The 72,089-nt window shown below is 42.1% G+C and overlaps 1 protein-coding gene across 1 annotated transcript; it reads left to right on the forward strand.

The window, feature by feature from the left end:
- Positions 1-11,652: 11,652 nt before the first annotated feature.
- On the forward strand, positions 11,653-45,948 carry Gnl3l (G protein nucleolar 3 like). The gene is made up of 16 exons (XM_021153372.3): positions 11,653-11,761; positions 14,473-14,542; positions 25,842-25,882; positions 26,471-26,578; positions 28,024-28,140; positions 29,188-29,271; positions 29,573-29,708; positions 30,542-30,648; positions 32,872-33,016; positions 35,113-35,200; positions 35,672-35,846; positions 35,938-36,080; positions 36,305-36,441; positions 38,824-38,951; positions 41,424-41,646; positions 43,331-45,948. Exons 2-16 carry the CDS (start codon positions 14,524-14,526, stop codon positions 43,411-43,413), a joined length of 1,734 nt encoding a protein of 577 aa, XP_021009031.1. The 5' UTR covers positions 11,653-11,761; positions 14,473-14,523; the 3' UTR covers positions 43,414-45,948.
- The last annotated feature ends 26,141 nt before the right edge of the window (positions 45,949-72,089 follow it).

The raw sequence follows: 72,089 nt of genomic DNA on the forward strand, positions 1-72,089 counted from the left end.
GGGAGGCTGAGTATGGTGGACTGTGAATTTAAGGAAGGATCAAGTTATGTATTAAGGCCTTGTCTCAAAAAATTCAATAATAAATTCAACAAATGGGGCTGGAGAGATTTAAAGTGGTTAAGAGCTCTTGCTAGAAGAGGAGCTGGGTTCAGTTCTCAGCACCCTCATGGTGGCTCACAACCATCCTTGACTCCAGTTCCAAAGGATATGACGCCCTTTACTGGCCTCATATTCTTTTTCAAAACTCACATCCATTACCTTCATTCAGGCTTTCCTCATAGCCTAATATTTATTTAATATTTTGTTCTTTTTTTTTTTTTGGTTTGGTTTTTCAAGACAGGGTTTCTCTGTGTAGCACTGGCTGTCCTGGAACTCACTCTGTAGACCAGGCTGGCCTCAAACACAGAAATCTGCCTGCCTCTACCTCCCAAGTGCTGGGATTAAAGGCGTGCGCCACCACTGCCCAGCATTCACTTTCTTCTTTATGCTATACTGTACCCACATGTACATTTGTTTACACACACAGACACACACACACAGACACACACACACACTATTGGCTGAACTCCACATATGAAAGAGAACTTGTACTTTTTCTCTTTTCTTTCTAAGTCTGTATAACCTTGCTGAATATTATACATTTCAAGTCATTCAATTTTCCTGCAGTTTTTTTGTTTGTTTGTTTGTTTGAGGCAGTTTTTTTCCCATGTAGCCCAGGCTGTCCTGGAACTGAATCTGTAAACCAGGCTGGCCTCAAACTCAGAGGTTGCCTGCCTCTGTCTTGTTGGCACATGTCTTTAATCCCAGTACTAGGAAGGATCTAGGAGTTTGAGGCCAACCTGGATTACATAGAGAGTTCCAGGACAGCCAGGGCTATGCAGAAACACTGTCTCAAAAAAAAAACCAAAAAACAAACAAACAAACAAACAAACAAACAAAAAACCCTCAAAAACCCAACCAACTAACCAAACAAAAAGACGTGCGTCACCATCACATGGCTGAGAAGGCTCCATTTGTTATGGCAATAGAAACATAAAATACCTAGAAACAATTTCCAAAAGGAATGTCCAAAACCTTTCTGAGAAACATTCATAACATCCCAGAGGAAGAAACAGAAAGGTGTCTCATGTTCTTAGACAGGAAGATTCACAATTATAAAAGTTCCAATTTAACTTTTGAGTTCTTCTTTTCTTTTTGATATTATAATTACATAATTTTACCCCTTCAAACCCTCCTTTTAATTAGTTGATAGAGGAGAAAATGATCAAAATAGATTGTATGAAAAAACTTTTAATAACAAATGTAAAAACGAGCTATCTTTTCCCATGAAGTAAGTATCTTCTCTCCCCTTTTCTGTTGCCGTTGCTGGCTTTTCTTTTATTTCTAGAACCTTGTTAAATACCTAGAAAGAAAACTCTTGTCAGTGACGACTTTAGTTTTTTGAGGCAGAATTTTACGTTATCAGGCTGGCTTAGAACTGGCTATGGGGTGACCTTGAACTCCTCATCCTTCCAAGTCCACTTCACAAATGCTGTTTATTGGTGCCCTGTATTTTTATTTTTTTATTTAAAATTTTTTTTTTCTTCTTCAAGACAGGGTTTCTCTGAGTAGTCCTGGCTGTCCTGGAACTCACTCTGTAGACCAGGTTGGCCTCAAACTCAGAAATCTGCCTGCCTCTGCCTCCCGAGTGCTGGGGTTAAAGGCATGTGCCACCACGCCCGGTGCCCTGTATTTTTAAAACTTTGCTAATGGCCATTTGTAATCAATTTTCTTAAGACTTTTAAAATAAAAAAAATCAAGACAAAAAAATTTTCTGCCTGTCCTGGAATTTGCTCTGTAGACCAGACTGTCGAACTCACAGAGACCCACCTGTCTTTGCCTCCCAAGTGCTGGGAGAAAAAGTATGCATCATGATGACCCAGATTGTTTTTTAAAATTTATTTATTTTATGCATATGAATGTATTTTTTGTGTACCATGTGCATGCCTAGTGCACCTAGAGGTCAGAAGACATCGGATTCCCTCGAACTGGAGTTATGAATGGTTGTGGGTGTTGGGAATTGAACCCTGGTCCTCTGCAAGAACAACATATGCTCTAAACTACTGAGCAATCTCTCTAGCACCAGATTTATTTTATTTTAAGTTGTATGCATGTGTATGTGCACATGAGTGTAGGTATCCTATGTACATTAATTTTTAAATTAACATACAAAATAATGGATTGCATTATGTCCTTTTCTTTTTCTTTTCTAATTTGCTCTGTACACCATGCTTGCCTCAAACTCAGAGATCCATCTATCTCTGTCTCCCAAGCACTGGAATTAAAGGCCTATACCACCACTGCCAAGGAGTCTCTGTCTCTGTTTGTCTCTGTCTCTCTCTCTCTTTGTTTTTGAGATAGGGTTTCTTGATATAACAGTCCAGGATGTCTTGGAATTTCCTCTGTAGACCAGGCTGGCCTTGATCTCACAGAGATCTACTTGCCTCTGCCTCTGGAGTACTGGGATTAAAGGCATGTGCCACCATGCCTGGCACATCAAGGCATTTTCATGCATTGTTTTAAATCAATTTTAAGATTTTTCTTGCCTAGGCAGGGCAGTGGTGGTACACGCCTTTAATCCCAGCACTTGGGAGGCAGAGGCAGGCAGATTTCTGAGTTGGAGGCCAGCCTGGCCTACAGAGTGAGTTCCAGGACAGCCAGGGACACACAGAGAAACCATGTCTCGAAAAACAAAACAAAACAAACAAACAAAAAAGATGTTCCTTGCCCAATCTTCAATGCCCACTTCTTTCCAGTCTCTTCCCTTTTCCCAGTAGCCCCTTGTGGTAGTTTGAATGAACATGGCTCTCATAGGCTCATAAATGGAACACTTGGCTCTCAGTTGGTAGAACTGTTTAGGAAGGATTAAGAGGTATGACACTGTTGGAAGAGGTAAGTCATTTGGTAGGGGGCAGGGGGGGGGGTCGGCTCTGAGATTTCAAGAAGCTCGTATCATTCCCAGTTAGCTCTCTCTGCCTCATGCTTGTGGATCAGACTACTGCTCTAGCACCATGCCTGCCTGCTGCCATGCTCCCTACTGTGTTATGGACTCTCTCAAATTGGAAGCCCCTAATAAATGTTTTCTTTTATAAGTTGCCTCAGTCATGGGTTTTGTCACAGCAATTGAAAAGTAAGATTCCCTCTTTTCTGCTTTCATAAATGATTCCCATTTTTCATGTATCTGTGTATTCAAAATGGTTGGTAATACCCTCCCACACTGACTGAGTTTATAGCCACTTGATTTGCTATACCAATGACATAGTAGTAGAATATAAAGAGAAATTTCAAAAACTTTTGGACATTTTCCTTCCTATTTTGGCCATTAACCAAAGCTGTGAGAATATACCCAGACTAGCCCACCATGGGGTTATAGAAATCAGTGTAGTCATCCAGTTTATGTGTACTGCAGCACCCAACCTCCAGCAAACCCAATGGAGTGCAGGCACATGAGTTAGCCCAGTTGAGATGAACAGAGCCTGATCCAAGACTAAGTTTTGGTACACAAATATTCATTTCAATGGGGGGAGGGCTAATATTGGGATGTAAAGAAAATCAATAAATATGTTCATTTCAGCTTACTTTTACTTTTTTATTTTATTTTATTTGGTTAGGTTTGGATGTTGAGACCAGATTTCTTTGTGTATCTCTGGCTGTTCTGAAATTTTCTTCATAGACCAGGCTGGCATCAAACCCAGAGATCCGCGTGCTTTTGCCTCCTGAGTGCTCGCTGCTGGGTTCTTCCTTTTATTTTTAGTTTTTTTTTTTTTGGTTTTGTTTTGTTTTTTGTTTTTGGAGACAGGGTTTCTCTGTATAGCCCTGGCTGTCCTGGAACTCACTTTGTAGACCAGGCTGGCCTTGAACTCAGAAATCCACCTGTCTCTGCCTCCCAAGTACTGGGATTAAAGGCATGTGTGTGAGTCCATATTTGGAGGTATGTGCATATGAGTGTTGGGTACTGAAGAGGTCACAGGCATTGAGTCCCCTGGGGTTGGAGTTATAGGCACTTGTTGAGACATCTCATATGGGTACTGGGAATAGAAGTCAGCTCTTCTGCAATAAGAGTATGCCTTCTTAGCCACTGAGCCATTTCTCCTTCCCTTATTTCAGATTTTTTACAACGTACTTTTACGGAATGAATCACCTATCAGTCTTTTTGGAATTATCCTGACTATACTTTCTTGTTTTCCATATGAACTGAGGGTTAGCTGTCTAGGTTAAGAGAAAGATTGTGACGCTGGTGAGATGGCTCAGTGGTTAAGAGCACCACCAACTGCTTTTCCAAAGGTCCTGAGTTCAAATCCCAGCAACCACATGGTGGCTCACAACCATCCGTAATGAAATCCGATGCCCTCTTATGGAGTGTCTGAAGAAAGAAAGATTATTCTCTCTCTCTTTTTAAAGGTAAAGATTATTATTATTATTTGTGTGTGAAAGTTCAGGACAGTGAGGCAGATGGATGTGTGGAGTCAGATAACAATTTTGTGGAGTCATTTCCTTTCCTTCTACCTTTTTGTGGGTTCTGGGGACCCTGTTCAAGTCACTACCAGGCTTGTTTTTTTGTATTTTGTTTTTTTGAGACAGGGTTTCTCTGTGTAGCTCTGGCTGTCCTGGAACTCACTCTGTAGACCAGGCTGGCCTCGAACTCAGAAATCCACCTGCCTCTGCCTCCCAAGTGCTGGGATTAAAGGAGTGTGCCACCACCACCCGGTTTTTTTTTTGTTTTTGTTTTTGTTTTTTTTGAGACAGGGTTTCTCTGTGTAGCCCTGGCAGTCCTAGAAGTCACTTTGTAGACCATGCAGGCCTCCAACTCAGAAATCCGCCTGCCTCTGCCTCCCAAGGGCTGGGTTCAAAGGCGTGCAACACCATGTCCTACTCCACACTGATTTTCATATAAATTGGTGGCTGGACTAATTTACAAAAAGAAAAACATTAAAGTTTAATTAAGCCTGGCGGTGGTGTGTTGTGTTCGGCCAGCAGCTCACATGTCTGGGTTCTAGCCTGGAAAGGCATTTTGGAAACCTGGAAGAGAAGAGGGGCTAAGCGGGCGAGAAAAAGATGCAGCTAAGACAGTCATTCTGATCAAAGCTCCATTTTACTATTCTGCACGCAGGTATGAAGCAGGGGAAGGGGGCCCGATTCCCGCAAAATAATCTTGGAGTAAGGTTGCAGGTGAACACGTGATGGCTTCGGAACTGCAAAGCAGCAAGCTCCAGCAGTGGGTGTGGCGAAAGATTGAGCGGGAAGCTCCACCCCTGAGCAAGCAGGTTTCAGGCTGGGGGAGGGGAGACTACAGTGGTGGCGAACTCCTTTAATCCCAGCACTTGGGAGGCAGAGGCAGGCCGAATTCTGAGTTCAAGGCCAGCGCGTTTACAGAGTGAGTTCCAGGACAGCCAGGGCTACACAGAGAAACCCTGTCTCGAAAAACCAAAAAAAAAAAAAAAAAAAAAGGTTTAATTAAAGAACAGAGTTACGTAAAGGTGAATTGAACAGTTTATAGCCACTGTTGTTACAATGATACCAACTATTTTTGGCGTGTGTGTGTGTGTGTGTGTGTGTGTGTGTGCACAGCAGAGGCCAATCAGAAGATATCCTCTATTGCTCCCCACCTATTTTTTGAGGCAAGGTCTCTTACTGAATCTGGAGTTCACAGATTCAGCTAGCCTGATTGGCCAGTGAGCCCCAGAGGGTTTATAGACACACCTTACGTTCTACATGGGTACTTAAGTTCTGGATCCAGAGGCCGGGCGTGGTGGCACACGCCTTTAATCCCAGCACTTGGGAGGCAGAGGCAGGCGGATCTCTGAGTTCGAGGCCAGCCTGGTCTACAGAGTGAGTTCCAGGACAGCTGGGCTACACAGAGAAACCCTGTCTCGAAAAACCAAAAACAAACAAACAAACAAAAAAATCTGGATCCAGGTCTTTTGTTTTTTAAAGATTTATTTTATGTATATGAGTACATTGTAGCTGTCTTCAGACACACCTGAAGGTGTGTCAGGATCCCATTACAAATGGTTGTAAGTCATCATGTGATTGCTGGAAATTGAACTCAGGACCTCTGGAAGAATAGTCAGTGCTCTTAGCAGCTGAGCCATCTCTTCAGCCCTGAATCCAGGTCTTCATATTTAGACAGAAACCAACAGAGTCATTTCTTCAAACCTCAAGCCTCTAAGATAATTCATAAATTCATCAAAACTCCTCTAAAAATCCCAATTGAATTTTTGAAATTTATGTGATAATATATAAAATCACCTTAAAGAACTAAAGAGAAAAGCCGGGCGTGGTGGCGCACGCCTTTAGTCCCAGCACTCGGGAGGCAGAGGCAGGCGGATTTCTGAGTTCGAGGCCAGCCTGGTCTACAAAGTGAGTTCCAGGACAGCCAGGGCTATACAGAGAAACCCTGTCTCGAAAAACCACAAAAAAAAAAAAAAAAAAAAAGAACTAAAGAGAAGAAACTGCCTTATCAGATACTAAGTTACACTATAAAACATTATAATCAAAGTAATATTACTGCAAAAACAAAACAGACCTCTCTATATGTATATGTGTGTATGTGTGTGTGTGTATATGTGTAAAGTTTTCATAATAATTTAATGGGAAAAAGAGAAATTATTTTGTATTTGATGGCAGGAAATCTGGCTTATTGCATGAAAAGAAGGACAACTGCATTTTTTTTTTTTGGGGGGGGGTTTCGAGACAGGGTTTCTCTGTGTAGCCCTGGCTGTCCTGGCACTCACTTTGTAGACCAGGCTGATCTCGAACTCAGAAATCCGCCTGCCTCTGCCTCCCGAGTGCTGGGACTAAAGGCGTGCGCCACCACGCCCGGCTAGGACAACTGCATTTTTACCTACTGCTTAAAAGTGTGATTCTAATATATCTGGCACAGCAGCACAGGCTTTTAATCCCAGCAGAGGAGGCAGAGGCAGGCAGATCTGGTGAGTTCCAGGCCAGCCTAGTCTTGTGTCAAAACAAAAGGAAACAAAACAAAAAATGTGGATCCTACATAGACAGAGATCTAAAATTAACCATTAAAAGCATGTTGACAGAAAAACAAAAGAATCTCTTTGCAGCCTATAAGGGAACTGCTTTAAAAATAAAATTCCCAAACTAAATCTTCAAAAAAATGCAGTAAAGGCCCACTGCAGTAGGCAACGCAAGTTAGATGTGATGGAGATTCCCTACATATTCTTATGTACTATCCTGTTGAAAATACCCAATCTTAATATAATTACATAGAACAAGAATATAAATTTCAAATTTGGGACATCCTACAAGTCAAGTAGCCTAGACTCTTCAAATCTATCAATATATTCAAATAATATCTGGGCAGAGTGACACTCATCTGTAATTCTAGTAGTTAAGGAGGTAGGGGCAGAAGCATCAGAAATTCAAGGTTATCTTCTGATACCTAGCCAACTTGAGATCAGCCTGGGCTACATGAGATCTTGTCTCAAATAACAATCAATGTTATTTGAAGCTCACAAAATACAGAAAAGGTACAAAAAAATAAAAGAAAAGCATACAACTCCTGACAAAATGTAGGAGTCCATTTATACATTAAAACAGGTTGTGGGTAACGCATGCATGTTGATGAGATGCTGGGATCAAAAAATAGAATTAGCTTTTAAAACATTTTGAGGATAATTGGGTAATTTGAGAATGTGACATGCACATATTTGTATACAGAAGATCTATGCATGCACTAGATATATACATTAATTTGCATTAACTTTTTGGCAGCATTGGGGATGGAATTCAGGGCCTTGTGCAGGCTAGGAAAATATTCTGTCACTGATCTACAACCGAAACCCTAGACTATATTTAAGTTCATTATTAAATTATTGTGGTTTTTCTGTAATCTTAGGGATTGAAATCTAGGCCTAGCCCATGCTAGACAAGTGATCTCTCAGTGAGCTATATCATCAGTCTCCTTTTTGACTTTTTTTTTTTTTTGGTTTTTCGAGACAGGGTTTCTCTGTGTAGCCCTGGCTGTCCTGGAACTCACTTTGTAGACCAGGCTGGCCTCGAACTCAGAAATCCGCCTGCCTCTGCCTCCCGAGTGCTGGGATTAAAGGCGTGCGCCACCACGCCCGGCTTTGACTTTTTTTTAAAAAGATTTTCTAAAAAGACTTATTTATCTAATAAATATATATCTAAGTACACTGTAGCTGTCTTCAGACGCAACAGAAGAGAGTGTCAGATCTCATTACAGATGGTTGTGAGCCACCATGTGGTTGCTGGGATTTGAACTCAGGACCTCCAGAAGAGTAGTCAGTGCTCTTAACTGCTGAGCCATCTCTCCAGCCCCCTTTTTGACTTTGTAAAATTTTAGATAGGGTCTCATTCAGTTGCCCAGGTTGGTCTTGAACTCATTCTGTAGCTCAGATTGCAGGACTAGGGGTGAGTTTGGCTCAGTGGTAGAATGCTTGTAAATACACATTAAGTTCAAAATTCAAACTTAGTACTAAAAAGTACTACATAGGGGCTGCAAATTTAGCTCACCAGTTATGAGTACTGATAGCTTTTTAGGATTGGGGTTCAATTCCTAGCACTTGCAAGGTAGCTCACAACTGTAACTCTAGATACAGGGGATTTGACACCTTCTTCTGGCCTCCCTAGGCAGCATGCATGCACATGATACACATATACATACAAAGGCAAAACACCAATACACATAAAATAAATAAAATACTGGTAATTATAGTGGCTCATAGGTGTTGCAGCTGAACAGAACTGTTTAATTGCCTCCCTCCCTGGGTAGCTTGTATAGTATTTTTGGAAGCGTGGAAACCAGACCATAGGAAACAGGCTTTCAGGCCCTATCCAGCTCAAATCATAAGAGTTTGACTTTTTTTTTTTTTGAGACAGGGTTTCTCTGTGTAGCCCTGGCTGTCCTGGAACTCACTTTGTAGACCAGGCTGGCCTCGAACTCAGAAATCCGCCTGCCTCTGCCTCCCAAGTGCTGTCACCCAGCCAAGAGTTTGTCTTAAGTGTACAGTGTCTTCAGCATCAAGGGCTTACTCTCAAGCTCTGAGAGGCAACCAAGAGCTACATCAATAATCTATACTGTTTTCAGAGTCACTTTGACTACCCTGACCAATCATTTGAAAGGAGGTTTCTCATGCATGGTACTGGGGTTTTGTTAAGCTATGGTTTTTGTGGAAGTATTATCAGCTCAAGTGGTTTAACTTCAAGATATAATAAATATTATTATGTATTATATATTGTATAGATACACACATATATACATTGTATATAAATATATTATATATAATATACATGTATACACACACACACACACATATATATACACACACATAATTTTAGATGCGTATAAAATGATTCCTGGATGGTTTATCAAATAACCTTGGTGTTGTTCACAGCCAGAGTTTTAGTTGAAAAAATTGGGTTTGATGCATGAATTTGCATTTCTAAGATCCTCTGGCAGTCCAAGTATCACATTTTGAAAAACACTAATGGAAAAAATGGGATTATTTGCAAATGTTATCTTCATTCTGTTTCTGTGTTTTTCATGCACCCGATGAGCTTGTATTATTTTACAGGTTGTGCTGTATCATAAACTCTCATCTATACTCCGTACTTTGCTGTTCCTCCTGGAGACAATCATTTAAGATTGAACTGGGGATGTAGCTCAGATGGTACATGCAAAAGGTCTAACATGCAAAAGGTATTGTGTTGGATCCACTGCAGGGCATACATTTAAATTGGGTGTGGCGGTACATGCTTCTAATCTTATTTTTGCAGAGCTGCACAGAGAAGGATCAGGAAGTTCAAGGTCATCCTTGCTATACAGAGATTCTGAGAACATCCTGGGCTAGAAGACATTCAGTTTCAAAATCATGAATTTCCTTTTTAAATCACTTTGCCTGTGCAAACCAGGATGATCTTGAATTTCTGATCCTCCTATCTCAGACTCTGTACTCTGGGGATTTACTACCATACCTGGCTTTTTTTTTTTTTTTTTTTTTTTTGGTTTTTCGAGACAGGGTTTCTCTGTGTAGCCCTGGCTGTCCTCTGTAGACCAGGCTGGCCTCGAACTCAGAAATCCTCCTGCCTCCGCCTCCTGAGTGCTGGGATTAAAGGCGTGCGCCACCATGCCCGGCATACCTGGCATTTATTTCTCTTTATCCTGATCCAATTTTCCCAATGCTATCTATTAAACTGTTCAATCCCCATTGATTTGTGGTGCAGCTCTTAATTTCAGTTAACAAATTTGCTTCAAGCCAGTTTTGTACTGGGTTTCTATGAGAGTTCAAAGATGAACTGTCATTTCTCTGAGGAGTCCTCTCTCCTGTGGTGATGAAGTCACATTAAGAACTATAGTGTACAGGGACTGGAGAGATGGCTCAGCAGTTAGGAGTGCCTGTTGCTTTTGCCGAGGACCTGAGCTCAGCAGCAAGCTTTCACATGGTGGCTCACAACCATCGGCAACTCCAGATTCAGAGGATCCAAAGCATCCTTCTGCTCTCCACATGCATCAGGACGGTATATGGTGCACATACATACATAACACCAAACTCACAAACTAGAACAAATCTACAAAAAAAAATTAAGAAAAAAACCTACTACAGTGTAGTATTGTGATAAAGGATGCTGTGATTCTTACTCAACTGGGAGTCATAAAAACGCTGGTATTAGAAATTTCATAGAGCTACAATAGGTAAATAGAGCCTGTAAATACTATGGCTACTTTGGGGGTCCAGAAGAATATGGGGTCTAGAGAGAAAGGTAGCAGCCAATCCTGTACTATAAGGGGAGGGAGAGCAAAAGGGCTTGTTTTCAGCAGGAATGAGTTGCAGATGAAGAACATACGTTCTGGGTGGTTGCCTTACCTAGCCCAACCCCCACCCGTAAGGTTTAGACTTGAGGAGGGGGAAAGGACTGGAAGTAAATGATCAGGAAGGAATTAAATTAATAGTTACGCTTTTTGGAGGGTTATCTCACTTCCCAGTCAAGTCAGAAGTTTCCTGAAACGGTTATTAAAGACACCCTTACCTACCCTCGCTTTAGAGATAGGTTTATTTTCTGCAGACACAGGAATCACACATGAGGGAGAAGAGGGTAAACCGGTGCGTGACAATCCCAAAGAGTTTCGGTTGCTGCTCCCGGCTGAGCCTTGCTATGCTTTAGAGCCCCGTGAGACTGGAAAGCTGCTGAAAACAGCGAACTCATTTCAGGTGGGATATACGCAGCCAAACAGACACGTGATCCCGGCGGCCATTTTCTCGCACCCAGTCTGTCGCCATCTTCCAGGAGGACAAACTATTGCCCCCTACCCTAATCTAATGCTGCCAGTGATTACTTTGGTAACGGACTAGAGAAGATACATCCTTAACCCTAGCCAGGAGGCCGCACAAAAGAGTTCGTCTTACAAATAGCTTTTGTGGCCACATGAGTATACGCAAACACACACACACAAGACACACACACACAAACCCCCCCCCCCACCATCGCCAGGCTCCCGCCCCCCTCTTCGCTATTTCTTTAACCGCGGGCAGCCGGGAGGCAGGGCCAGCGTGGGAGCGGGGGCGGGACTGTGCGGCGCAGCAATTATGTCGAAACTCCGCCCTTGCGTCTTACGCAAATCAGGCGGAGCAAAGAGCTGGGCTGGGATCCGGAAGTCTGGGCGGAGCCTAGCTGCGCACTCCTGGACTGGCGACGTTGTGCTTCTAGCAGCTCTCCGAGGTCCCTGCCGGAAGTGTAGGTAAGAGACTACTCTCTTTTTTTCGTGGTGAGTGCTCACCAGGCCAGCAGTATAGTGAAGATTGTTTTTTTTAAAGGTGAAACCAGAAATGCTCGCCATCCTGGACTAGAGAGGTGAAAAGCTGGCTCTCTTGTAAGGTAGAGGGCCTGGAAGAGGGAAACGGATAGCTCCACATGTGGCGATGCGCTGAACTGCATTCTGGCGGCCTCCGAGAGAGGCTCTAAAGATGCATCCTGGCTATGTAGAGAGGCACTGACCATGCGTATGAGACAAAATGTCGGTTGCCCTCCGCCTTTCAGGATATTTGGGCGTCATTTCGCTTTACTGCCATTTCTCCCATGTAGACAGACGCCCCCATCCATGTGTGAGAAGGTCTATTACGTTTATATTTTCATTGCGTAATGGAGACAGGTGTCGACCCATCAAATGGTGGATGATATCATCCCTGCCCTATAAGAAAATAATTTCCAATACAAGGTTGAGCAGGCCGACTTCTGGCTTATTAAGGCATAGGTCTTTAACGGGGCTTCTCCATCTCCATACTGCTATAGGGGAGCTCAGAATTGTGTAATATCCAGAGGAAGAGAGCTCCTAACGTAGAGACCCACCCTTCTCATGTTTACGCTTGTAACCAGTCGACACCATCAGCCCTCAAAATCGTTGGAGATAGAGACTTATGGGCAACCACACAGATTTACCCCTCCCCCTTCATTATGGAAAATTAGACCCCCATAGCTACCCCATAAAGAATTGCTGTTTTTCTGACGTAGTAAAGGCCCACTCAAACTGGCTTACAGTACCTGGGAACAGACTTTAGCCCACTGAGATAATGTTATGCCTCTCAAGTAGACCTCAGGGTAGAGAAACTCAGGTTTATTTTCTTCCCTTTTGAGGTAGAGACAGAACCCCACCCTCCAAATGATTTATAATCACCAGATTGACCAAGAGAGGGGGCATCTGAGCAGTAGAGATGCAGACAACTTCCCCCTCCCATTTAGCCCAGAAAGCCAGTGATATCACTGATCATCCTTACAATGCAGTGCATTCGAAATCTCTCCTCATCCATAGTATAGGAGCTCAGATTTTCTCTCCTTTTAAAATTTATTTATGTATATGAATGCTCTATTTATTTACATGTGCACCTGCATGACAGAAGAGGACATCGGATTCCACGATAGATGGCTGTGAGCTACTATATAGTTGCTGGGAACTGAACTCAGGACCTCTGGAAGAACAGCCAGTGCTCTTAACTGCTCTTAACCACTGAGCCATCTCTCCAGCCCCTTAATTTTTGTTGATTTTTTTTTTGAGACAGGTTTTTTTTTTTTGTGGGGTGTGTGTGTGTGTGTGTCCTGGAACTCTCTCTGTAGACTAGGCTGGCCTTGAACTCAAGAGATCTTCCAGCCTTTGCCTCCTGAGTGCTGGGATTAAAAGTATGCATCACAACTGCCAGACGTTTCTTCTCACCTAAGGTAAAATGAGAGATGCACACTTCCCAAGGGAGGAACAAATTCACTGAGTTTATAATTGCATGGCCTTATGACTTGTTTTTTACTCCTATAGAGAACCAGAAGCCGGGCGTGGTGGCGCACGCCTTTAATCCCAGCACTTGGGAGGCAGAGGCAGGCGGATTTCTGAGTTCGAGGCCAGCCTGGTCTACAAAGTGAGTTCCAGGACAGCCAGGGCTACACAGAGAAACCCTGTCTCGAAAAAACAAAAAACCAAAAAAACAAAAAAAAAAAAGAGAGAGAGAGAGAACCAGAGGCCCTATTCCCTTCAATACTAATGTGCTGATGACTTCAACCCACATGAAATCTATACACATCATTCTAGTCAACCACCTATGGAAGGATTCAGAATAGCTTCCATCAGGCAAAAGTGTGTGGACCCTACTCATTCAAACCTGCCCACTTTCCTTCATACTACCTCATCATGGAAATAAGCATAGCAGCTTTGCCCCTCCTTGACAGATAAGTAAAGAGACCCAGGCTCCATCTTCCCCAACAATTAAAAATTGTGTGGACTAGTGTCCTCCCGTATAGCAGAGACACACATAGAGACATAACCACTGTGCTGGATTCTTTAGTCAGTGACCCAAGAACAGAGGAACAAATGACATGTCCTTCCTCCTCTTGCCAGGGTGCAGACCCTATCCACATATGCAGGTGAGATGCCCCTGTACCACCTCCTGACATTAGCATTGACTTCAATCTGTGCAGCTGTAAGTAAGGATTCTGAGGACCTATTTCTCCAGGATTGACTCCTGGGATTTGTTTCCTTCCCCCTCTTGAAGGGTAGATGACATACAGAAGCTCCCTTCAAAAAGCACACTATCACTCCTCTTCACTGATGGAACATATTATCTGCTCTTCCCAGTGTGGAGGTGTTTAGCACCAGTCTTTTACCTGGGATATGATACTACAAGTACCCACTTTTATCAATTATTGTATCAATAATTGTATTGGAGGCATGGACTCCATCCAGGAAGAAAGGTTCTGATCTATTTCTTTCTTCGAGTGATATAATACTCCTTTCCTTGTGTCTGCTAAGCCATATTAGGCCCTAGATCCAGAATAGCCCATTCTCCCAATTTCCCAATTGTTTAGAGCTTCCCGATCATGTTCTGTGACATTTTATTTTGCCTTTTCGGGGCTTAAAGGAGAATTGTGGTTCCTAGGTCTATCTTCAATTTCCCATTTCTGTTCCAACAGGAAGAAGCAGACAGATTTGAACATCTCTGTTTTCCAGCTTCTCTGATCATCATGATGAAGATTAGACACAGTGAGTTTCTTCTGCTACTCTCTTCAAATCCTATACATTTAATAGTCATAGTATTTTTCACAACAACTTTGCTGCCTTGTTTATTTATTTATGGGAGGTTGGCCTTGAACTTGCTGTGTAGCTGAGGCTGGTCTTGAACTCTTTTCTCCCCAAGACAAGAGTTTCATTGTGTGGCCCTGGCTGCCTTGGAACTTGATATGTAGGCTAGGCTGGCCTCAAACTCACAGAGATCCACCTGCCTCTGCCTCCCAAGTGCTGGTATTACAGGCGTGTTCCATCATATGTGGTTGCTTTTTTTGAGGGTAGCCTCAAGCTCTTTTAAATACTCCATTGTGGCCTCAAACTTCCTTACCATCCTGCTTCAGTCTCTCAAGTATTGGGATTGTAGGAGTGTGTTGCTGTGCTCAGCTCACAACTTCAAAACTACTCAGTATGTTCCTGTTCTCTCAGTCTGGGTCTTTTACATATGATATCTTTGATAGTCTTATGATTTCTTGTAGCTCTTTCTCCCGTTCTTGTTTTATAAATGGGAAAATGGAGACTCAGCAAGGTTAAGTGACTGAATCTGAGGTAAACAGCAGTTAATATCATGTGATGCTGCATAGTAGGCCCTAACATCTGCCTCCCTAACATCTGTCTTTAGAACTTAGACCTTTCAGTTGATCCCATAAGTTGTACCAGTTCTATGCTGGAGCCACATTGATTTCATCTCACCTCTTTTTTGTAATTAGCTGGATAGCTTTGGCCAAGTCACTTAACTCCTTAACTCCATTTTCCTTATTTACAACACAGAGGTCATTAATTATAATATCCACCCATTTGTATTTTGAGGATTTTATTGATTTTGTTCATTTTGACAAGAGTGTCTTTCCAGGTAGCTTGTGCTAGCTTTGAACTTGTCATCCTTCTGCCTGACTCCATCCCTGAATTGCTGACTTTACAGATGTCAAGAGGCACCACACCTGTCAAGAGGAATTTCTTTTTGAGTCAGTGTCTCCTGTAGTTCAAGCTGGCCTTGAAGTCACTATATAGTTGAAGATGACCTGGAACAGATGGATCTTCCTGAATCCATCTCCTTAGTCCTAGGGTTACAGGTTGATGAAACCATTCCTGGTATAGGATTAGAAACTGTTTCTTCATTTATGTATGCATGTGTATGTGTGCACTTGTGTGGTATAGCACATGCATGGAGGTCAGAGACAAGTTGTGGTAATCAGTTCACTCCCTCTACCATGTGTGAGCCAAGGGGATTGAACTCAGGTTGGCAAGCTTGATGACAGGTATCCTTTTATCCATTCAACCATCCCACTGGGGCCCAGGAGAGTTTTTTGAGATTGTGTCTCACACTATTTCTCAGTCTGGCCCTCAAATGCTGAGCACAAGCTATCCTTTCATCCCAGTCTCCTGAGTTTCTGGAATGATGAAGAATTCATGAATGTAAAGAGATGAAATGGTTAGAGCAGTGCCTAGCACTTTGTAAGCACTTTCTGTAACTACAGTGGTTTCTGCATTTCCATTGGAAACTCTTTTCAAGGTCCCTGGCAGGTATAAAATCAGTGAGCTCTCAAGTCTTTTCTGTAAAACAGCATAGTATTGTCATTATAGCCTGCACACACTTTTCCCTGTAATTCCAAACATTTCTAGGTTCCTTGTTCGAATACAATGTAAAGTACAAGTAAATGGTTCTTAGACATGTTTAGGGAATGATGACAAATAATATCTAGTACAGATAGTTTTTTAATTACATGAATTTATGTATGTCTGCTTGTATATGTTCATGCCATGGTATACATGTGAAGGTCCGAGGACAGCTTTCAGGAGTGAGTTCCTTCCACTGTGTGGACCCCAGGGATTGAACCCTCATGTCTGGTGGCAAGTTCCTTTACTCACTGAGCCATCTTGCTGGCCCATAGAAGCAGTTATTGTTTCACATTTAGTTGAGTCAATAGATGCATCACCCATAGATATGTAGAGTTAACTGTGCTATAAGTATTTGAATAAAAAATTGAGCCAGGCGTAGCAGTAGACACCTTTAATCCCAGCACTCAGGAGGTAGAGCCAGGAGAATCTCTTGAGTTCAAGGCCAGCCTGGTCTACAGAGGGAATTCCAGAACAGTTAGGACTATACAGAGAAACCTTGTCTCAAAAATACAAATATATATACAAATATACAAATATATACACAAATATATATATACAGATATACAAATATATATATATATATATTTCCCCAGTTTCACTAGGCATGATGATGCATACTTATAATCCTAGCACTCAGAAGACAGAAGTAGGAGAAATATTACAAGTTCGAGTCTTAACTACATAGGGAATTGCAGCCAGCTTAGATTATATAGCAAGAACTTGTTTCAAAACACTGCCAACATCCACACTTGTGCTCCTTGGAATTTAGCTCCCTAAAAGATACTGCCATCACATTGCCTGATTTCTGAATGTTAGACATTTTTTAACTAAATCAGGTCCAGTGGATGAATTGCTGTTCTTTCTTTCAGCCTTCAGAACTTGTCTCTTTTCTCTCTCATTTTTAAAATTGTTATGTTTTTATTGATGTAGTGTTTCACTCTGTAGCCCAGGCAGCCCCAACACACTATGTAAAGAACCTCAAGCAGCAATTTTCTTACCTCTGCCTCCCAAGGCTGAGATTACAGGCATGAGCCACCACACCCTGCCGGGGTAGATTTAAAGAGTATTTAGGTACATTTTCTGTAGTGATTGGTAGCAAAATCCAGGACCTTGTGTGAACTAGGCAAGTGATCTATAACTGAACTTTATCCCCAGATAATTTTAGTTGAACAGTCTTGAGGGGTTATTTAAAAGGCAGAGTGTTTTATAATTGAAAAAGTTTACAGTAACCAGGCATGGTGATTCACACCTCTAATCTCGGCATGCTGAAGACAGAAGTAGGATTACTGCAAGTTTTAGGCCAACCTGAGTTATATATTGAGATACTTCTCAAAAAAGAAAAAAAATCTGGATTGAGGACCCAGCTTAGTGGATAAAGTGCCTTCCATGTAAGCATGAGGACTAGAGTTCAAATCCCTAGGACCCACATAAAAGCTGGGCAGCCTCTTGTTATCTCTGTACCTCAGAGGCAGGGATAGCAGTCCGTGTGTGTGTGTGTGTGGGGGGGGTAAGCTGGCTAGGTAACGTTAGCCAAATCAGTTAGCTCTGGGTTCAGTTGAGAGGCACTGTCCCAATAAAGTGGAGAGGAACTGAAGAAGACATGTGATGTGAATGTTGGGCCTCCACATACATGCACATGTACCTCCATACCTACTCTGTGCCTCACATATGCAAGCATATATGTGCAGCACGTGCATCATATCCACATTCACATGGAAATTAAAAACCAAATTATTAGTTGGATGTAGAAGTTCATGCCTATAATTTCAGCACTTGCGATGCTGAATCAATAGAATTGCTGTGGGTTGCAGGTACACCTGGGATAAAAAGTGAGACACTGTATCAAATAAACTCAAAAATGCCCCAGACCCCAAACCTCATAATTGCAAGTATTGGTGGCAGAGTTTTTGCTGGAGGCAAATAATCTGGAGGCAGCCTGTTTGCTGGCCACTTGATTAATAAGCATTAGTAAAGATATCCTGGTGGGGCAACAGAGGGAAAGGAGGTTCCCGTATGACTAAAGAATGAATGCAAGGTTTCAGTGGCTAGGAGACTAGACACGTAAACTTGAAGATGGTAGCGAGGCATCTGAGACTACTTTCAGAAGTTCAGGAAACTGAACACAGTGCCCCCTTTAGCCTAGTCATGAATGGATGGTTGGGCGTTAGTTGCATGAGGTCAGTGTAATTGTGAAGGTAAGGATTAGAGTTAGGTAGGGTTAGCGTTAGGGTTAGGGAAAAGGGAAGGGTTAGTGTTAGCATAAATGTAAGGGAAGTGTTAGGGGATGGTTTTGTGTTTGGAATCGGTGTTATAGTAGGGAATGTGGTAGGGGTAGGGTTAAGGGTAAGCTAAGAAGTAAAGGTAAGTGTAAGGTTAGGGTTAATAGTAGAAATGGGCAAGGGGTAGGGGTCAGGTTGGGGCTAGGCATGCAGGTGTAGGGGAAGTGGTAGGTGCATGTGTTGGAGTTGGAATTAGGGTTGGGTCTGGTTTAGGGTGAGGTATGGGTAAGGTAAGAGGTAAGGATAAGTATAAAGGTAGGGGTAGGGATTGGGGTTGGTGTAGTGGAGAGCTTTAGAGGTGAGGATACCAAGGAAGTGGGAAACCCAGGTTATTGGAAGGGCCACCTGGTGACCTCCAAGTGGATGATGATTGAACTTGGTTGGAAAACAAAGCTGTAAGCCACAAACTTCAGTAAATGAGGAAAAGTGACTTTTTAATGACAGACACAGCAGAATGATAGGGACCCCAGAAAAGGAGCAGATTTTTTTGTTTGTTTGTTTGTTTGTTTTGTTTTGTTTTGTTTTTTTGGTTTTTCGAGACAGGGTTTCAGCGCTTGAGATGCTGAATCAATAGAATTGCTGTGGGTCTGTACACCTGGGATAAAAAGTGAGACACTGTATCAAAGACTCAGAAAACCCCCTGCCTCTGCCTCCCAAGTGCTGGGATTAAAGGCGTGGGCCACCAAGCCCGGCTAGGAGCAGGGTTTTTTTTTTTTTTTTTTTTTTTTTTTGGTTTTTCGAGACAGGGTTTCTCTGTGTAGTCCTGGCTGTCCTGGCACTCACTTTGTAGACCAGGCTGGCCTCGAACTCAGAAATCCGCCTGCCTCTGCCTCCCGAGTGCTGGGATTAAAGGCGTGCGCCACCACGCCCGGCAGGGGTTTTATTGTGCTTTTTTTTTTCTTTTTTAACAAGATGGGGAGATATAGTTTCAGTCTGACAATGGTGAGTCTGGAGGACACCTCCTATCCCTTTTGGGCTCAAGATTAAAGTTCCAGAAAGAACATCCATCTTTTGAAAAATCCTGAAACAAAGTAAAACTTTGTTGCTGGGAGAGCTAAGACCAAGGGTGGGAGGTTGGCCAGCCGTCCTGAGGAGAGGCTAAAGGCTTCTAAGAGTGCTGATCACCTATATATAGGAGTTCTAGAGGACATCAAGGGAAGTTAGATGCCAGGGAAGAGGACAGAAGGGACAGGGGAAGTCAGTGCATCTGTGGATATGCAGGGACATTTGGGTGGGGAGAATATGGATTATAAGAGATATATGAGGCAAATCTGTATTTGATACTGATAAAGAAAGTTGATGGTTTTAGGCCCAGATATTAGTAGATGCAGTTAATGGGTCTCAGGAATGAAAAAAAAATTCAGTTATGTATGTATGTAATGGTGTATACCTCTATCTCCAGCTACTAGGGAGATTGAGGTAGGAGGATTGCTTGAGTCATAGTTTCAGACCCATCTGGGCAACATAGTAAGACTCACCTCTCTAAAACAAAAACAGTTCTTCAGAATCATATATCTAGGTAGGTGTTGAGGCAGAGTAAGAAGCTGATCTTCCAGCTACATAGTGGTAGATGTCTCCCTAAGAAACTGTAGTAAAACCAGTGGCCAGAGGATCCTGAGTGCTGAGTAGTGACTGACTCTATCCCCTTCCCCCCTTTATCCTCTCACTCTTTCTTTTCCTCTTTGAAGTGGATGCTTTCCTTTGAGTGATGTCTCTTATCTCATTGCTTGCCTGTATCCAGTGCTAGGACTCCTTTATTGAGGAAGTCAGGGATGTGGAAATTGTTGAGTAAAAATACTGAGACCTAGTTCATTCTCGCTATCACCTTCCCTTTTGTTGCAACAAACTACTTTGGAAGTAAAGACTTGAGGTCTATTTTGTTGTTTTCAGGCAGCGACATTACTGGGTTTGCTGGCTCCCACCTGTGTTCCCAGCATTTGGGAGGCTGAGGCAGGACGATTGCAGCAAATTCAAGACCAGCCCAGCCTACATAATGAGACTGTATTGCTATGGCAACTAATATTCTGGTCAGATTTCTACCATTGCATTATATATTTATTGTTTCCTCTAACTCCCACTTTTTGCTAAACTGATTACAAACATGTTACCAGAGTTAAATAATAGCTTCTTTGTTCTTACCCATTCAGAGTGAGACTTGTAGCACATTTTGTGTGGTTGATTTTTCTGGTGCCCATCTCTTGATTCTTGGAAATTGTTGAAATTGATGTCTTTGTTCCCAGCTAGTCCCTTAGGATTTTCTTATTGGGTTTTAAGTTACAGTTCTCAGCCATATCACCAATTAATCAACTTCCTGTTTAACCCTATTTTGTTTGGTTTACTTTGCAGCCTTTATTCAGACTTAATTTTTTTTTTTATCTCCTATTCCTCCCCTTTCCTCCTCTTCCTACCCCACCCTCACTTGGACCTTGAACATATTGAATATATTTCTACAATAGTCCCTAATTTTTATTTTTTGGCAGTAGTCTTGCAAGGAAGGAAATATTTTTAACATAAAAGTGATCAGATAGAGAGGAATTTGGCTGGAACATAATTAGTCCCTTTCCTCAGGACTTACTGGACTTCCTTATTTATTTATTTATTTATTTATTTATTTATTTATTTATTTAGGTTTTACCAGACAGGGTTTCTCTGTGTAGCTCTGGCTTTCCTGGAACTCCCTCTGTAGACTAGGCTGGCCTCAGAAATCCGCCTGCCTCTGCCTCCCAAGTGCTGGAATTAAAGGCGTGCATCATTGCTGCTTGGCTGAACTTCCTAATTTAATGCTTTAACCTTGAAACGTTTCGTGTGCCCATATGATGTCACAGGTAAAAATTTCCACTGTGAAGTTTTGTCATGTACACAGAATTATTAAAAATTACCTTTAGAGTCTAGATTTAAGGGATACATGAAACAAATGAATTTCATACTTTAACTTGCCTCTCTTCTCTCAAGACATTTCTTTCTTTTTGTTTTTTGTTTTCTCGTTTTGTTTTTTTTTTTTTTTTTGAGACACTGTTTTAAGTAGCTCAAATTGGCCTTGAACTCACTATACACAGGCAAGGAGTTACTATGAGTTTCTAGTTCTCCTGCTCATACCTCCTGAGGGGCTGATATAACAGATGTGTACTACCATGCTATTTTTTTGTGGTGTTAGGTAAAGAACCCAGGTGTTACCTCTCAATTTTATTTTATTTTTGGTTTTTCGAGATAGGGTTTCTCTGTGTAGCCCTGGCTGTCCAGGAACTCAATCTGTAGACCAGGCTGTCCTCGAACTCAGAAATCTGCCTGCCTCTGTCTCCCAAGTGCTGGGATTAAAGGTGTGTGCCACCACTGCCTGGCTACCTCTTGATTTTCTTAATGTTGGTGAAAAAGGAACAACAGCAGCTGAGAGACACTGGTTTATTGGAAAAAAAAAAAAAAACAACTCCAAGGAACTGGACCAACCAATATACTATAAGGATGTGCTGACATTAGAATGGAAACTTGCAATAGTTTTAAGATGCGGATGTGGTTATGTTTATGTATCTACAGGGAATGGAAAAATATGGATACCACCAAAACTTATAAAGACTAGATGTGACTAATAAAGCACCATCTAACACAACTGACTTTCTACTTCACCCAGGGCTTTGTGCAAGTGTGCAAGTGTTGTATCGACTGGATTATATCCCCAGCTCTTGCCTTTGATATCCCATTGTTTATATGTAAACATTCTAAACGAGAAAAATCAAAATCTGATGCACTGCTGATGAAAAGTGTTTGGGATAAAAGATATCCCAGCCATAGTGCTCTTGCGACTAACTATTCAGAGTCTGCTTCTTTTTTGTTGGAAACTTTGAGTTGGACACTTGTAAACTTTTCTGTCTCTTCTCCTTCTCTCCCCACTTTGTTTTTATTTTTTCAAGATTTCAAGTTTCCTCTGTGGAGTCCTGACTACCCTAGAACTTACTCTGTAGATCAGGTTGGCCTCAGAACTTGGAGATCCACTTGCTGCTGCCTCTCGTGTGCTGGGATTAAAGGCATGTAGCACCATTGCCTGCCTTTCTTTTTTTTTTCTTTTTTTTTTTTTTTGGTTTTTCGAGACAGGGTTTCTCTGTATAGCCCTGGCTGTCCTGGAACTCACTTTGTAGACCAGGCTGGCCTCGGAACTCAGAAATCCGCCTGCCTCTGCCTCCCGAGTGCTGGGATTAAAGGCGTGCGCCACCACGCCCGGCTTTTTTTTTTTTTTTTTTTTATTTTATTTATTTATTTATTTTTTTTTGTTTTTTTTTTTTTGTTTTTGTTTTTTTTTTGCCTGCCTTTCTTTTGTTTTTTCTTGGAGCCAGGGTTTCTCTGTAGCCCTGGTTGTCCTGGAACTCACTGTGTATACTAGGTTGGCCTCGAACTCAGAGATCCATATGTAGAGTTCTGGAAGCCTCTGCTTACTGAGTGCTGGGATTAAAGGCATGTACCATTGTTCCCAGCCTAAAACTTTTCTCTTTATCCACAGGGTTCAGAAATTTTGTCAGATATGCTAGGATGGATTTTGTTGTTGGTAAACTTTTTCTTATTTTGGCACTACTGGGTCATTGTATGCTGAGCATTTAATCCATTACTGAACACATTCCCAGATCCCACTGTCTTAGGTTTTTATTGCTGTGATAAAACACCATTACCAAAAAGCAATGTTGAAAAGGAAGGGTTTATTTCAGCTTACATATTCTAATCACACAGTCCATCATTGAAGGAAGGAATTCAAAGTAGGAACCTGGAACTTAAGGAGAGGCCATGGAAGAGTGCTGTTTATTGGCTTGTTCCTCATGCCTTGCTCAGCCTCTCTTCTTTCTTTTCTATTTTCTGAAACAGTTTTTCTGTGTAACAGTTCTAGCTGTCCTGGAACTTGCTCTGTAGACAAAGCTGGCCTTGAATTTATAGAGATAGGCCTGCTTCCTTCTTAGTGCTGGGATTAAAGGCATGCACCACCACCACACAGCTTTAAAAAAACAGTTCAATGTATTTTAATAGCAAACTCACAGAAACATCACAAAAAACAGACAACATACTTGCATGTAGTACAACTCCGAAAAGTATAGTGAGTGGATGGAATCTACTGTCTGGTAAAAATGCTGCAAACACCATTTAGTTGCTGTAAGTAAGAAATTTACTTAGCTTTTTTTTTTTTTAAAATATGCTGGTATTGTCTAGAAAATTTTACCAGGTTTATTTATAATTGTTATAAAGTTGAACTGTTGAAATGTGTTCACTGAAACTTTTTTTTTTTTTTTTTTGGTTTCTCTGTGTAGCCCTGGCTGTCCTGGAACTCACTCTGTAGACCAGGCTGGCCTCGAACTCAGAAATCCACCTGCCTCTGCCTCCTGAGTGCTGGGATCAAAGGCGTGTGCCACCATGCCTGGCTTCACTGAAACATTTTGCTTACATTAATGCTTTACATCTTGTGTTTATATTAAAAAAATTCACACGCAAACAAAAACTGAGAAACTGACAATGCCTGATTCTGTCCCCTGTGTTTCCACTCACAATCATATACTTACAGACCTTTTGACCCTATGGAAAAATATCTAACATTCAGAACTACTGATAACAGGAAGAGGATTTTTTTTTCTTTTGAGAATGAAATGTTTCCCCTCATATTGAACTCTGAAGCACATACTCCGAATATGCAGCATGCTAACTGGATATCTTTTGGCATAATTGTTACATGTTTGGTATGGATAGCACATAGTTTGGGATCTTCAAAAGGCCAACTTCCTCAGACATAATGATGACAAGTTGTGGCATGGATGTAGGGAAAGGTGAGCATTTATTCACTGCTGGTAGGTGTGTAAACTGTACAGCCAATTTAGAAGTCAGTGTAAAGGTTCCTCAGAAACCTAAGAATAGATCTGCCACATTTTATGGCACACACTTTGCGTAACGTATGTTCTCATATAACTGTGTTTTTTACAGAATGTATTTTCATTCATGTTTTTAATAAAGTTTAGAAGATATTTTGAACTTACAAAAACATAAAAGAGCCAACCAGATAGGCTTCACCTGCCTCCTGCAAAACACCAATAGCTGCACTCTGGAAGCACACATCTGTTTTGAAGTCCTGAGCAGTTTTTTGCACCAGACACTGAAAACAGAAGTTCAGTGGACTTCTGTTAGTATCTGATTTCATAGAGTGCTACAGTATCAGTCCTGTAACAATGAAGTTTCTTCATCTCCCTCTTGTGAGGGGCTTGTGAGGGGCTTTTGTAGCCAGGTGTTTCCTGGGTGCTTTACCAATGGCAGATAGATGGACAGTCTTCTTTGAAGGAGCCATGATATGGACACCTCCTTACTTATCCTCCTCTTTGGCTGGAGCTCTGTGACTGAGAGGCCATGCTGGCATTACAGTGCCTGGCCTGCTTTCTTATAGAACCCTGGACCACCAGCCTAGAGATGGCACCACCTACAATAGGCTGTACCCTCTCCCATCAATCACTAAGAAAATGCCCCATGGGCCAATCTTATGGAGAGATTTTCTTAGGTGTAGTTCCCTTTTCTCCAGTTTGTCTCAGTTTGACCAGAAGATGAACAGGGCACCTATGTTTTAATCTTGATGCTCTATATACCTTTCCCATCTAAAAGCTTAAGCCTATCTTCAAGGTAAAGAATTTTCATCTGTTATTAAAAAAAATACCTGATTCTCTATTTGTACCTTTTCTTTTTCAAGAATTCTGTTTTGAAGATTAGTTTCTATATTTTTCAGTTTTGTTCTCATTTATAATTTCTTTTCTTTGGATTTTTATTCCAAATAAGCTCCCTCTGTGGTCTTCTAGCCTATCAATTCAGTTGTTGCTGCTGTCCTTAATGAAGAGCTTATTTTGACTTATGTGATGGGTTACATTCCACTGTGGCAGGGAAGTCATGGAGGGGAAAGCGTGATGCGGCTGGTCTCTGGCAACTATGGTTAGGAAGTGGAGACAGACGAATGCTGGTGCTCAGCTGCCTTCTGTCTTGTCTTCCTCTGATTCAGTCTGGGATTCTAGTCCATGGGATGATGCTTCTACCCATGTGTGTTTCAACCTCTGTGGAGACGCCCTTAGAGACACACCCAAAGGTTGTTTCATAGTCTTCCTAAGTAGTAACAAATGCACATTCAGGTCAATCAAGAGAATTTCATTAAGAATTTATGGAGTTTACACTGAGACAGTTCTCTGGGTATTATGCCCACTTACTTCCTCTTGACAGGTGATGGTCTTTGCCATGTGCAGCTCTATCTTATGCTGAATCTAGACAGACATGGCGTCTGAGACTTCTAAATTTCCTAGTTGTCCTGGCATTCTGATTAAAGCATTAATAGACATTGGGTAGGGGGGTGATAGCAACTCTCTCTCTCTCTCTCTTTTTTGTAGAAAACAAAAAACCAGGTAAAGGTTCCAAAGGCTGTAAGAAGGTAAGTGGGCCTTGCCATTAGGTGAGGTGTGTGTGTTGTTGGGAGTCAGATTAGTTATGGGTGACTCCTCAGAGGGAAGGACAGATATGGCCTTTTCCCCACTCCATATGGTTGTAGGAGAGTTACCTGAATATCTGAAGTTTTTTTTTTTTTATTTGAAAGCCATATACTGCTTTGTGCTTGGTTTACATATAAGGGATTATTGACATCCCTATGTACTTTTATAGTGGTGGGTATTGAGCCATACTGGGCCTTGAGCATATTTAGCAAGGGTTCTACCACTGAGCCACACACCCTCAACCCCCTCAACTGATCTATTTTTTGATCAGTTCTCAGGGCTTGTTGCTCTGGGTTCCAAGACCTCATTTTGGGAGCTGTATGTCAAGAAAGGTTTCTCTTTGGCTTTGGGAAACCTTCCTGGCTGCCCTTGTCCCTACCACTTTCCTCTCAGTTCCCTTACCCTAGCCAGACAAGCAGATTTCAACCCTCACCCTCAGCTAGACTATCTTCCCTGCTTCTCTGGGTGGGAGGTGGTTTCCATGGATTCATTAACTGTGTTTAATTTTTCTTTTCTTGCTTGGCAAACAGCCTGCAAGGCAAAATGGGAAGAAAGTAACCTCCAGACCATCATCTGCTCCCCAGATTGTTCATGGCAATGACCATGCCAGTCGCGAGGCCGAATTAAAGAAGAAAAGGGTGAGCCTTTTGTCTTTGGGGAGTGATGGCCTGGTTTGAATCTCAGATCTGCATAGTTTTGGGCAGAAGGGCAGGGGTTCTTGATGTTCTTTGTGGTTGGGATGGGGGGAAGTGAGATAGGTCAACTTGATGCTGGTTTAAATTTTCCCATTTGCTTACCTTGTTTTACCCTCCCAGTTCTCTCGTGTTGTCTCTGTCATTTCCCATTCTGTGTGTCTGGATGGCTCCGTCCTCTGTGACTTAGCATTTTGCAGTCTTTTGCTGCTTTTTTTCTTGTTTCCCTTGTTGAGGCAGGATCTTGCCTTGTTGCCCAAGCTGGTTTTGAATGCTTGGGTGTGTGAAATCCTTCTACCTCAAACTCCAAGTATCTGTGCTACAGGTATGTGCCAGTGTGGCAGCTTCCTCTTTCTGCCTAGTGCATCCTATGACCTTGTCCTTGTTTGGACTTAAGTGTTTTCCTGTCAAAGTGCTTCTCTCTCTGCTTTGCAGCTACTCTTTTTATTTTTCATCCTTTTATTGTTTTCAATTTTTAATAATTTTTTTGAGACTGAGTTTCTTTATATAAAAGTTCTGGCTATCCTGGAACTCACTCTGTAGACCAGGCTGGCCTTGAACTCAAGAGAGCCACCTGCTTCTGCTTCTTGAGTGCTGGGATTAAAGGTGTGCACCGTGATCACTCAGCACTTACTAATTTTTTTTGACATTTTCTTTTTTTTTAAAATTTATTTATTTAATATATGTAAGTACACTGTAGCTGTCTTCAGACAGTCCCAGAAGAGGGCATCTGATTTAATTACAGATGGTTGTGAGCCACCATGTGGTTGCTGGGATTTGAACTCAGAACCTCTGGAAGAGCAGTCGGAGCTCTTAACCACTGAGCCATCTCTCCAGCCCACTAATTTTTAAAATAATACTGTTTTTTCTTTCTTTGTGGTGGAGGTGGTGGTGGGAGGGGGCAAATGCAAGCTTGAACATGCCATGGTTCATATGTAGAGGTTAGAGGGCAACCTATGACAATTGGTTCTCTCCTTCCAGGATAGATTTCAGGGATTGAACTTAGATTGTCAGGCTTGAATGGCAAGCCTTTCTACCCATGAAGCCACCTTGCCAACCCCCAACCCCTTTTCATTTTTAGACTTGCTTGAATGATATAGGGTCTTGCTATGTACTCTGGCTGGCCTGGTAGCCTAGAGGTCACTATGTGATCCTGGCTGGCCTTGATCTAATAATGACAATTCTCCTGCCTCAACCTCTCAAGTTGCTGGATTTAGAGTTGTGTGCAACTACACCCTGCTCTTTTATTTTTTTCTCTGCCAGTCTCCTTCCCTTAGTCTCTACATTTTTATTCTGGCATATTTTTGCTCTCCTGTCTTCTTCCCTCTATCCCCAGTTCTTTCCTTCTATGTCCTACTCAAATCCAGTCACAGTGTGTGCTTGTTTGTTAGGTCGAGGAGATGAGGGAGAAGCAGCAAGTTGCCCGGGAGCAAGAGAGACAGAGACACAGAACCATGGAGAGCTATTGTCAGGATGTCCTGAAACGTCAGCAGGAATTTGAACAAAAGGTGAGAAAGCAGTTTTTGTTGCTGGCTGGGATTGGAGTGGGTTTGCTGTTTTGCTGTAAAGGAAGAAATAGCTACATAGTGACACTTTGTCTCAAGGAAGGGAAAAAAGAGAAAAGACAAGGGGTGTAAGGTCAGAAGAGGAAAGGTATGAGTGCAGAGAAGGAAAACAACTGGGGGAGAGAGGTAAGAGAAGAGGGAGGGAGGGGACCATTGGCAGCAGATGTGCCAACAGATGTGGAGAATGCCTTTCTTAAGTTTGAGCCTGAAGATGGAATGGCAGTGGGTCTGGGGAGCAGGAGCGGTCTGAGTAGGGATGTGGCAGGAGGGAGCAGAGGAAGGGAAGACTGAGAGACACCTTCCTTGTGGGTGTCTTTCCCCTTCTGGCATTGTTGTCTCACAGACAGGATACGCACTTGCAGCTCCCACACCCTTGATGACATGCAGTAACGGATTTGCTTCCTGCTCCTTCATGCATTATTTTCTTCACACTTTCTTCTTGTTTCCCACCTAACACCCTTGTGACCAAGCAAGCCTATGTGTGCTGCTCACATGGAGTCAGTTGTTTCTTTCTACTGTGGTTTCAGGAATTGAACTCAGATCATCAGACTTCACAGTGAGTGTGTTTAGTGGCTGAGCTATCGGGCTGGCCTGGTCAGGGCTACTTTTAGGTGATCTGGGACTCACCTGAATCCTCCAGCTTCCTATGATTTTCTTTTTAAAAATTTTTTATTTACTTATTTATTTATAAAGATTTATTTATTTATTTATGTATATTAGTGCTCTATCTGCACATATGCCTGCATAACAGAAAGCATCAGATCCCATTACAGATGGCTGTGAGCCACCATGTGGTCGCTGGGAGTTGAACTCAGGACCTCTGGAAGAGTAGTCAGTGCTCTTAACCCCTGAGCCATCTCTCCAGCCCTCCTATAGTTTCCCAAAGCCTTGCTATATCCTCCTTCTTTCCTTATCTTCACTACTTTCTTCTCTCTCCCTACTTGGCCCTGTTTCCCCTAGACTATTCTCTCTCTCCTTTTTCTTTTTCAGGAGGAAGCTTTGCAGGAATTAAACATGTTTCCTCAGTTGGATGATGAGGCCACAAGGAAGGCCTATTACAAGGAATTCCGGAAGGTAGGAGGACTCATTTTCCTTTTTCTTTGCTTTGTTTTTAGATAAGATCTTATTATTTAGTCTAGGCTAACCTAGAACTCACTAGATCCCAAACTGTCCTTGAACTCCTTGCAATCCTCTTGCTTCATCAAGTGTTGGGATTGTATGCTTGAGTTTTATAACAAGTATCTATTTCTTAAAGCTCCTTGGTGAGGACCCCAGTTTATTTCCATTTGTTCTTCCTGTTCTTTTCTCTAACTGAGATGGAGACTATGACCCCATCTGCTCTCAACCTTCTTCCCCTGTATTTTCTGTCTTGCAGGTGGTAGAGTACTCTGATGTGATTCTGGAAGTCCTAGATGCCAGAGACCCATTGGGCTGCCGCTGTTTCCAGATGGAGGAGACTGTCCTTCGTGCAGAAGGCAACAAGAAGCTGGTCTTGGTCTTAAATAAGATAGGTAGGTTTTAGAAGGGTTGGGGAAGACAGGGAAGGGTTAAGCTAAGGCTAGCTCAGATTAGGTGCTGAGACCCAGCAACTCAGTGGCATCCAGAATAGTCATTCATGCTAGGAATTGTTCAAATTTCCAAAGCCAGAAATATCATCTGATATACGCACAGACATACACAGAATGTAACATGGATTGAGGGGGTAGAGTCTGAACCTGTTTGCCTTTTAGCCCTCTTTCCTTGCAATTTTGAGCTAGTTCAATGGCTGGTCATTCTTCGAGACCTGTATCTACAGACTGGAAGTCAAAGATTGGGGCAAGCACATGGCTTGGAACTCATTGAAGGTGTAGTCTTATCCTACTGTTGCTATTTTCTTTGGGATATCAGACAGGTCATACCACTCACAAGAACTTCTATTTCTCAAACAGTAAAGAGGGTCCTGGACATCTCAGTCTCATAGCTTTGTTGTGAGAATTAATACAGAGCTTGGTGTATAACCCACTTGCCACAAATCATAGCCATTCTGGGTGATCGCTTTTCTTTGACACTTAGTCTGACACAGAATGATTGGGAAAGGAAATGGGAATGAAATATTTGTACACCTTGGCATGGAATGAGGTGGCTTCTTTACATATTTTCTTGAAGAAAATAAACCTCAGGGACGGCCAACTGGGTCCGTGGATCAAACTGTCCTTTGTAACTCCATCCTGGGCACTAGGCAGGGTCAGTTAGGAAAAGATGAGAAATCTGTTAGTAGGAGGTAGACCTAGACATGGGTGTGTGGCTTGAGGGAAGCCATCAAAGTAATGATCTTACAAGTTGTGGCTGTCCCTATTTTTCCAAGACCTCGTTCCCAAGGAGATTGTGGAAAAGTGGCTGGAATACCTTCACAATGAACTGCCAACTGTGGCTTTCAAGGCCAGCACCCAGCATCATCAGGTCAAAAACTTGGTAAGCTTTGAGTTAGGTGGTCTACCCTCTTTCATTGTGGTTTGGGACCATGGTTGTACGTGTTAAGATTTGGATTGGGCTTCCAGCTTTGAGGTATTTTCTCTAGTGGGTGACTTGTTAATTTTTATTTCAACTTCTTCCTGTATTATTGCCCTTCAGAAAGCATGCTTTTTTCCACTTGTGAGGATGTAATAATACATGCTATCTACAGGAGATCTGGAAAATAGAGTTAACTACTTCTTTTTTTTTTTTTCTGCATATATTTTTTAATTAGGTATTTTCTTCATTTACATTTCAAATGCTTGCCCAAAAGTCCCCCATACCCTCCCCCTCCCCACCCCACTCCCACTTCCTGGCCCTGGTGTTCCCCTGTACTGAGGTGTATAAAGTTTGCAAGACCAAGGGGCCTCTCTTTCCACTGATGGCCGACTAGGCCATCTTCTGCTACATATGCGGCTAGAGATATGAGCTCTGGGGGTACTGGTTAGTTCATATTGTTGTTCCACCTATAGGATTGCAGACCCCTTTAGCTCCTTGGGTGCTTTCTCTAGCTCCTCCATTGGGGGCCCGAGTTAACAGTTAACTTCTTAACTCTTCAAAAAATAACCATTAAGCCGGGCGTGGTGGCGCACGCCTTTAATCCCAGCACTCGGGAGGCAGAGGCAGGCAGATTTCTGAGTTCGAGGCCAGCCTGGTCTACAAAGTGAGTTCCAGGACAGCCAGGGCTATACAGAGAAACCCTGTCTCGAAAAACCAAAAAAAAAAAAAAACAAAAAAAAAAACAAAAAATAACCATTTTCCCCCTTCTTTAAAACAAGGCATAGGAGGTTGGAGAGATGATGGCTCAGTGGTTGAGAGTTCTTTCTGTTCTTCTGGGGGACCCGGGTTCAGTACCCAGCATCCACATGGTGCTTACAACCATCTGTAACTCCACTTCTTTTGACCTCTCCAGATAATAGGCATGCATGTGGCACACAGACATACGTACATGCAAAATGCTCATAAACATAAACAAAAATCTTTTCTGTTTTGTTTTGTTTTTCTGAGGCAGGGTTTCCTTGTGTTGCCTTGACTGTCCTGGAACTCGCTGGACCAGGCTGGCCTTGAAGTTAAAGATCCTTCTTCTCTGCACCCTGAGTACTGGGATTAAAGGTGTATGCCACAAGCACAGTTTAAATAAATAAATAAAGCAAGCAAGTTCCAGGAGAGTCACAAAGAAACCTTGTCTTAAAAAACAAAGAAACACAAAACAAAACTCCAAACAAGGCATAGTACTTCCTATTGATATCAATATGGAAATACTTATAAAACATTAAGGTATTATTGTAGCATTGGTTGTTTCTGGAAAGGTAAATTGGTTACTGGGGGCCAAGCTTTTCAGCTTTGCATTATTCTTTTTTTACAGTGTTGGGTAGGGAGCTCAGAGCATCTTGCTCAGACACTCTACCATCCAGACCCTAGTTTTCAATTTTCATTGTTATTTAAGTAGTATTTTTTTTTTATTAACCCACTTGCATGTATCTCCTTGGGATGTGGACAAGTGTTAATGTGGGCTAAGTACTGGCCAATGGTGTGGCTGGGTTATATATTGGACTTAAGCTTTTGATATTTTCTTAGACACTGACAAATTATTCTTTATGATAGCAATGCCAATTAACCCTCCTCCCACTTGGGTTGATGGGTATGTGAAGAGAACCTCTTTTCCTACAATCTTGCCAATATAAGATGTCCCACTTAGAATTTTGTGACTCCCTGCTCTCCCACCATCAAAACTAAAAGTAGGGAAGTCTGGATGGCCTTGTCCTGTCCTGAGGGTCAAGGGAAGATCAGCTTTGGGCCTGGAACCCTTTCATCCAGCAGAGGCAGAAAGGCCAGGCTTCCCTTTTGTGCATATGAGACACTAAGGGCCCAGGAAGGAAACTAGACTTTTCCTCATAGGCCTATGAGTGAGAGAGATAGTAATGAAATCTGTTTTGCCTCAAGCAGGGATTTCTGCCTCTGCTGTGGGAGTCAAAAGCCATGCATGTTGAGTTAGAAGCAGGGACAGAGGAAGTTGGAGACATACAGACAACAGCAACTGGAAACCAAGAAGTGCTGGGAAGGACTCAGTATGATAAGCAACCAAGTTTAGCAATCCCAGAATATTCCACTGCAGGTTGGAAATTTAGGCTCAAATTCCATCTCTTCCTTGATGCACATTTTTGTAATATTCTTCATTTTCAGAGTCGTTGTAAAGTTCCAGTGGACCAGGCCTCTGAGTCGCTTTTGAAAAGCAGAGCCTGCTTTGGAGCCGAAAATCTCATGAGGGTCCTGGGGAACTATTGTCGCCTGGGGGAAGTGCGTGGCCACATTCGTGTGGGTGTTGTAGGTAAGACTGGGTAAATTAGGCCCAGGGCCCAGGCTCTTTTGGCTAGTGACTTCATTGAGGGAAAGGGTTTGGAATTTTGTGAGGCTTCTTTGGGGAAGATAGGAAGCGTTCTGGAGTGGTTTTGCATTTGCCATTTGGCTAGTGGGACATGGGAAGGCATATTGAGATTCAACGCTGTTAGAGCCAAATGCTTGGTACCAAACACTACCAGAAAGCTGACTACCAAAGCTGTCAGCTGTGGGAGGGAAGTGTGATTCACCCGCCTCTTCCAGACAGTGAGACAGAGCAGTGAGATCCGCAAAAGGAAACAAGGTGGAGCTGAGGCTTAAGCCTCTGTCTTTCTGAAACCCAAATACTGTAGAAGGAGATGAGAGAGAATGGGAAAATTGAGGGGCAGGGAAAGATCATCAGAGAGGGAAAGTGTCTCAGCCAGCCCGAGATTCTGAAGAGAACTCTACAGACTCTAGCTATATGCCACACTTTTGAATAGACAACAGAGAAAGAACAAGGAGGCCAGATTGTGAAGTTGGTAGATAATGAAAAGGACAAATTTAAGTTGCAGTTATAAAGAGAATAAAGGAGCTATTACCCCAAAGAAATGCTTAAAGGGACATTAAAAACTATTTTGTGGCCAGGCTTGCTGATCCAGACCTGTGTGTTAGCTGCTTTAGAAGGTTGAAAGTTTGAGTTCAAGGCCAGCCTTAGGGAACTTAATGTGACCTTGTTTCATAAAAAAGTAAGAGCTGGGAGTGTTGCTCAGTGGTAGAGGACTTCCCTAGTATTCGTGAGACCCTGGGTTTAGTCCCCAGTGTTAAAAACAACAGGAGATAGGTAAAGACAAATGTACAGACACATGTAGAGGGTTTGGTGAAGAAGAGACACTTGGGATATGTACTTGCGTAGATATGCACGTCCAACAAAAGAACATGCAGGAATGTAGACAGTTTGAATGAAAGAGATAGATATAGACACAGGAATATACAACATATGTCTACACACACATACAGATCCTCAAGAACATAAAAATGCCCATGTATGGTGTCATGTACAGGCCCCTAAGGGACACATCTGCAGGCACAGACTCGGAGGCAAAACGTGCAGCCCAAGTTCTGCCACACTCAACACTGTCTCTGCCGCCCCAAAGCAAATGAAGCCACAGGGATCCCACATGTGCCCAGACCCACGGTAACTCTCTGATACAACCTGGAATCACACAGAGGCAGACAGACCTGTGATGAGGTGAAGTGTTTGTATAGTGAGAATTAAGACATAGTTAGGGAGGCACACAAGACAAAACAAGGGCATAATGAAACATGAATGGGGATACATCAATAGACACACTCCAGAGAGAAGGAACAGAGTGGCCATGTGGTCACAAGTGGAATGGACGGGGTGGAGAGAATCAGAAAAGATAGTCCAGAATGAGAAAGAACATTCCACATACCCTGAGAAACAGCTGTGACCTCGAGGTCCAACACAAGGGAAAAGTAGTCACATTTGAAATGAAAAGGACCAGGAGACATAGAGATGCATAGACTTCCAAGTACCCTACCACAGATCTTCCTGAGCACACATGGAAGAGAGTAGTGCATTCTGGTAAATTTCAGTACCCATAGAGGACAGTGAGAATGAGATCCAGTGAGGCAGAAACTCACAAAGGCAGCCCCAGACTGAAAGTGGTGCACAGGTGCTCGCTCAGATACGAAGATTCCACAGGCACAAACAGCTGTGCAGAGAGGGGGCCATCTGGTGAGTAGTCCCTTCTCCCAGGGGAATTACAAGTTCGAACAGGTGGGCCTGTTTCAACACTTGATATCCACCTTCTGTTAGGTCATGTCTGTGAGGCGGTATGTGGTGCACCCCTCTAGGCTGGTTGTGGTGGGAGGTGGACTGCACATCTAGAGAGAGGGCCATGTGTGCCTAGAATGCTGACAAAAGAGAGAACTAGAAAGACCCTTAGAGGCTTGGCCAGGGTCTGGGGTGGGAAGACAGGAGTGTACTTAGGCTCATCCATGGCCTGGTTACTGCCTTTGCCAGGGCTGGCCTGAATTCGTGGGAGTACTTTTTGCCCTGAGTATTCTGCTCCTACTTTGCAGGCCTTCCCAATGTGGGGAAGAGCAGTCTGATCAATAGCCTGAAGCGCAGCCGTGCTTGTAGTGTGGGAGCTGTTCCTGGTGTCACAAAGTAAGATCTGCTCACTCCCCCACTTCAAAAATCCTTGACATTACATTCCATCCTAGTTCACATGCCTTCATCAGCCCCTGCCCCATTTTCTAATTGTGGACCATCCTCTGATTCATACGCTGGGTTTAGGAATCCTACTAGTAGTCCTCATTTACCTGGCTCATCCCAGGCTTGCTGCCTTGCTGGGTCCTTCCTAACAACTACAAATAGCTCTGTTGCTTAGATGAAGAGAATCAGAAACTTGTCTGAGATCCTGCAGTTAAGTCCCCAGTATAAGAGAGTAAATTTTAGAATTAGCCTTGGGTCTATAGCACCTCAGATCTCCCTCCCTGGCCCTACATCTTTCCACTTCACCTAAGACTTATAATATACCCCTCCCTCTCTTCTTTGATCTCCCTCCACCACCTTCCCACAAGACCCAACATTTGTGACTCAATATCACGTACAGCTGGGCCTTGTTTTTCCCTCTAGATTCATGCAGGAGGTCTACCTAGACAAGTTTATCAGGCTTCTGGATGCACCAGGCATTGTTCCAGGACCCAATTCGGAGGTGGGCACCATCCTGCGTAATTGCATCCATGTGCAGAAGCTGGCAGACCCTGTGACCCCGGTGGAGACCATCCTTCAGCGCTGCAACCTGGAGGAGGTATAGAGCAGGGTCCTCAGTGGATGCATGCCCCATCCTACTACTTCACAGGTCCTTCATTCCTTCTCATGGGTTTTCTTAATTTTGCTAGATTTCCAGCTATTATGGTGTATCTGGATTCCAGACGACTGAGCACTTTCTGACTGCAGTGGCCCATCGCTTGGGAAAGAAGAAGAAGGGAGGTGTATATAGTCAAGAACAGGCTGCCAAAGCTGTGCTGGCTGACTGGGTGAGGTGAGGAAGGGCTTGAGCAGGAGGTGGTATTTATGGATGCCAGTAGGACAGCCTGACTTACTTGGTCGAAGGTTGGGAATCAACATTCTGTGCCTAGTGGTTATTCAGCAGTTCAACACATTGTTGAGATGCTGTTCTCTGGACTTTCTTGTCCTGCGTCCTCTTTTGGTGGGTTATTTGTTCTCAGTGACATCACCAGCGACCCCTCATTATCTCCAATACAGTGGGAAGATCAGCTTCTATACACTACCACCTCCCACTCACACTCTGCCCACCCATCTCAGTGCTGAGATTGTTAAGGAGATGACTGAGGTCTTTGATATAGAAGATACTGAGCACGCCAATGAAGACACCATGGAATGTAAGTGTGGATGGGTGGGGTACCTGTTTTTTCCTCATAGAGCCCAGACTTAATGTCAGAGCACACATTTGATCTCCCCTTCCCTGGGGCTACTTGGGATTTGGTATTAAAATTTATTGTCCTGCAAGGTAGAAAATTCTAGTTGTGAGGGTATGGGAGGGGTGGTGTTTGTGGTGAACTTTTGGTAGGTTGGCTGACTAACTATAGACCCTTTAGGTTCTCTGAAAGTGAGGCTTCATTTCTTTTGGGTGGAAACATTCCTTTAAAAAGCTCTTGTGTGTGGTGGGGAGGGGGCTGGATGTTTTTAAGACACAGTCTCACTATTCTTGGCTGGCCTGTAACTCATTATGTAGACCAGGCTGACCATAAACTACCTCTGCCTCCCAAATGCTGGGATTAAAGGCTCAAAAATGGCTGTGTATGTTTACATGGGCCTGTAATTGCAGCCAAACAACTGAGTTAAACAACTAAATGGCCCTTCTCCCTATTCTCCTCCCTCCTATTGCCCTAGGCTTGAGAAAATGATGTTGAGGATTAAACCCAGAGCCTTGTGCTTGCTGTCATAGCACTCCTATGTAGCTTTAACTGACCTAGTGCTCACTGTATAGTCCAGGCTGACTTTGAACTTTAGATAATTCTCTCTCATCAGGCTTCTGAGTACTGGTCTATGCCACTGTATCTGGCTTCTCTACGGACTTCTCAGCTTGCTTAGATTTTGTTTTTTTTTACCTCTGTTGGCTAGTAAGATATTCTAGTGAAAAAGGACTATATTTACTGGGGGTGGTGGAACATACCTTTTAATCCCACTACCTGAGAGGCAGTAGCAGGTGTTCTCTATGAGTTCCAAGCTAGAAAGAGCTTCATAGTGAGACCCTGTGTCAAAAGAGTCATCTGAAGGGCTCTGATGGTAGCTCTCCTGTTCTGTTGTCTTAAATTCCTCAGCAGAGTAGTGAGGTGGTTATAAGTGTGGACTACATGAATTTAAATAAATTTAAGTTTTCTTCCTCATTTGTTGTATGATATTGACCAAGTCTGTTCACTTCACTCTCTCTCTGTGATACCATTTGTAAAATAAGAACAGTAGCACCCATTCCAGAAGGGTTTTGTGTAGATTTACCTAATTTGTAAATGAGGGCAAGGGGTATAGCCCAGGGATACAGCTCGTGCTTAGCATTCACAAGGGCCTGGTTCGACCCTCAGCACTACAAGGGTAAAGCATATAGAGCCTAGCTCTATATAGTAAGTACATCAGTGCTCTGTAGATGCTATCTGGGGGATATGGAGGAGTGACTTGCCAAAACTGGTGAACAGGTTTCTGCTCTTAGACACTACTGTTTGTAGTCCTGGTCTGTGCCTGTAGTTCCTACTTCATTCTCTACTCTGTCCAGGACACTCTGGTCATACATTAGGGAATAGATGAGAAAGCATTGTTTGACCTGCAGTCCTATTTCTGTTAAAGGCCAGTCATTTCCTTCTGTGGGTGCTCTGAAGTCCTGGATTACAAATGAGGACAAGAAGACTTGCCTGCCTTCTAGTTTATTCCATGTGTGGCTTGAGTCAAGCCAGCCTGCTTGCTGAATTTTAATTTCTGATTCTGTCAAGTGGACAGTTGAGAGGGACTTAAAATTATGTTTTAATGGTGATGCTTGATCCTGGATTTTTAAGGGCAAGAAGAGTGTCATCACTGTAGGGAGAAGACAAGGGTGGGGAAGAGGTTATAGGTAAAAAGTATTTGAAGGAGTTGGTCCTAGTGTGGCATCTTGAAGAGTGAGCAGGAGTTAAGGCATTCAGTAAAGTAGGTAGGATAAGGTTGGTAGAGGTGAGGTCTGAGGGTGGTGTGGCACTAAAGCGATAGGGATGGCTGAGTATTGCACTGGAGGCTACTTCTAGGTAAGGGGCAAGAGGACAGAGGCTGGTTCTAGGAAGGAATCCTCATGGCTGTCTTCATCACATTTGAGCCAGAGTACAGTAGATGCCTTCTGCTTGGTTTTCTCTTAATCCTCTAAATAAGAGTTATGGAATTCACATTTCTCACATGAGCAAGCTGAAGCTTTAAGGCTAACTCCCAGCAGGCAAGTGTTCTATAATCATGCCGTTGTTCTGTTTTTATTTTGAGACAGGGTCTCTCACTATATATAGCCCAGGCTGGTCTTGAACACATGATCCTCCTGTTTTACCCTCCTGAGTCCTTAGATTACAGGTATGCACCCCCTGGATTTACTAAGCATGCTTTTAAATATTTGTTATGCAGCCTCTAGGCAGAAACAACCTCACCTACCCCCACGACACTGGTGGCACCCTCATGTCCTTTCTGCTGAGACCTAGTCTGAAGGCTGCCAGCAAGGGTGAGCCAGGATTCTAACAGTGATGTTTGTGTTACAGGCTTAGCTGTGGGAGAATCCGATGAGCTGTTGGGTGACATGGACCCACAAGAAATGGAGGTCAGGTGGCTCCATTCTCCACTGGTGAAAATAGCAGATGCCATTGAAAATAGAAGCACCGTGTATAAGGTATTTCTGTGCATCTTCATGGCAGCTGTCTCGTGCACAGGGTTCTGGGAAGGAGTCAGTTCCTTCTGCGTATCTCCCCTGGGGTGGTGAGGAGTGAGTCCCTCACATACTTTCTATGGACTTGTAGATGTTTGACCTGGTGTGTTTTTGCCTAGACAGTGATGTGTCTAAGGAGCTCTTTCAAGCAAGCTTTCCCAACCCTGGTTCCAGTCCATAGCACAGGCATCACCACCTTACTCACCTAATTATTATTCAATTAGCAGATGACTCCTTCTGTTGACTAGTATACAGAATCACATACATTGCTAGTCACCAAATCTATGGCTATTCCTTACCATGTCTTGAGACATGGTCAAAATCTCTATGATTCCTGTAATCCTAGAGTATGCTTTCAGGCCTCAACTTACCTGGACATATGCTCCATGGTTTCTTTTGTTGCTGTTTGAGACAGGATCTCATGTAGTCATGACTGGCTTTGAACACCTGATCCTCCTGCCTCCCAACTCCTCAGTGCTGAGATTACAGGTGTACATCATCATGCCTGGCTATTCTATGGTTCTAGTCTGAACCTGTTCGTTCCCCTGCTTAAACACCTTTCCATGGCTTGCTATACAACACCTTCAGAGCATCATATGACTCTGTTTTGTTGTTATTTTCTTTTTCAAGACAGGGTTTCTCTGTGTAACAGCTCTGATGTAGACCAGTCTGGTCTCAGATGCACAGAGATCCACCTCCTTCTCTGCTTCTCAAGTGCTGGGATTAAAGGCATGCTCCTCTACGGTTGGGCCACTCTTGGTTTTTCTAGTATCTTTTTTTTAGTCGCCCATCTCTGCTCCTCCAAAGTTTCCATTTCAAACACATAGAAGGAGTGATTATGGGTGGGCAATAATATGGGAAGAGCCTGTATTTAAGTGCCCTAAAGTGTGCTACTTGTTAGTTGGTCAGAGAACCCTTAAGCTCCACCTGGAAGGCTGAGTTCTCTGTGGGGGCTCAAAGAGATGGTGTTTGGAGTGAATTGCTCGTGCTATTAGGTGACTGGAGTAGAGGTTGAAAAAGATGAATCTGGCATCTGAGCATAGCTTGCCTTGAGTTTGACTTTGGCCCTTAAGGCAATAAGAAAGCATTGATGGTTGCCTGTTTTCATCTCTGGGTCAAATCTCCTCTCTAGTTTCATATATTGAAAATTTTAACTAGGCAATATATGCTTATTAGTTAAAATTGAGAATGGATTGAAGGCTGCACAATGAAAAATAACTCTTTTCTTTCTGTCCCCCACTCACTGTGTCCCCTCTTTGGAGACAGTCACTATTATCAGACTTTGGGATGTCCTTTCAGACCTATCTTGTAGTGTTTCACTGAGCCATAAGCCCCTGGGCATAGTATGTTTCTTAGAAACTGACAGTAGTCTCCCCTTTTGTGCTACAAGTTCCAGATTCTATTCAGGGCCCTCAGCAGACCTCCCCATCGCACAACTCCTAAGGAATACTATATGAGTGTATGCTACCATGTCTGCCTACCTTGACAGAATCTTCATTGTGGAAATACCATAGAGTATACTACCATAAACTAAGATGCTCATGGCAGGCCACCGGCACATATGTGGCCCATTGTTGCCTGAATCATGTTTATGTGACTGTGTACTTCCATATTTATATGTTAGATTGGTACATGGTACATAGTAAATGCTCTGTTAATATTTGCTTTTACTACTAACATGTACCCAGCACACAGATAGCCTTCATACTGCCCTGATGGGTAGACAGCATGCTTTGGTTAAGGCTTATTTAGCCTAGTTATTTACTGAAGGTGGAAGTAAGTCTAACATTTCTTTGTTTCCAGGTTTTTCCCATATAGCTGGGCCCAAAGTGGGTGTTAAAAGTACTACCTGAGTAAGGCCCAGAAGGGTTACTTCAACAAAGGGTTAGTTGTCACTAATCAAGTAAATATTTTTCTCTCTTTTTTTTTTTGAGACAGTCTCTGTAGCCCAATCTAACCTAGAACTCATCCATCTAGTCCAGGCTGGCCTTATGCTTATAGCAGTCCTGCCTCAGCCTTTGACTGCTAAGATTGCAGGCGTAAACCATCACTGCTTCCTTTCCTTTATCAAATTCTTGTAGCCAAGGTGGTGGTAGCATACACCTTAAAGCCTTCCCAGCACTTCAGAGGCAGAGGCAGGTTATCCCTGTGAGTTCAAGGCCAGTCTGGTCTACAGAGTGAGTTCCAGGACGGTCAGGGCTGTTAAACAGAGAAACTGTCTTGAAAAAAAAAAAACAACAGAAAGTTTTGCAAGCTACCCATTAGTCACCTTGTTGGACAGATGAACAAACTGAGGCTAATGGGCCTACTAAGCATTAGTTAGAATATGGTGGAGCCATAATTGGCTCCAGATTTCTTCTTACCCATCCCTATATTAGGTTTCTCTGTAGGAGTGTTTGGAGATCCAGACCTCACCATTATTCTTTTTCTTCCCAGATTGGAAATCTTACTGGGTATTGTACCAAACCAAACCGTAATCAGATGGGGTGGCCTAAACGCAATGTGGACCACCATTGCCCCCAAAATAACCGTGTAGTAGAGGTCAGTTCTGTTGACCGTCGCCCGATGTTGCAGAGGATCCTGGAGACAGACCCACTTCAGCAAGGCCAGGCTCTGGCATCTGCCTTGAAGAATAAGAAAAAATTGCAGAAGCGTTCAGGTAGGGGTACTTGACCATTCCTGTGCTCTGGAAAATGTCTGAGGAGGGCTAGGACTAGGGACTTTTGAATAAGCATTTCCATATGTCTATCTCCATGGAAGAGTTGGAGAGATGGGGTTAGGAAACTCATGGACTGGCAAGTGGTTCTCAAAATTTTAACTTGCATCATGTCACCTGAAGGGTTTGTCAAGGCTGATCTTTGGAGCCTACACTTGTAGAACCACTGACCTTGTCTGTGTATCATGTTCCCATACCTTGGGAACTTTCTGTCTGTTATATTATCATTTGTACTCTATAAATAGGCAGTGCTTCTAAAACTCAGAGGATGCACAATGCAATCTCTTAAGGCTTCTTGTCATAGGCAGCTGGTTAATTTCTTGCCCTTCTTTAGACAGATATATGGAGAAGTCATATGTTTCTTTTCCACACAAATGCTTGTCACTGAGCATACAGTTTTTGTTTCATAATTTCTCCATTCTGTATCATAGGAATATTTTCACATCCCTATATGAATTGTCTCTTTGTATTAATGGCAATCTTTTGTGTAGTTGACATGTACAGGTTTTCAGGTTACTTATAGTAACCTCATATCTGTGGCTTCTGTACTACAGATTCAGTTAAGTGGAAATAAAAAACATTTGGAAGAAATTGCGTCTCTTAGGGGCTGGAAAGATGGCTCCATTGTTAAGAGCTCCATTGTTAAGAGCACTTGTTGCTCTTCCAGAGAACCCAGATTTGGTTCCTAGTACCCACATATGACTCACAAGTGTCTGTAACTGGAGTTCTAGGGCGTCCAACTCTTCTGACCTCTGAAGGCTTAGCATGTGCTTCACATACATAGTCTCAGGCACACATACATATACATAAAAGAATTTTTAAGAAAGGGTCTCACTGTGTAGCCTATGTATAAAATGTATATATGTATATATATACATATATATATATATTGTGTATAAAAATGTAGGTAGTGTTGGTTGACTCTGTCATCTTTTTTTTTTTTTTTTTTTTTTTTTTTTTTAGCTATGCCATATTTTATAGCTATCTTGTTCTTGCTCTACAGTGAGTCCTGGGAATCCAAGGGAGACTTGCCCTTAAACTCCAAGTCTTGTTAGAGAGTATAGAGGAGACAAAACAAACAGTGGCAGTGTAGAACAGTCACTGTGAGGTCACACACACAATAAGCACTTCTAGGAAGCTTAGCCCAGCTTGGAGATAGGGCTGATCAGCAGAGGGTTCCTGGAGAAGTCTCAGGGAACCCAGAGGAACAAGTGTATCTTGAGGATGAGACTGCGAGTGGTAAGCACTCAAGTTCAAAGCTAGTACTAGTGTGCACTCCATTGCTATGAGTGATTATTTGGGGGTGGGTAGGGGTAATGGAGGAATGCTAAGTTCACACAATAGAAGGAAATTATTATTTTAGTATTCAGAAGACACAAAAATACTTGGAATACTTCGAGTCTGAAACCATGAGAAAGAAACTATGCTGGGGTGATCACTTACACGTGAATGGATCTTCTTGTGAGGTTGACAAGTGTAATGGCCTATCTGTTTTGTTGAATGATTAGACGTATAACTGAGCCAATTTGGAGGTTGGTATGGGCCAAGTTAGTGATTTTATTTACATGTGGCAGGCCTGTTGGCTAAGCCAGCTACCCAGAGATTGCCTGTATTTTTCCCTCTACAGATAAAATCGCCACTAAGTTGTCTGACTCCATGATGTCTATGCTTGACCTCTCTGGCAACTCCGATGACTGTGCTGGTGACTGAGCAGCTGACCTTCCCCTCATACTGCAAGTACTGCTTCCTGTGGGATGGGAGAATCCAGATGCCTTTCCATTCTCCCTGATGTACTTAATAGTAGAACACCTCCATGTCATGTATCTTCTGCTGCCGTGCCCTCCATTCTTATCAAAGGTCTGGAGCTGCCAAACCCTAATACCCTCTACTTAATCCTTCCTGTCTTTGAAAATGACCTTGTGTTTGTTTTTGTGGTGCCAGGAATTGAACATAATAGGTCCTCACAAATGTTAGACAACCATTCTATTACCAAGCTGTAGTATTACCATCAACACCATCCATCATTATCAAGTACTGGGATTACAGGCTTTTGCCACTATTCCCAGCTCCCACTGTGTTTTCTAAGGTAAATAAAATCAGCAGACTCTTGGCATGGTGGCAACATATCTATAACCCTGACACTTGGGAGACTGGAGCTAGGAGGACTGTAAGTTATGGGCCAGCCTGAACTATCTGGCAAGACCCTTTCTCAATAAAACAGCCCAAAAACAAATAAGCAGAGTCCAGCTGGGCACACACCTTTAATCCTAGCACTCTGGAGGCAGAGGCAGATGAATCTCGTGAGTTTCAGGCCAGCCTGGTCTACTGAGCAAGTTCCAGGATAGCCAGGGCTGCATAGAGAAACCCCGTCTTGAAAAGTGAACAATAAAACAACAAAAAGAATTTGTAATTATTGAAAAAGCAAATAAGCAGAGTCCAAGTGCTGACAATGTACCTTGGACTCTAAATTCCTGTGTCATACGTACCCTGTGAGTTATGCTGATAAGGGTTAACCTTTTGGACAGGTAAATGTCCTAAAGGCTAGACTGCTGAGAAACCTGGTGGCAGTGGCGGGGGAGGTGGCGGTTGTCCCTGGATGGGTGATCCTTTTCGTTTTTATCACCCTACAAGATCTTAGTGCCAAGGCTCTTGCCTGTGTATTTTCTAAATCAATAGCTAGCTCCTCATCTGGGTAGTGTAGGAGTAGAGAAGGATAGTGTGAGTCTCCTGTCTCTGGAAGTGCCTGGGGATAGTGTAGAGGATGACGATTCTAGAAGGGGTATACCTATCATAGTAAGTTGGAAAGCCATTGGCTGCAGGATGTTCAGGAAATGTAGACCATACCTGTTTTCTGGACGGTTAGGGGCTGAGCACAAACTACTAAATTCTGAGAAACAGTTACCACCTTTAACTTTCAGTATATCCGTATCAGGAAGGGGTAAGGCTCAGAAAGCTGACAGAATGTGCTCATGTCAACAGTAAGTGGTGGTGTGCTGGATGTCAAACTTGAGTCTAATTTAAACCGTATGCTAGCCTTTTGGTTTGCATTATTTTGCCTTTTTAACAAGGGCACACCTCTCTGGTATTTTCTGTTGTCATATATTTAAAATATATTTTCTCTACTCTGTTTTTAAAAAAATGGTAGTATTTATGGAAAACTATGCTTTCAAAGTCTCTTTAAATGATGTCCAACTTAATTCACTGATCTCATCTTAAGTTTTGCTAGACAATAATATATTAGAAATAAAAGCATCTAGATTCTTGGGAACATAATCATGTCAAAATAAAATAGAACTAAAACCAGGTGGGTGGCTCACACCAGTGCTTCAAGCACTAAGAATACTGAAGCAGGAAGATGTCTGTGAAGCTGAGTCCAGCCTGGGCTGCAGAGTAAGAGGCAGTCTCAGGGCCTTTAGATATTCTAACTCTAACGTATCTCAAGGTGGGGGTAGCGTGCCCATGCACAGAGAGAGGGGTTCCCCTATAACCCAGTGTGGTCCTGAACTTTTTAGCCCCCCTGATTAGCTTTCCAAGTGCTGGGATTGCAGGTGTTTGCTTTCATGCCTGGATATTTCTTTGTTCTTAAAACAATTTCTTGGGTCTTTACTCTCCCCTTAAAAAATCATTTTTATACAATAATCTCCTCCTTCATGATTTTAAGTTCTGTAAGTTTGGACACCTTTTAACATAATCAAAATAGAGAATTTTTGTGGCACTTCCCCCAAACTTATTGTGTCCTCTTGTAGTATAGTCCTGCCCCCATCCTCAAATCCTAGCAGGCACAGACCTCTTTCCTGTTCCGTAAGTCACACGGGGGCTTATTTTATGGCATTAAGCTTTTAGCTTTTTCCTTTTAGATCTTACATTGAAGTTAGATGCAGTTGCATAAGCTCTGATAAATGGATAAAGACAAGTAATCATTAATACAGGACAGAAGAGTTCTATTAGCCTCCCCTTTACCATTCCTGGTCAAATCTTGTTCTCTCCCTGACAGTCACGGACTTGTGCTTTCACTTTATGGCTTGTCTTTTGAAAAGAGTTGTAAGTGGAATTTAATAGTATGTAACTTTTGAGATTAATGTGTTATAAATATAGACTTGAGATCCATATCACTGGATGTATCAATAGTTTGATTTCTGTTTCATATGCTATTGTGTGGATGTCTTATTGCTTATTCAACCCTAAGTTGGATGGCATTCTTTACAGTTGAGGAGGAAGTTATAAATAAAGCTGCTAAAAATCCTTGTGTGAGACTGTTTTCATTTCTTTGGCATTACTACCTAGAGTTGGATTGCTGCAATATATGGTAAGCAACTGCTGAACTTCTTTGTTCTCTTGATGCACATTAAAATATTATTTTGCCTGCATGTGTGTCTGTGTATCATGTATATGGCTTCCTGTCCACAGAGGCCAGAAAAGGTGTCAGATCCCATGGAGTGAAATTATAGATGGGCCACACACACACACACACACACACACACACACATTACCCATCTGTTGATGGATATCTTGGTTGGTCATCAGCTTGTCTTTTGTAAACAATATAGCAATAAACATGAATGTGCAGCTCCCCGTGCTCTCCTTACTTGGATTCCTTCAAGTATATATACAGAATTAGTGTTGTTGTTTTGTATGATGGTTGTCCGTCCGTCCTTCCTTCCTTCCTTCCTTCCTTCCTTCCTTCCTTCCTTCCTTCCTTCCTTCCTTTCTTCCTTCCTTCCTTTCATCTATCTATCTATTTACATGTGTACACTGTGTCAGTCTTCAGACACACCAGAAGAGGGCATCGGATCCCATTCCAGATGGTTGTGAGCCACCATGTGGTTGCTGGGAATTGAACTCAGAACCTCTGAAAGAGCAGTTGGTCCTCTTAACCACTGAGCCATCTCTCCAGCCCCTGATAGTTGTACTTCTTAAAGGTCTATTTATGGGAGAGTGAATACCACATGTGGGGGGTGTTCCTGTAAAGCCAGAACACATCAAATTCCTTGGAGCTGGGCTTACAGGTTGGTAATATAGGTGCCAGGAACCAAACTCTGGTCCTCTGGAAGAGCAGCAGATGTTTATAACTATTGAGCTGCCTCTCCAGCCCCAGTAGTTGAACTTTTAACTTTCTGAGGACTCTCCATACTGCTTTCCTTGGAGGTTACACCGGTTTCACTTCCCAAAAGCAGTTCCTAATGGTTTCTTTCCCCACATCCTCACCAGCATTTATTGTCCTTCATTTTCCTGATGATAGCCATTCTTACTGGGAGTAGATTCTCAAAGCAGTTTTAAGGGGCTACTTCCCCTGTTGGCTAAGGATGATGAACATTAAAAATATATTGCCAATTGCTGTTTTTTTTAAATGTTTTCATTTTTTTGAGAATTTCATACATGTACTGTCAGATGTATACTGGGCAAAGATAGTCATTCTGTGGGCTGTCTCTGCTGATGGTTTCCTTTGCTGTGCAGAAACTTTAATTTTGTACAATCCCATCTATCAGTGTTGGGGAGTTACTTCCTGTTCTCTAGGAGTCATTTCCAGAAAGTTCTTGTCTGTGTGTACCCCCCCCCCCCCATGTTTCACCAGCAGTTTAAGTTTCAGGTCTGACTTTAAAGTCTTTGATCCATTTTTGAACTGATTTTTCTGCAGGGTGAAAGAGATGGATCATGTTTCACTCTTCTACAGGCTATCATCAGTACCATGTTCTGAAGAGCTTTTTTCCAGTGTATATTTTAACAGCTTTGTCAAAGATTAGGTAGCTGTAGGTGTATGGGTTTATTTCTGGCTCCTTTATTCTCTCCCATTTGTCTGTGTGTCTTTGCTAACCCATTTCCACTGTGGCAGGCACTAACATGGGATTAAAGGCATGCATGTGCTACCATACCCAGCTTATAATGTCCTTCCTAAGGTGCTATGGAGTTTTCAGCATTTGAAGTGCAATAGATAAAAATCCTAATCTCAGCACTTGGGAGACAGGTTTCTTTTTCACTGTATCCTCTCTAAAACTTGTCTTTGGACAGTTTTTTCCCCTTGGTTTTTTGAGACAAGAGTCTTTCTATGTAGCCCAGGCTGGTCTTAAACTTCTGAGAATCCTTCTACCTCTGCCTCTTGAGTACTTAGATCACAAGGGTGTGCCACTATGTCTGGCTTCTCTTACCTTTTTTATAGTATCCATCCGAATATGTGATATCCTATTGTGATTTTGATTTGGCATGTCTTCATTATAGCTATTAATATACTTGGCCAGGTTTACTTCTTTTTCTTCAACAGAAACTTCCTGGGTATGGAGTACATTCCTAGCACAGAGTTAGGCATGTTATACCAAGATGAAAAGACAAGTTTCGTGCCCCCAGGAAGTTCTTGGTCTACAGTGAAAATACCAGTATGGTTGTTGCTACAGCAGAGACTTCTGCAGTCTTTGTAGCCTGGGATACGAAGGCCTAATTTGGCAAGGAGAAGGTTTATAGGAGTGAGCTTTTGAGCTGAAACTTGAAAGGCGTGTGAAAGGCTTGCTAGGCAAACAGTGAGCAGATCCAGGCCAGCAGCTCATTTCTTGAACAAGAGATACTATTTTTTAAAGAAATGGTCTTTTCCTCATTGTTTGTTCTTGGCACTTTTGTTCAAAATGGATCTAGGTACATGGATCTAGACCTAGTTTTTATTAGACCTGTGATAGAATTAGAAATTAGGAAGTGTGATGCTTCCAGCTTTGTTCTTCTTGGGATTGCTTTATTTATTAAGGACTATTTTTTTTCCCTAGGATTTTGGTAGTAATTACATTGAACTTATAGATTACTTTGGTTAGTATGAACAACAATACTAATTTCCATGCTACCTGAACAAGGATATCTGTCCATTTATTTGCATTTGTATTTTTTCTTTTCCCTTTCTTACCTGCTACTTTCTTTTTTACATTGATTTTTAATATGATTATGATAAATGTTTTTAAAAGTATATTTTTTTAAATTTTAGGTGTATGAGTGTTTCCGTGCTTGCCTGCATGTATGAATACCCTATTTGTGTGTGGTGTCTACTGCCCATGGAGGTCAGAAGAGGATGTTGGATCCCCTGAAATTATGGTTGGTTGTAAACCATCATGTTTGATCTGGGAACTGAACTATGGTCCCCCTGAGAGAGCAGCAAGTGGTCTTAATGGCTAAGGCATCCAACTCCTATGCTATTATAATTATTAAATTTACTTTATATTATTTTATGAGTATGGGTATTTTGCCTGCCTGTATGTTTGTGTACTACTTGTGTGCTTGGTGCCCGTGGAGACCAGAAGGTTTCAGGTTCCCTGGAACTGAGGTTCCAGATGGTAAGTCACCATGTGGGTGCTGGGAATCAAACCTGGGTCTTCTGGAAGTGTAGCTAGTGCTCTACTGAGCCGTCTTTCTATGCAATGTATATGGAACATTTTCATCTCCCCTTTCCCAAATCTTCCTATGACCACCCTCCCATCCCTTCCTACCCAATTTTGAAATTTCCTCTCTCCTTTTTTCTTTTTGAGTCCAGTTTGTGTATCCAGTTGGTCTCAGGAGTCTTGGGATCAGGGCTTGCTCTAGCATGTGGTCAACTTAACCAGGGGTTGCATAAAGAAAACTGACTCTCCTGGCAGCTATCACATGCTCTTCAATGCTATTAATGGCTCTTTAGCTAGTGGTAGGATTTTGTGACTACCTCTACCTCTCCACTCTGGGATTTGATCTAGCTTAAGCTTGAGCAGGTCTTGTTCTTGCTGTCACAATCACTGTGAGAGCTGTATAGCTTTGGCTGTCTAGGCTGGCCTTAAACTCAGATCCACCTGTCTCTGCCTCCCAAGTGCTGGGGTTAAAGGCGTGTGCTGCTGCCACCACCACCTGGCTTTTAAACTAATGTTGTGAACTCATCATTTGTCATGTGTGGCCACTGAAGGTTCTTCTTGGTGAGCAAAGTGGTCAGCTAATGGCTGCCCATATGTTTCCTTAAGTGTCCAGAACCAGTAACTGTCGTTTCGAAGCACGCCCATCTTTTGTTGAGGCACATCTTTCTCCTTGCAATGCAGCTCACAGGTCTGCCCCAAGTTCTTTTTCTCTGGTTTCAGTCACATATGGGGTTATGGTACCCTCATTGTTCATCAGTGTGCACATCCCTATGTATGAGCACAGTCCTGGGTAGCATGGAACATTCTAGATTGCTGGAAATATGTTGGAGTTTTTGAGGATTCTATGGCCATCCCATTTCTCAGCATTGTAATATCCTCTTTGGAAGCTTCTTACTTGCTGCTTTAAAATCTTACTAGGAATTTCAAGTTTGGGTAGAAATAACACTAAACAAATGCATTTGTTTTTGATAGTTGCCTTTTTAAGGCCCAAGGTCAAAGCTATCTTCTCCACATGGACCCAGGCTCAACTGTGTCAGTCCTTGAGAAACCTTCCTGTCCATCAGTCTGCCTCCTGATTTCTTGTGCAAAGATGGTGGATTGTGTGCAACTGGTCCAGAAGGCTGAATAGGCCACAAAGACGGGTGCAGTCTCACACTGTCTAAGAGAACACTCATCTCCAGCTGCCGCCTTTTGTCTGGGATACAGCATCCTGCCTGTTTTTTGCCCCTTTTCCACTTCCACAGGAAAGTGAGTGATCTGCATCCATAGCAACCCAGTGATGTCACACACAGTGACACAGAGTACAATGAGTCTAAGGTCTGGTAGGAAATTACAGATGATATTTGTCCAAGATAATATTGAAAAGAGCTGTTTTTCTAGACAGGATCTTTCACTAGGACCAGGGGCTCACCAATTAGGTTAGGCTGGCTGGCCATGGAGATTCAGCCCATAAAATACTGTTTTATATTTTATTTGGGAAAAATGTTAGATGTATAGAAAGGTTGCAAAGATAGTAGGGGTCCCATGTGCTCCATACATATCCTATTCCTTGTGTAAGGTCCCCAGCAGGAGTCGGAAGAGAGAGATGATGACCACTAGTCATGGCATTGCAGCCTTCTCAGCTTTCCCCGATCTCCATCGATGTCTTCTTTCCTCTTTAGGATCTACTAGTATACAGATGATTCCTGTCCTTTATCAGGGACAACCAGGTCCCTGTGATATTCCTAGTCTTGTGTTCCTTTATACTTTGATAAGAGATATAGGTTTCAAAGAGAGTGTTACAGAAGCATGTGCCTCATTCTGTAGCCACCAAGTTTGCCCCTGACATGCCCATATTAGTCACCTCTACAGCTTTCTCTGAGCTGCTCCTAAGCCATAGTCTTCTTTTCTCTGTTTTACTCACTCATTCCACATCCCTTTGGCCTTACTTGAGAAAGCCTACTTTTATTATCCTCCAACTCCAACCAGTCTGTATACCCAGGATTTCTAACTTGGGTCCTTTATGTCCTCCCTTTCCAGACACTGAAAACACACGGTGCAGCATTTACTGTTTCCACAAGTCTTAACATGTACTTGCCACCACAACCTTAGGATGTCACAAAGGTGGCCACTGTCCCAGAGGGGGAAACTGAGGCACACCAACTCAATCAAGATAATGCACTCATTTTTGTGTTTGGTTTTTTTTGAGACAGGGTTTCTCTGTGTAGTCCCGACTGTCCTGGAACTCACTCCATAGACCAGGTTCACCTCATACACACAGAGATCCATCTGCCTCTGCCTCCCAAGTGCTGGGATGACAGGCATACACCATCACACCCAACACCACACTTTTTTTTGGATTTTATTTGAAAGTTTTCTTCTTGTGTACTGATTCTTTTGGTAGTGAAAATAAAGAAAATATTTTTGTTAATAAAAGTAAAAAAAGATATAAAAGTCAATACAATTCCAAAGGTACATATTTAAAGGTGACTTTGTTGACTATGATGTCTTTTGTAACTAAGCATATTCTCTAGATAAAAATTGTTTTTTAACCTTTAAAATGTTTTTAGTTTAAATAATATTACACTACTTTCCCCTCCCTTTCCTTTGTCCAGAGTCGCATACCCCTCCTGCGTATTCTCTCAATTTGATGGCTTCTTTTTCCTTGATTATATTTGTGGTATACATACATACATACATACATACACACATACATACATATATACATACATTCATACATATACATGTATATGTGTGTGTGTATGTATGTGTGTATATCTATATATGTGAAAACATATATTCAGCAGGTTTTCTCTCGGAGGCAGAGAGAGAAACAGAGAGCCCATTGAACGTGTTTTTGTTGTTTGTGTGTATGATTTGCATCGGATAACGAATTAAGGGGCTCATTGGAAAAGGCTAATTCTCCCTCTTTCAGTAGTCATTCATTGCCTGTAGTTCTTTGTATAGGGATGGAACCCATTGAGATTTTTCTCCCTTTAGTGTTGGCCTATGTAATTATATGGCTCTTGTTCCAGTCTTGTGTATGCACTCATGTCTATTCCTGGCTCTTACAACCTTTGCCCCCTCTTCCACAATGTTCCCTGAGTCATAGATGTCTGGTTTCTTTTACAGGAGTTACATGCGCGCACGCTTGTGCACACGCATACACACGCCTAATTGCTTCTGAACTGATTGAAGGGACCATGATGTGGAAGAGGTTTGAGTGTGCCAGAAAAGGGTCAATCTATGAGGCTATGATAAAAGTTTAGTAGATAGGGCTAGAGAGATGGCTCAGTGGTTAAGAGCACTGGCTGCTCTTCTATAGGTCCTGAGTTCAATTCCCAGCAACCACATGGTGACACACAGACATATTTCAAATGATGGAATTTTAATAAATGTAACATAAAATGAGGGCTGGGTGGAGAGATGGCACTGTGGCTAAGATCACTTGATCACTTGTCACTTGCAGAGGACCAGGTTTGATTCCCAGTAGCTACATGGTAGCTCACAACCATCCATATGTAACTCCAGTTTCAGGGGATCTAAAACATCCTTTGAGGATGTCAGGCATGCACATGGTACATATACCTACATGCAGGCCAAATACTAATACATGTGAAATAAAATTCAAAACAAACCACAACAAGATGAGGGCTGGGCGTGTCAGTCAGTGCTAGCACACTTGCTTAACATGTTCAGTGGCTTGGATTTCATAAGTACCACCACCACTATAACATACAACATTCTTGTTTTGAGACGGTATATTTTTTCCCCAAGCAGTCAAGAAAAGCTTTTTATTAGGGATGAGGAATCACATATAGGCACACAGAGAAAAGATTGTTGTCAGAGTATGTGTGTGTGTGGTGGTGGTGGTGGTGGTGGTGGTTGTCTTGGGAAGCCAAACTCCTCCTTGGATTGGCTTTTTAAAAAAGCCTCTGAAGGGTCTTTCTTCCCTAATTTAGAGATGCTCAGTTTGAAGGAAGACAGGATGGCTGATTGACCCAAGTGCTGTGTAAACATGTCCTGATCTGGCCTTGAACTTGTTGAGCCAGTCCATCAGTTTGGGAACTATCAGGAGAGAAAGCCCACAAGGCCTTTGTTTTAAGCTGTCAGGCTTTTTTCTCAGGTCAGGAGGGTGGTCAGGGAGCCAGCCATGTTGGAAGCTCACCACCTTTGTTTCCTAGCCATGGCCATGCTCCCTATCTGTCTGCCTACCAGAGAGTCTGTCCAACTCCTAGTCCCCCATCCCTTCTTAGAGGCCACCCTACTGCTGTTAGGGGTTTTGGGCACAAACGCCTAATTGCTTCTGAACTGATTGAAGGGACCATGATGTGGAAGAGGTTTGAGTGTGCCAGAAAAGGGTCAATCTATGAGGCTATGATAAAAGTTTAGTAGATAGGGCTAGAGAGATGGCTCAGTGGTTAAGAGCACTGGCTGCTCTTCTATAGGTCCTGAGTTCAATTCCCAGCAACCACATGGTGACTCACAACCATCTGTATTGGGATTTGATGCCCTCTTCTGGTGTGTCTGAAGATAGTAACAGTGTACTTACATATAATAAATAAATAAATCTTTTTAAAAAAACCAACTTAGTAGATATCAAAGATCCAGAACACAAGAATGCTCTGTGATGATAGCATGGATCCTTGGTGTGTGCACAAGGTAGCATCTGTAACATGCAAAAAGTGACACTGTTGGTGCTACTGGCATTCCTGGAAAACAGGATTGGGGCAGATTGACCCTTACTAGAGGAAGAGTACAGGCAACAAGACCATCTGATGAAATTTTGGCAGGCTTTGTCATAGGCATTTGCAAGGTTGATGACTTTTTTTTGTCCCCACCATGCACTACATGATGTACACCATGAGTAGACTTGGTTTGAAATAAGAGCTCAGGATACGGGCTGGTGAGATGGCTCAGTGGGTAAGAGCACCCGACTGCTCTTCCGAAGGTCCAGAGTTCAAATCCCAGCAACCACATGGTGGCTCACAACCATCCGTAACGAGATCTGGCGCCCTCTTCTGGAGTGTCTGAAGACAGCTACAGTGTACTTACATATAATAAATAAATCTTTAAAAAAAATTTAAATTAAAAAAAAAAAAGAGCTCAGGATACTTTTTATTGGCTACTGTAAGTTCAGAAGTCGGCCATTGGGTCTCCTCAATTGCAATGTCATGGTGAGCATTAAGAGAACATTAATGGGGAAGATTTTTCAGCATTATTATTAACAGAACTCTTGGTTTAGTAAGGGGAAGTGTAATTGTGTAGCTTGCTGTTCTGTGTCCCAGAGCCCTGTAGAAGGATAAGTTCAGAAAAATGGTCTTCTTTTTAATCTAGATTGACATAAGTTGTGTTTGACAGATCAGAGGGTAACTATGCAATCAACTGTCTGTTAGCATCAGACTTCTGCCTGGAAACTTGGAAAGATAAGTTAATTAAAATAAGTGTTCCTTCGAAGCAAGAGCCTCTGTGTACAGATGTAATGTCTAATGGGAGTGGACAGTATGGGCCAAACCTGAGTGAATCCAGATTCCATTTGTTGAGGCTACCAACATCTAATTGAGACACTAGCATCTAATTTACAATCTAAAAGAAAATGTGGTCCTATAATATCTTTTTCTGGGGGGAGGGGGGAGGTTTCGAGACAGGGTTTTTCTGTATAGTCCTGGCTGTCCTGAACTCACTTTGTAGACCAGGCTGCCCTCAAACTCAGAAATCCACCTGCCTCTGCCTCCTGAGTGCTGGGATTAAAGGTGTGTGCCACCACGTCTGGCTCTTTTTTTTTTTTTTTTTAAATAGGATTTCTTAGTACTGTCCCAGGGATACCACTTGGATATCCTGAATAATTTCCCCCAAACCTATGAGTTCGACAGAGTTATCTGGAGCCTCCTTTCATCACGGGACATGGGTGCTTTAGGTATAGAAGGACACATTACAGCTCTGAGGAATACTCTTCTGAATGTGATGGTGGAGTTCTTGTTTCATTGTTGGTAAATACAGGTTTTTTTACTTTGTTTCTTTTAGATTTGGTCTCCGTATTTGATAAGACAAGACTGTTTTTCTCAGCTTCAGTTAGATACTGCAGTGCTGAAGTGAGCCAAGGTCTTGTCCTATATCTGGGTAATATGTATTTTTTATTAAGAAGAGAATCTTTAGTGAAAAGTAGCTGTTCAAATAACATCTTATATAGTTAAATAATGTCCAAGGACTACAGTCCCTCAAACTGTTAAAGAAACATACTGATCATTTTAATCCTGGCTATACTGGGTATTTAAGACCATATAGGTGGCCAAATTGAAACACTTTCTTTTTACTATTTATTTATTTATTTATTTATTTATTTATTTTTGATTTTTCGAGACAGGGTTTCTCTATATAGCCCTGGCTGTTCTGGAACTAACTTTGTAGACCAGGCTGGCCTCGAACTCAGAAATCCGCCTGCCTCTGCCTCCCAAGTGCTGGGACTAAAGGCGTGCGCCACCACGCCCGGCTCTTTTTACTGTTAATAAATACTGTATATTCTCTTTAGGTGGCCTGGATCTCACTATACACGCCACACTGGCCTCAGACGTTCAGTGATCCCTCCTGTCTCTGCCTCTCAAGTGCTGGGTGTGAGCCACCCTCACCTGCCTTAAGATTTTCATTCCAGCTTGCTCTCAGAATGCTTTCCTACATTTAGGAATGAAATGATGCTGGGTGATCCTGTGTGTACTGTTACATGCCTGTAATCCCAGTGCTTTGGAGGTACTGGCAGGCAGATCATGAGTTCAAGGACAATTTTGGCTATACAGCAAGTTTGAGGTTAGCCTGGATTATATGCAACCCTGTCGCTGAAAACAAAACAAGCAAAAACAGTGACTTGTTGGCTTGTATTAATAACATGGTCGTGTCAGGCAGTGGTGGCGCATGCCCTTAATCCCAGCACTTGGGAGGCAGAGGCAGGCAGATTTCTGAGTTGGAGTCCAGCCTGGTCTACAGAGTGAGTTCCCTGTCTCGAAAAACCAAAATCAAAACCAAAAAACCAACCAAACAACCAACCATAGTCGTGTTGTTTAATTATATGACAACGGATCACTTAGAGATTCAGGAACCTCAGAAATAATCTTGAGATCCTTCCGTGGATTTTCCAACTTTCCAAAGGTCATCTCTAGTCCTTCCTACATTTTAGCCACACTTCTGTGGATTGAAGATGATGAGATGGTGGACTAGATAGGTAGACTATCTGTTCTTGTGGACTGTTCAGTCTAATGGGTGCATAGTTGTGAGAACACAGTCAAAAGAATGACGCACAGTGAGCAATGCCTTGAGGATCTGTGACGGAGGCTCCAGGAAAAAAGGCAGAGGGCCTTTACCTGAGGTGCAGTCTGTTCCTTGGATTGTCCTTGGACATGATTGTGACTCTTTGGACAAACATTTGCATTTAATTTATAGAACATATTTATTCTTGTTGGATATCAGAACAGAGCTTTAGAACCCAACCTGGTCAGTGTACCCCAAACCTGGATATAGCCTTCTGCCTTGCTTTTGTGCTTTCCCAGATATAATCTATAGTATGTGTCACCAGGCAGTTGTGTTTAAATTTGTCTGTCCTTAGGAAGTTCTGGAAAGGAGCTGCTCTGTTAATACTTAGTCTGTGCTTACTGGCAGTTATTTACATGTTTTTCTGATCATAGTTTTCTGAACTTGGGCAGCCTTCCTTGGATCATTGCTTTCTAGGTTACATTCGTGTATAAAGTCTTCTAAAACTGAAGTAAGGTTGTCTACAACATTAGATGGTAGTCCACCCTTTTCTTTCAGGTCCTCAGATTTCAGGTCTAGCAGACATGATCTGCACAGGTCGGCCAAAACATTGACAAGGGGTTGATTGAGTGACCCAAATGAAAAGCCATGAGAAGACAGGAGGACCCTTGCAGAAGGAGGTAAGCAGGGGTTAATATGGGGCTAAAAGTAGGAAGATGGCAACATATATATGAGTTGACTCATTGTTTCTTTAAAAAGACTAGAGCTGCCATGTCTAAAGCCCAGCTGCAAGACTGTTGGGATTTAATAACAAAATATAATCCTTGGTTTCCTGAGAAGGCCACTCTAGATCCTGGAGTATGGGATTAAATTAAAGAAAATACAGTAAAATTTCATAGACAAGGAGGAAGTATTCCAATATAGTCCTGGGTGACTTGAGCAATTGTTCATATTGGGGTACAAACAATAAATGGAGATAAGCCAATGGATTTAGAAAAGGCCATGACATGTGAGGATTAGATAATGAAACACACACACACACACACACACACACACACACACACACACACACATGCACCTTAAAAGCTAGAAAGAATTTTTTTTACAGTGCAATGCCATAAAGGACCCAATAGAGCAAAATTAAAAGCAAAACTGTTGGCTCTGTTTGAGTATGAACACCCCTCATTGTCCGCTCCTTGGCCTGAAATATTGTATTTTCTGCTACCCGAGAACTATAATGATAATTGGAAGGCAAAGGGGCAAGAGGGAGGTGAGGAGTGCCTTTGCTTCCTGGGAGTGAGGACACATGGCATGAAGTTACCAGATTCCGGAAAAAATGAGAGTGGAGCTTTCAGAAATTAGACAGGGGCCTGATGAGCCACATCAAGGTTTTGTTTCTCATCTTCTACAGCTGGTCAAATGTCTTATAGTTGATGGAGAGGCAGAAATACTTATTAATACACAACTGGCATATGAGAATGCTAATATGGCATGCCAGACTCTCATCCCTCCCTTTAGAAAGAAAGGAGATGTTAATGGTTACATCTGTCTCTGTGCTGATAGTAGGCCTTCCTATACTCAAGGCTTAACTCAAAAAGTTGGCTGTTACTGCTTTAAAAAGAGCTGAAGAGCTGTTTCTTCTTGCTTTTATTATACATCATATAGATGATATTTTGCTTTCTATAGAAAATAATACAATGCTAACAGATTTGCTTAGAAAAATAAATATTAGATTAACCCTTTACATTTGTATTCCTCATTAAAAAATTAAAATTTTTGTTAAATACTTTGGATGACTTAACACTAGGTTCTGCTATTTTATGCCCCTGTAAAATACTTAAGAACTAACAATGCTCCTGTATACATTGCTAATCCTTTTCAGGAATTTTGCCAACAGTTTGATATAGCCCATAGCACAGGCATTTCTTATACTGCTCTGGGTCAATCTTTTGTGGGAAGAGCTAATGGACAACTTAAACATTATTTAAAAATAGAGGAGGGGGAGTAGGGTAGTTTGATAATTGTTCAAAATATCTTCTATTTTATATACTTAAAAAAATCGGGTAAGGATATGCTGCAGAATATCTTGAGGTTGCTCCAGAACAATCCAGTGTCACGGTTCTTTGGAGAGATATTATGTGTGGCCAATCAAGTTGCCTGGCTTCAATAAGTCACCTGAGCCAAGGCTGTGTTTGTGCCTTTTCCTCAGACTGCTGAAAAGCCAGTGTCGGTATCTAAAAGACTGACTTGACCTATGGCAGATGGGTAAAGATGTTCCAAAGCATCTACAAAAGGCTACACCCGAGGAAAAGATAGAAATGGAACAACAGAGCTGTTAAACTCAAGGGGCAGAGACTCAGGTGAAGAATTTAGTGACCGAGAGAAAAGAGTTGATGAATTTTGTCTCTGTTGAGTGCATCTGTTGCTCCGGAGACACACTGGGCTTATGTATCAGATCCTTCTGTGCTTCATTTTGTTAATTGGGAAGAGACTAACATTCCAGTTTATATCACTGACTCTGAGATCTTGGGTACCCTCATTGCTAATTATATTGTTCCTCAAAGAAAGATGGTCACCTGACAGTTTAAGTATTGATGTTCAAGCCTTACATGATAAAATAGTAACTATTCAGTATTCAAAGTTAGATAAATTACCCTCCTCCAAAGCTTTATTTCCCATCTTATTGCAGACATTCACTGTTATGGGTATTCCTGCACAGTTAAAAACTGATAATTGTTCAACTTTTACTAGTAGGAGTTTTAAGAAATTCTATGAAGAGTGGCAAATTAAACACATCATTAGAATCCCTTATAACCTATAAGGTCAAACATTTGTAGAACATACACATTCTACCTGAAGGAAACAACTTTTATGGGCTGGAGAGATGGCTTAGCAGTTCAGAGCACTGGCTGCTCTTTCAGAGGACCTGTATTCAGTTCCTAGCATCCACATGGTGACTCACAAGTGTCTGTAACTCCTGGGAGATCTGACATCTTCAGGGAATCCAACACCGTCACACAGACATACGTGCAGTCAAACACCAATGTATAGAAAAATTAATATATAAAAAAGGAACCATTATTTTTAAAAAATAAAAGGGGGCAGGGAAGTACTTTCCAAGATATTCCCCTTGCTATTACCTTATTCACTTAAACTTTGTGCTCCAAGAGGTACCTATTACTTGACCTTCCTGGCATTCTTAGGATACTAAGCCATGCAACCATTGTCGTGTCCCATATAGTATAAAGAACTAGACCACTGGGTACCAGGATGAAAATTTTGAGACAGTTTCTAAACAATTGCCTGGAATTTGAGAAGCAATAGAAGGAGATCCTCCTTCCTGGTGATAAAGTACAATGCATAATGCTCTTACATCTTACACTTATATGTCTGATCATCATTCTCTTAGGATTGTGATGGCTCCAAACAAGATTAAATAGCTTAAAATGGAAACAAACAAAAAGGGAAATATTGGAACACAGTCAAAAGAATGACGCATGATGAGCAATGCCTTGAGGATCTGTGATGGAGGCTCCAGGAAAAAAGGCAGAGGGCCTTTACCTGAGGTGCAGTCTGTTCCTTGGGTTGCCCTTGGATAGGATTTCATGATTCCTGGAACAAATAATTTACATTCAGTTTAATAAGGCATCTTTATTCTTATTAGACATCAGATTATAGCTATCATGCCAGAACCCAATCTGGTCAGTGTACCCTGAACTTGGATATGGCCTTCTGCCTTGTTTTTGTTCTTTCCCAGATATAATCTATAGTATGTGTCACCAGGCAGTGACACATACTATAGATTGTGTTTAAATTCGTCTGTCCTCAGGAAGTTCTGGAAAGGAGCTGCTCTGTTAATACTTAGTCTGTGCTTACTGGCAGTTATTTACATGTTTTTCTTTCTTTTTTTTTTTTTTTTTTTTTTTTTTTTGGTTTTTCGAGACAGGGTTTCTCTGTGTAGCCCTGGCTGTCCTGGCACTCACTTTGTAGACCAGGCTGGCCTCGAACTCAGAAATCCGCCTGCCTCTGCCTCCCGAGTGCTGGGACTAAAGGCGTGCGCCACCACGCCCGGCTTACATGTTTTTCTGATCATACTTTTCTGAACTTGGGCAGCCTTCCTTGGATCATTGCTTTCTTGGTTATATTCATGTACAAAGTCCTCTAAAATTGAGGTAATGTTGTCTACAGTATCACACTATAGTCTACCCTATTTTAGGTCCTCAGATCTTAGGTCCAGCAGACATGATCTGCACAGGTCAACAAAAGTCAACAATAGTCATTAAGAAAACACAGTTGTCCCTAGGTATTCCTGGGGATTTGATTCCAGGTCTTGCTGAAAATACCAAAATCTATGCATGCTTAAGACTGTTTTATAAAAATGCATGACATTTGCATATAGACTTTGCATATCCTACTGCATACTTTGTTGTTATTTTAGTTAGGATATGAAACAATGGCTCTAATTATGACATCTTCATCCATATATACAAGTATGGTTTGCTCATATCTGCTCCCTAGTTTGTTGTTTCTCTTCCTTTCTGTTCACTCCCTTCTTTGTCCAAATAGTTCCTCTTCTGTTTTCATGTCACACAAATTAGATTCTACATATAAAACATGGCATTCATGGTTTTTATTGTATTTTCTTATACATGCTAGGCACGCACCTTCTTTTGATATTTTTTTAAAGATTTATTTATTTATTTTATGAGTTATAAGTACATTGTAGCTGTACAGATAGTTGTAAGCCACCATGTGGTTGCTGGGATTTGAACTCAGGACCTCTGGAAGAGCAGTCAGTGCTCTTACCTGCTGAGCCATCTCTCCAGCTCCTGATATTTTTATATTGAGATATGATCTCACTGAAATTACTCTGGCTAAACTTGAACTCACTGAAGCCCAGGCAGGCTTTGAATCTGAGGTCCTTCTGCCTCAACTTCCTAAGTTGCTGATTATGGGTCTGAGTTACCCGGCTAGATGAATTTAATTTTGAGACAAGGCCTTACTATCTTTCCCAGAATGGTCTCAAAATGATGGGTTCAAGTGATCTCTTGTGCTGTTTGTCCTTCCTGGCTCTTCTGTATATTTTAAAGCATTTTAAAATTACTTATAAGAGTTAACACAGGGGCTGGCGAGATGGCTCAGTGGATAAGAGCACGCGGTGGCTCACAACCACTTGTAGTAAGATATGACGCCCTCTTCTGGTGCGTCTGAAGTCAGCTACAGTGTACTTATGTATAATAATAAATAAATCTTTGGGCTGGAGTGAGCATGGACCGATTGAGCAGGGCTGACTGGAGTGAGCAGGGTTGACTGGAGCGAGCAGAGGTCCTAAAACTTCAATTCTCAATAACCACATGAAGGCTCACAACCATCTGTACAGCTACAATGTACTCATATACATAAAATAATTTTTTTTTCATTTTTCAAGACAGGGTTTCTCTGTGTAGCCTTGGCTGTCCTGGAACTCATTCACTCTGTAGACCAGGCTGGCCTCGAATTCAGAAATTCACCTGCCTCTGCCTCCCAAGTGCTGGGATTAAAGGTGTGTGCCACCACACCCGGCACAAATATATATATATATATATATATATATATATATATATATATATATTTGAGATAGGGTTTCTCTGTATAGCCCTGGCTGTCCTGGATCTCACTTTGTAGACCAGGCTGGCCTTAAACTCAGAAATCCTTCTGCTTCTGCCTCCCGAGTGCTGGGATTAAAGGCGTGCGCCAACACGTCTGGCTACAAATACATTTTTTAAAAAATAAAATTACTTGTAAGAGTTAACACAGGGGCTGGTGATATGGCTCAGCAGGTAAGAGCACTGACTGCTCTTCCGAAGGTACCGAGTTCAAATCCCAGCAACCATATGGTGGCTCACAACCATCCATAATGAGATCTGATGCCTTCTTCTAGTGTGTCTGAAGTCAGCTATAGTGTGCTTATATAGTGTATAATAATAAATAAAAAAGATTAAGACAAAAAAGAGTTAACACAATGTAAATACCATAGAAACAGCAGTTGTACTGTATTGTTCAGGGTGAAAAATGTATACATGTGTAGTATCGAAACATTTCTTCAAATGTTTCCGATCTGTGGTTATTTGAATCTGTAGCTGTAGAAATTGCAGTTGTGGAGGGATGACTTGATAGTATTGTGTAAGGCAGTTATGACTGCTATGAAGAAAAATAAAGCAAGGTAAGGAGAATAGAATATGCTCTGTGTACTAGTTTAACTGGGGTATTTGAAGGCTGGAGTTTGTTGAATGAATAAAGGATCACTAAATCTTCATCTCTATATGCATTTCCCAAATGTGGTCCATTTTGCCTATTTAAGAGCTTGCAAATTGTACCCCTTTCATTCATCCTCACATCTCAACCACTTTGGGTTATATCCTTTGTCTGTGACTTAGATAGCCAGCCTGCTCTTCATATTAGCTCTTGTGGGGTGGTTCTCCTATATGCAGAATTCTGTAATTCTCTCCTGTTTATAAGATAGACATTAAGCTTCTGTGGTTAGAATTCAGTTTGTTTTGACCTGGTATCTGTCACCTCCTCCCTCATCTCCCACCTCCTCTCTACCTGTGATTGATCTTGGGGGCATTCAGCTATGTGCTGGCTTTACAAAAACCAAACCAGACCAATGATTACCATTTTGCACCACATTCTTATCTATTTCTTTGGTCAAAGCTGTCATGGGATAAAGGTCAAGAGATCGTGGCCCTAAGGGCTGCTCAATTGGAGATAAAAGCAGCCCAGATGAAACATAGTAACTAGTAAGTAATACCTTGGGATTGTTGATAGGAAAGTAGATTCTAATAGCTCAAAGGATAGGCAGCTGCCCAGCTAATAATAAGGCTATGAGTGTGTCTCTCATCCAGGAAGTCAATGTCAAGGTGGGGTAGAAGCCCCGGGTCAGGATTAAAATAATTTCTACTATATTTGATCAGAGAGGTAAAAACTACTAAAACTAGAATCCAATACTCTCTCCCCTTTTCTTAAAACATGTATATGACTCCCAACTCTATTAAAATGTTGCAGTCCTCACACAGAGAAGTGTGTGATGTGGTTTCTATCACTCCACTGAGCTTTCTCCCTGCTCTCTAAACAGGCCGAATCCACTCCCACCTCCTTCATTTGCTCCCTGTGTCTACGGGGCTCTTTCCCTATTTGAGTAGTTAATTCTGATTGCTATGCTTACAGGGCTCTCTTCCTTGAGATGATATCCCTGAATCTGATCTGTAAGAAACATATTAATACTGTATTGAGGGAATTTTAATAATGATTATGTGACTCTGAATTCATGTTGGATAAGGTTGGCATCTTTATTTTTCCCATTTGACTTTTTAAAAATTTTTTAAAAAAATTTATTGGTTATTTTATTTATTTACATTTCTTTTTTCTTAGATATTAATTTCAGTTCATATCATCAGGGATTTTGGCCCATCATGGGAGAGCTATGGTGGGGTTCATGTATGGCCATGGCTCCATATATGGCACCCGAAGGAGGTCTGCTGGAAGAAGTAAGTCACTGGTAGAGGCCTCTACCTTATATTGTCATATGGTTTCAGTCTGTGTTTTCTGCTTTGCCATTCTAGATGCCATTCCTTCCCTGCTGTGATGGACTGAAATTTCTGAAATCATGAATAAAAATAAGTCCTTCCTCTTTTAAGTTGACTCTATGAATTACAGGCCCATGACACTTGTTATCAAGGAGGAATGTGGAAAAGAGTTTGGAGCTGTGGGCTAGAGAAACCCTAGAGAACTATAAGCAGAGAGCAACAGTCCATCTTGGTTGGGAGAAGAAAAGACCAGAATGCTTATACAAATGTTGATAGTAAGTATTGTTCTCATGAGGATTTAGATTGGAATGAGGAAAGGCTCAGGGCTATGCTGGGATCACAAACACCCAGTGTAGTTGTTGGCCAGCTAGTAAAGACTTTCTATTGGCTTAAACCATGTGCAAGGATTCTCCTCTGCTGGGTACCCCTCAATAGGATTTGATCAGTACCGACTGTATGTATAGGGACATATCACACTAAACTTACTATATGTAAAGTTTATATATGCTAATGAAAAAGTTATTGTTGTAGGCATAGTAGCACAGACTGCCAATCTCAGCACTTGAGAGGCAGAGGCAGGTAGATTTCTGAGTTTAAAGCAAGCCTGGTCTACACAGTGAGTTCTAGGCCAACCAGAGCTACATAGTCAGACTCCTTATTTCAAAAACTGTTTCTTAAAAAGCTATATCTTAGGGCTGGTGAGATGGCTCAGCGGGTAAGAGCTCTTCCGGAGGTCCTGAGTTCAAATCCCAGCAAGCACATGATGGCTTACAACTACCCATAATGAGATCTGACACCCTCTTCTGGCATGTCTGAAGACAGCTGCAGTGTACTTATGCATAATAATAAATAAATCTTTGGGCCGGAGCGAGCAGGGACTGAGCCAGCAGGGCCAATTGGAGTGAGCAGAGGTCCTAAAAATTCATTTCCCAACAACCACATGAAGGCATACAACCTTCAGTTCAACTACAGTGTACCCATGTACATAAAATAAATACATCTTTAAAAAAAAAGAAAAAGTTATATCTTGGAGCTAGAGAGATGGCTCAGTGGTTAAGAGCACTGACTGCTCTTCCAGAGGTCCTGATTTCAATTCCCTACAACCACATGGTAGCTCACAGCCATCTGTAGTGGGATCTTGCGCCCTCTTTTGGTGCATCTGAAGAGAGCAACAGTGTAAGCACATACATGAAATAAATAAATGAACTTTTTTTTTTAAAGTTATCTTTTCCACCTCCAGTAGATAGGCACGGCCCCTGGTTTAGGGATGGAACCATCCACCCATCTCAAAGTTTTTTAACCTAGGAATGTTCCTGTCCAAAGGAAGAACAGGGATAAAAAATGGAACAGAGACTGAAGGAAGGGCCAACTGGGAATGGTCCCACCTGGGGATACATAATGTCGGCAGACACCAAACCTAACACTGTTGCTGTGGTAAAGAGGCACTTGCAGACAGGAACCAAGTGTGGCAGTTCCTGGGGAGGTCCGACCAGCAACTGACCAATGCAGATGTAGATGCTTGGAGCCAACTTTCAGACTGAACTCAGGGAACCTGGTGGGGGAGCTGGCAGAAGGACTGGGAGAGCAGAGGGGGGCGGGTTGCAACCCCATTAGAAGAGCAACATAGGCTGGCCTGACCACTCAGTTCTCCGAAAGTCTAGACCACTAACCAAGGAGTGTACCTGGAGGGATCCATGTCTCCAGATACATATGCAGCAGAGGATGGCCTTGTCAGACAGCAACGGGAGAGGAGGCCCTTTTTCCCGGGGAGGTTGGATGCCCAGAGTAGGGGGATGCTGGAGTGGAGGGGTGGGAGAGTGTGGATGAGTGGGGGAGCATTCTTATACAGGAAAAGGGGAGGGGAGCAGGCAGATGTGGGATAGGGAGGTTGGTGGAGGGGTAACCGGGATGTCATGGGATGGGGAGTTGGTGGAGGGGGTAACCAGGAAGTAGGATATCATTTGAGATGTAAGTGGATGGAATGATTAATTTAAAATGTTATCTTTATTTTTATGAAGACATGGAGGTTTTTATATGGATGACATTCAACTTATATATTATTACAAGAAATATGGACATTTAAATGATATTCACTCAATTTATGAGCATTGAACATTTATTTATGTCCTTTTCAATTTCTTTCATTAGTGTTTTATAGCTTGCAGTGAATAAACTGTCCAATTTTCTTTTTAACTTTATATCTATGTATTTTGATATTTAAGCTTTTAAAAACACTCATTTTACTTTATGTGCATGTATAAGTGTTTTGCCTACATGAATGTGTGTGTGCCACATGTGAACTGGCAGACTGTGACTAGAGTTACAAATGGTTGAGCATCTATGGGGGTACTGTGAATTGAACCTGAGTCCCTTGCAAGAGCAACATGTACTCTAAACCACAGAGCCATCTCTCTAGCCTCTACGTTATATTTTGATACAGGTCTTTCACCCATCCCGGAGCTTGTTGATTTTACTATTTAGAATGGCTGGTAAGCAAGTTGCTGGCCTTCTCCTATCTGTGTCCCAGCACTGGGATTACTGGTGCTTGCTGCAAAGCCTTTTTTGTTGTTGTTGTTGTTTTGAGACAGGGTTTCACTGTGTAGCTCTGGCTGTCCTGGAACTCTCTCTGTAGACCAGGCTGGCTTTGAACTCAGAGATCCACCTGCTTCTGCCTCCTGAGTGCAGGGATTAAGGCATAAGCAGTCACTACCCAATGCCATTTCCATATTTTTATGCCAATGATGGAGATCTGAACACAGGTCCTTATCCTTGGGTGGCAAGCACCTTAATGAGTTATCTCCCCATCCTCAACTTGTTATTTGAGAATTTTGTATAAATATTTATCACAGATCCTGCTTTGTAGATATTTTTGGGTGATGTCTCCGTCCACCTTAGGTATGAAGTGACATTAATTTCATGAAGTGTGTTAGGAAGAAGTGCCCTCAGAACTTTTTGTAATGTTTTCTTCCATATATATACATATATTTAAAATTAGTTCTTTGGGAATTTCAAAGTGTGAGTTTTGGCTGTATTTATGTGTCCCCCAACTCCTTCCAGATCCCCTATCTTTCTCTATGTACCCAACTTTGTGTCTTTTTTCTCCCTCTTTAGCCATTAAGTCCAATTTGTCCCCATATTTTCATGAATGTGTCACCTCCCACTGGAGTCTGGTCAGTAGATCAATAGCTGTACTCTTTTTTTTTTTTCTTGTTTCTTTTTCTTTTTCTTCTTCTTCTTCTTTTTTTTTTTTTTTTTTTTTTTTACTTTTTATTAGGTATTTTCCTTATTTATATTTCCCATGCTATCCCAAAAGTCCCCCATACCCTCCCCCCCCCCTCACTCCCCTACCCACCCATTCCCACTTTTTGGCCCTGGCGTTCCCCTGTACTGGGGCATATAAAGTTTGCATGTCCAATGGGCCTCTCTTTCCAGTGATGGCCGACTAGGCCATCTTTGGATACATATGCAGCTAGAGTCAAGAGCTCTGGGGTACTGGTTAGTTCATAATGTTGTTCCACCTATAGGGTTGCAGATCCCTTTAGCTCCTTGGGTATTTTCTCTAGCTCCTCCATTGGGGGCCCTGTGATCCATCCAATAACTGACTGTGAGCATCCAGTTATGTGTTTGCTAGGCCCCAGCATAGTCTCGTTAGAGACAGCTATATTAGGGTCCTGTCAGCAAAATCTTGCTAGTGTATGCAATGGTGTCAGTGTTTGGAGGCTGATTATGGGATGGATCTCTGGATATGGCAGTCTCTAGATGGTCCATCCTTTTGTCTCAGCTCCAAACTTTGTCTCTGTAACTCCTTCCATGGGTGATTGTTCCCAATTCTAAGAAGGGGCAAAGAGTCCACACTTGGGTCTTCCTTTTTCAGTTTCATGTGTTTTGCAGATTGTATCTTGTATCTTGGGTATTCTAAGTTTCTGGGCTAATATCCACTTATCAGTGAGTACATATCATTTGAGTTCTTTTGTGATTGGGTTACCTCACTCAAGTAGCTGTACTCTTAAAGAAAGTGTACTCTGCCTCTGCCAGCAGCTCTCAATTGTCAGGAGTTCCTTGGCTAAGGGTGACACTTCATATGCATCTCTCCATGCTGGGATTTCTTCTGGCTGGAGCTCGCACAAGCCTTGTGCATGCTGTCATAACTGCTATGAGCTCGAGTGTGCAGATGCCCTCTAGTGTCTAGAAGACATCATTTCCTTGTAGACACCTACCATCTTCAGTTTTTACAGTCTTTCTGCCCCCTCTTCTACAAAGATCCCTGAGACTTGTGAGGAGGGGCTGCAGTACAGATGTTCCTTTTAGGGCTGACTATTCTGCAGGCTCTTATTCTCTACACCTTGGCCAGTTGTGGGTCTTCATGTTAATTATTGCCTCTTGCTAATAAATGCTTCAAATTTCTTTCTGTTTTGAAACCATTCAAAAGATGTTGGTATGTGTGTGTGTGTGTGTGTGCGCGTGTGCTCTCGCATGCTACATTATATATGTGAAGGTCAACAGGCATTTGAGTGTTGGTTCTTTCTGTCCACCATGTGGTCCCTGAGGATTGAACAGGTCTGCAGCCTAGACAATAGGTACCTTTAACCTCTGAGCCATCTTGCCAGTTATAGTGTGAATTCTTATTTGAAAGTTTGATATAATTCAGCTGTAAAGTCACCTTGCCCTGGGCTTTTTGTAGAAGTGGGAGTTTCATAATTATTACTTTGATCTATGTTATTTGGCTGTTCTTGCTATTTTTTCCTATTCTACTTTAGAAAGTTGTATTTTTCTTCAGGGATTCATCAATACCTTTGATATTATCATACTTCCATGTAATTGTCCATAAGGTTCTTATTTTTTGTGATGATTTCTCCAACTCAATTTTGGATAAATTTACATCTATTTATTTATTTGTCTTTGTATGCACCCTGGTACATGTATGGAGTTCAGGGGACCAAGTAAGGGAGTTGCTTTTCTCCTTCTTCCATGTATGGTTCAGGGATTGGCCTCAAGCTGTCAGACTTAGCTACAAGCACCTTTGCCGGCTGAACCATCTCACTGGCCCTCTGGCTGGATTTTATGTATTTCATGTTTGTTAGTTTAGTAAAGCATTTATCATCTCAAAAAATCAAGCCTTATCTTTTCTCTTTTATACTTTATTTTTGTTCTAATCTTTATACTTAGAGCTTTTGTTCAAATGTCTCTGATGGGCTTTTCAATTTCTGTAATTTTCATAGTCACCATTTCTTTTTGGTTTCTCTTATATTAACACGCAATTAGAACATTATTTCTTTCAATTTTTGCCTATGTTTTCCTTTAGCTATCTGAGTATATTTAAGCTTACTGAGTTAAAGTGTTTACTTGGTTAACCTCATTCTTTGTACTTCCCAAGGGATGATTTCTACCAATTTATTTGGTTCCTTTTTTGAAGATTGATTTTTATTTATGTGTCTGTATGTGTCCCTGTACAAGTATGTGCACTTGTGTGTGGGTGTCCATGTGGACCAGACATGGGCATTTGATTACTTGGTGCTAGAGTTCCAGGCAGTTGTGAGCTGCTTGCCATGGTTGCTGGGAACTAATCTCAGGCCTTACACGAGCAGCAAGTAATCTTAAATACTAAAGCCATCTCCTGGGTCCTTATTTTGTTCCTTTAACTGGACTATTCTTTCCCTTTATTAAAATTTTAAAAAAGATGTATTTATTTATTTTATGTATATGAGTACACTGTAGCTGTATAGATGGTACTCTCCCAATCATGGAATTGAATTTTAGGACCTCTGCTCCCTCCAGTTGGTCCTGCTCACTCAGCCCTTGCTTGCTCCGGCCCAAAGATGTATTTATTATTATTAATAAATACACTGTAGCTGTCTTCAGACACAACAGAAGAGGGTGTCAGACCTCATCACTCATGTGAGCCACCATGTGGTTGCTGGGATTTGAACTCAGGTCCTTCAGAAGAGCAGTCAGTGCTCTTACCCTCTGAGCCATCTCGCCGGCCCCTTCTGTGTTTTATTTTTATTTATTTATTTTTTTTAACACTCATTGTGATTTTTATTTTTTGTGGCAAACCTTACATTTAGATGGGGATTGAGGCTGAAGGATCTAAGTTCAAGACCAGACAAAGGAAAATACATTTGAATATCTTAACATGTTAATGCTGCAAATTATAGTTCCTCTTCCCTTCGCCCTGAGTTGGCTGTTTTTGAAAGCCTTAATAAAGTGTTTGTTAGGTGACTTTTCCAAACTAATTTTGTGAACACTGTATTCCTTATGTGTACTTACTGAAGTCTCTCTTTCTTAGTTGGTGTTTTTATAGAGATTTCCTAAACATAAAGAGCCAAAACACACATACACTCCCTCCCCGAAGCCTCCAGTGAACCAACAACCAAATTTACAAAAAATGCCAAAAGTAATAGAGAAAACTTATCTTATTTTTGCAAAAGCTGCTGTTTTAGGGTAGTGTTGCCTTAAGAGTCACTCATGGTGATGGCTCAGTTCTTTTCTGAGCACATTTTCTGAATTCTGCCATTTATGTTTTTCTTTTTAATATTCCAGTTTCTCAAAGAAACCCACCTCAGCTTTGCTCCCAGACTTTAAATGATCCAGTTTACATTTTGGCTCAGTCTTTTACTCCAGGCATCTATGAATTCCTAGTTTTTCTCATATTAATTTTGAGAAATTCAATCTCACTTTTTAAATAAAAAAATCATTTATTTTTTGAAAATATCATACATGTATATGATGGGTCTTTTCACTTAAAGTTTTTCCTACACTCTATTTTGATCCTTTTTCCTCTCCCCTCCCAAATTCTGAGTGGGGTGAAACAGAGTTCAGTGTCCTCTGTTACTCCTCCAAATCTCAGCAAGTTAGAACACAAGTGAAGGGTAACTTACCCATCGAGTCTGCTTTTTTTCCTCCAGAACCAAATGTCAGGCTTCTACATGGGAATTCAGGCTTTTCTTTTCAAGACCACCTATGTACTGGGGACCAAGTAAAGATTCTGATAAGCTTTCCTATTCTGCTGACTGATTTGGTGTCAACTTGACACAAGCTAGAGTTACCAGTGAGGAAGGAGCCTCAGTCAAGGAAATGCCTCCATCAGGTCCAGCTGTAAGGCATTTTCTTAATTAGTGATCAATGGGGGAGAGGGCCCAGCTCATTGTGGGTGGTGCCATTCCTGGGCTGGTGGTGCTGGGTTCTATAAGAAAGCAGGCTGAGCAAGTTATGGGGAGAGCAAGGCCAGTAAGCAGTATCCCTTCATGGCCTCTGCATCAGCTCCTGCCTCCAGGTTCCAGCCCTGTTTGAGCTCCTGTCCTGACTTCCTTCAGTGATGAACAGTGATATGGAGTGTAAATAAACCCTTTTCTCCCCAACTTGATTTTCAGCCATGGTGTTTCATCACACCAATAGTGACCATAACTAAGATACCTACCATTTTAAAATTGCCTTTTGAAATTCAACATTTGTTTAGTTGCTGTAAACCCTTTTCTTGGTTCTTGGTTCTTGGTGTTTTGACAAGTTGGTTTCTGCTTAGTCTGCAGTGTTTTTATGGAGAAGTAAGACTTTTGAGGTGTCTGTGCTATCATTTGGATAATGTACTGCTCCCACCACAGAGTATCTTTTCATATCAATTTGTAAGTATGTAGCATAACCTGTTTTTTTTGTTGTTGTTGTTGTTTGTTTGTTTTTTGGATACAGCATCCAGACTGGCCTCAAACTCGTGATCCTCCTGTTTTAAACCAATGGACACAGAATCCCCGACAGTTCCAGACTCCCGACGGTCTTGGTTTAACAAGCCCCGTAGGTAATTCTGACGTATTACCCTAGGTAGGCCTCCGAGGTTTGTATGCATTTACAGAAATGGGCTTACTGCGGGGAGAGCTGCTGCAGGAACTCTTTTTCTTTCTAGTACCTCTTTCACCAGATGTTCTCCACTAGCTTCCAGATTGCATCAGCCTAGCATTAGCCTGCCCTGGTGTTCACACTCAGCTGGCTAGCAGCAAGGAGGGCGGAGCCTCATCTGGATGTCTGGAGGAGGGGGCCACCAGGCTTAGGCAGGGTGGGCGTTCTGTGCTGCAGAGCTGCGGGTATTGGTACGATGGGGCCAAACAAGTAGTTGGCTTGGAGACTGTAGCTTTTCTTGTGTGCCACTGTCTTTTAGAACCTCGAATTTGGAGGATGGCCTTAGTACTAGATTTTCTCCATTTTTTTTTTTCAATTACGGGGAAAAATCAGAAGGGAGGCCCTGGGGCCTATTGCAGTGACGCTC

Source organism: Mus caroli, unplaced genomic scaffold (assembly GCF_978045245.1).
Source record: "Mus caroli unplaced genomic scaffold, Mus_caroli_1 scaffold_5, whole genome shotgun sequence".
Taxonomy (NCBI): Eukaryota; Metazoa; Chordata; class Mammalia; order Rodentia; family Muridae; genus Mus; species Mus caroli.

Excerpts from the sequence above, each read along its gene's own strand:
- Gnl3l (XM_021153372.3), top strand. Across the intron at positions 26,579-28,023 it reads CCGAATTAAAGAAGAAAAGG|GTCGAGGAGATGAGGGAGAA; the intron begins GTGAGCCTTTTG and ends CTTGTTTGTTAG. Across the intron at positions 29,709-30,541 it reads CTTGGTCTTAAATAAGATAG|ACCTCGTTCCCAAGGAGATT; the intron begins GTAGGTTTTAGA and ends TATTTTTCCAAG.